The 55482-nt window shown below is 35.7% G+C and overlaps 2 protein-coding genes and 1 long non-coding RNA gene across 7 annotated transcripts; 2 read left to right on the top strand and 1 right to left on the bottom strand.

The window, feature by feature from the left end:
- Positions 1 to 24253: 24253 nt before the first annotated feature.
- On the top strand, positions 24254 to 26706 carry LOC130467009 (uncharacterized). Of its 2 annotated transcripts, XR_008927167.1 has the most exons (3): positions 24494 to 24797; positions 25089 to 25235; positions 26588 to 26706. It is a non-coding gene; the product is annotated as an uncharacterized lncRNA (long non-coding RNA). The 2 variants fall into 2 exon arrangements; XR_008927166.1 differs by lacking the exon at positions 26588 to 26706 and having other exon boundaries at positions 24254 to 24797; positions 25089 to 25390.
- Positions 26707 to 30311: 3605 nt separating this feature from the next.
- Positions 30312 to 33384, bottom strand: LOC110774972 (probable small nuclear ribonucleoprotein F). 3 transcript variants are annotated; one of them, XM_021979574.2, is made up of 6 exons: positions 33270 to 33384; positions 32482 to 32526; positions 31659 to 31746; positions 31351 to 31388; positions 31145 to 31209; positions 30312 to 30592 (listed from the first exon to the last, which is right to left on the bottom strand). In XM_021979574.2, the coding sequence occupies exons 2-6, from the start codon at positions 32485 to 32487 to the stop codon at positions 30523 to 30525; spliced, it is 267 nt and encodes an 88-aa protein (XP_021835266.1). In that variant the 5' UTR covers positions 32488 to 32526; positions 33270 to 33384; the 3' UTR covers positions 30312 to 30522. The 3 variants fall into 3 exon arrangements, with proteins under 3 accessions (XP_021835266.1, XP_056693038.1, XP_056693039.1); XM_056837060.1 differs by having other exon boundaries at positions 33302 to 33322; XM_056837061.1 differs by lacking the exon at positions 33270 to 33384 and adding an exon at positions 31837 to 31961 and having other exon boundaries at positions 32482 to 32524.
- A 6833-nt stretch (positions 33385 to 40217) lies between these two features.
- LOC110774971 (uncharacterized) lies at positions 40218 to 44580 on the top strand. 2 transcript variants are annotated; one of them, XM_021979573.2, is made up of 6 exons: positions 40218 to 40655; positions 41007 to 41174; positions 41941 to 42175; positions 42681 to 42866; positions 43087 to 43352; positions 43592 to 44580. In XM_021979573.2, the coding sequence occupies exons 1-6, from the start codon at positions 40383 to 40385 to the stop codon at positions 43769 to 43771; spliced, it is 1308 nt and encodes a 435-aa protein (XP_021835265.1). In that variant the 5' UTR covers positions 40218 to 40382; the 3' UTR covers positions 43772 to 44580. The 2 variants fall into 2 exon arrangements, with proteins under 2 accessions (XP_021835265.1, XP_021835264.1); XM_021979572.2 differs by having other exon boundaries at positions 40220 to 40655; positions 42678 to 42866.
- Positions 44581 to 55482: the final 10902 nt, after the last annotated feature.

The following is a 55482-nucleotide window of genomic DNA, read 5'->3' as shown; positions in this document are numbered from 1 at the left end:
CATTATATGAAGGGAGCAAACTATCTGTGTTGGAGATGGCATCAAGAATTGCAAGTTTGAAATGTGAATTCAACTTACAACACAGGTGTGTGGATGGGTTTGCATCTTTGTTGAATGATGCGATTCCAAATAACAACCAAATGGGCAGAACTTTCAATAGCACAAAGAAGGTTCTTAAGGGCTTGGAACTTCCTCATGAGAGGATCCACACATGCCCTAAAGGTTGTTTGCTCTTCTGGAAAGGTGATGCATAGTTAGATAAATGTAGAGTATGTGGTAGTGATCGGTATAGGAAGACTGCAAAGGGCAAGCTTGTTCCAATAAAAGTTCTAATCTATTTTCCAATCACACCGAGGTTACAAAGGTTGTATGCTACCAAGAACATTTCAGATGATATGACTTGGCACGCCAAGAATCCCCGAGTTCAAAACACCTTCGCACATTCTAGTGATAGTGAAGCATGGAAGCACTTGGATACAACCTTTCCTAATTTCGCATCAGAGCCATGAAATGTCAGGCTTGGTTTGTGCTCGGATGGATTTACCCCCCATGGTAAATTTGGATCCCAATATTCATGTTGGCCAGTTATTCTTACACCATACAACTTGCCTCCATCGATGTGTATGAAAAGACCATTCATGTTCCTTTCTTTGCTCGTTCCCGGTCCTAAAAATCCTAAAGGAAACTTGGATGTGTACATGCAACCGCTCATTGAAGAGTTGAAACAGTTATGAGAGGTTGGGGCTATGACTTATGACATCTCAAGCAAGCAGAATTTCAACCTCCGCGCGGCCCTTTTGTGGACTATTAGTGATTTTCCTGCATATGGCATGCTATCTGGATGGTCCACTGCTGGAAAGAAGGCCTGCCGTATTGTATGGATAAAAGCAAGGCATTTTGGCTTGAACATGGAGGTAAAGTTTCATGGTTTGATTGCCATCGACAATTCCTTTCACATGATCACCCTTTTCGAAAGAATAAAACAACTTTCTGCAAAAACAAGCTGAAAATGACATGGTCCGCATATAATGTGTGGAGAAGAATTGTGGTAATGTGTGAAGGACTTGCCTAAAGAAACTGATGGTCCTGAAGCTCTTAAGAAGTTGAAGAGCGCCAAAAAGGGTTGGTTCAAACAAAGTATTCTATGGGAACTCCCATATTGGAAGGATTTGCTTCTTCGTCACAACTTGGATGTCATGCACATTGAAAAGAACTTTTTTGACCAACTCATAAACACTGTGATGGATGTGAAAGGCAGCACCTCGGACAACACTAGTGCAAGGAAAGATATGGCTAAACATTGTAAACGTCGGCAATTAGAGCTTGTAAATGGAAATCAAACCATGCCCAAGGCACCTTTTGACTTGACAAGGCTCAAAAGAAGGTGTTATGTGAATGAGTTCGAGACTTGAAATTCCCGGATGCTTATGCTTCAAACTTGAGCAGGTGTGTCAATCTTCAAGCATGCAAGTTGGTTGGAATGAAGAGCCACGATTATTTTATCTCGTGTAATAATTTTGTAAACTAACATTACTTGTGCTTTTTCCTATTTCCCTATCTAAGGTTTGATCATAGTTCCATTTCCCGGGATACTACTAATGTCATCCAGAAATATTTCAAGAGTCCTTGGACGTGTTACACCCAAGTTGACAAGGATACAAAAGAGCATTGGTTCACCTTGTTCAAGGTTTATTCATTTTTATATCATTTAATGTATCACTTTTAATTTATCAACTTGTTATAATTGTAACATAACAAAAGATCCTTTCTTTTCTATGTCTTTTGTGTAGAGAACCTATAAATGGTTGCCTGAGTTTGATCACCTTGATGTGCATGATTACGATGGAAATGCCTTCAAACGAGTCAAGGACATGCATTACCAGGTCACAAAAAGAATGAGTGGAAGGAAGCCACCTTGGATGCCTGAGGAAGTGCATGCAGAAATGATGAAGTTTGTGAATGTTGATGATGAATTCAAGAAAAGATATGAGCAGGCCAAGAAAAATAGGGGAGGGGGTTCATTGACCAACAAAGTCGAACCCTCACATTTCCAAGGTTCCATTTCCACAACTAAGGCTGCAAAGAAGATGGTAACTTAATGATTTAACTTAATTTCATTTATATTGTTACTACTTTAAATACTTACACACATTACTTATATATTTAGGCAAAGGAAAATGGAGGTGTAATGCCTACAGCCAGTGAATTGTATTTGAAGACGCACACTAAGGAGGTGCCGGGTAAAGGGAAAGTCCTTTGTAGTAGAAAAGCAAAGCAAATCAAGGTAACTTACTATATTGTTATTTAGTTCTTGTAAGTAAACTATTTAAACATTTGTAGCATAAACAGATTGTAATGACACTTAGAAACCTTTAGTGCGCCATATAAAACATGTAAACGGTTTAAAATGATAAGTTAGGTTTATTTGTTCAAAGTTGGGCGAGAAATGTCATTTTAGGCAAAATATGACCTATAACGACTAACTATGCTTTAAATGTGAATAAATAGATTGGAATATGTCTTAAAAAGCTAATACTAAGTTCATAAAACATGTAATGAGTTTAAATTCTTCCCTTAGGTTCTTTAGTTCAAAAGTGGGAGCGAAAATGCCTTATTTAGCCTATATATGACCTATATCGACCAAATAAGCCTAAAATTTGCATAAATAGATTGTAATGACACTTAGAAACCTTTAGTGCGCCATATAAAACATGTAAACGGTTTAAAATGATAAGTTAGGTTTATTTGTTCAAAGTTGGGCGAGAAAATGTCATTTTAGGCAAAATATGACCACTAACGACTAACTATGCTTTAAATGTGAATAAATAGATTGGAATATGTCTTAAAAAGCTAATACTAAGTTCATAAAACATGTAATGAGTTTAAATTCTGCCCTTAGGTTCTTTAGTTCAAAAGTGGGAGCGAAAATGCCTCATTTAGCCTATATATGACCTATATCGACCAAATAAGCCTAAAATTTGCATAAATAGATTGTAATGACACTTAGAAACCTTTAGTGCGCCATATAAAACATGTAAACGGTTTAAAATGATAAGTTAGGTTTATTTGTTCAAAGTTGGGTGAGAAAATGCCATTTTAGACAAAATATGACCTCTAACGACTAACTATGCTTTAAATGTGAATAAATAGATTGGAATAAGTCTTTAAAAGCTAATACTAAGTTCATAAAAATGTAATGAGTTTAAATTCTGCCCTTAGGTTCTTTAGTACAAAAGTGGGAGCAAAAATGCCTTATTTAGCCTATATATGACCTACATCGACCAAATAAGATGTCATTTTCTCGCCCAACTTTGAGCTACTGAAAATGACCAAAACCAAATTTTTCAAGGTTCTGTTGAAAATGGATGCTACTGAAATTACAAAGTGTATTGGAAAAAATTCTTTTAGTCATTATACGCAGATCCTTGCTGGTCAATACTGAAGTTCACTGAGTTTTGGTCAATTTATTTCGGGCTGAATTTATTCATGTTTGATAACGACGTGTTAATAGATCTAGTTATGTTGATTTCTCTGTTCATCTAATTTAACTGATGTTTGTGCTACCAATTTGTTATATTTCAAATATGCTATGGCCTGTCAAGATTACATAATATCAAGTTTCCTTTCTTTTTTTCAAGTGTGGCAGTTGGTTGTCATTCATGCTGTCTAGGATAAACTATTTTCAATCGTGTGAGGACATCTTTCTACTTAGCAGCAGCCTAAAGAATCATGCTTATATGCAAACCCGATCATTAACATGTACCTACACTTGTGACTTGTGAAAGTAGCCTAGGAGTTACATTTAAAGCTGATTAGATGTTGCTGCTTTTGTTGAGGGCTTCACATGTAGTAGCTTGTGAATGATGAAGCTCTCAGTCAGCTTAATCCACCTGACTACTGGTAGTTATTTATAAATTCAAACTCAGAGTCACCAATCTCTTGATTTCTTAGCTGACATTTTCCATGTATTATCTCTTCTGTTTGCGGCTGCCTTGTTTATGTGGGAATTTGGAAGTTTGGAATTAGTTGATATAGATCATTAAAATAGGAAATGTTATTTATGTTATAACAATTTATTAGCAAGCATATACTGCAGCTATAGAGATTTGGACCTAAAGATTGCTTACCTATGTGGCTATGTTAGAGAACCTAGCTGGTTGACTTGAGGTAGGACTGATATATGAACACTTCTTGTTGAGGTTCTTGCATGCTGCTCGATTGAAAAACCGACCTTATATTTGGTCGATATAGGTCATATGGAGGCTTATAAAACATGTTCTAACTTTAAAATCAGCCCTTAGATCCTTTAGTTCAAATATGGGAGCGAAAATACCTTATTTAGCCTATATATGACCTATATCGACCAAATAAGACTTAAATGTGCTTAAATGGATTAGAATAAGTCTTAGAAACCTTGAATGTGCCACATAAAACATGTAAACCGTTTGAAATGATAAGTTTGGTTACTTAGCTCAAAGTTGGGCGAGAAAATGACATTTTAGTCAAAATATGACTTATAACGACCAAATAAGCCTTAAATATGAGTAAATACATTTGAAAGTCTCTTAGGAATTTAAAACTAAGCTTATAAAACATGTTGTAACTTTAAAATCATCCCTTAGATCCTTTAGTTCAAAAATGGGAGCGAAAATGCCTTATTTAGCCTATATATGACCTATATCGACCAAATAAGACTTAAATGTGCTTAAATTGATTAGAATCAGTCTTAGAAACCTTGAATGTGCCACATAAAACATGTAAACCGTTTGAAATGATAAGTTTGGTTCCTTAGCTCAAAGTTGGGCGAGAAAATGACATTTTAGGCAAAATATGACGTATAACGACCAAATAAGCCTTAAATATGAGTAAATACATTTGAAAGTATCTTAGGAAGTTAAAACTAAGCTTATAAAACATGTTGTAACTTTAAAATCAACCCTTAGATCCTTTAGTTCAAAAATGGGAGCGAAAATGCCTTATTTAGCCTATATATGACCTATATCGACCAAATAAGACTTAAATGTGCTTAAATTGATTAGAATCAGTCTTAGAAACCTTGAATGTGCCACATAAAACATGTAAACCGTTTGAATTGATAAGTTTGGTTCCTTAGCTCAAAGTTGGGCGAGAAAATGACATTTTAGGCAAAATATGACCTATAACGACCAAATAAACCTTAAATATGAGTAAATACATTTGAAAGTCTCTTAGAAAGTTAAAACTAAGCTTATAAAACATGTTGTAACTTTAAAATCAGCCCTTAGATCCTTTAGTTCAAAAATGGGAGCGAAAATGCCTTATTTAGCCTATATATGACCTATATCGACCAAATAAGACTTAAATGTGCTTAAATTGATTAGAATCAGTCTTAGAAACCTTGAATGTGCCACATAAAACATGTAAACCGTTTGAAATGATAAGTTTTGTTATTTAGCTCAAAGTTGGGCGAGAAAATGACATTTTAGGCAAAATATGACCTATAACGACTAACTATGCTTTAAATGTGAATAAATAGATTGGAATATGTCTTAGAAAGTTAATATTAAGCTCATAAAACATGTACTGAGTTTAAAATCAGCCCTTAGAGTTCTTTAGTTCCAAATTGGGAGCAAAAATGCCGTTTTAGACAAAATATGACCTATATTGACCAAATAAGCCTAAAATTTGCATAAACAGATTGTAATGAGGCTTAGAAACCTTTAGTGCGCCGTGTAAAACATGTAAACGGTTTAAAATGATAAGTTAGGTTTATTTGTTCAAAGTTGGGCGAGAAAATGCCATTTTGGGTAAAATATGACCTATAACGACTAACTATGTTTTAAATGTGAATACATAGCTTGGAATATGTCTTAAAAAGCTAATACTAAGCTCATAAAACATGTAAAGAGTTTAAATTCTGCCCTTAGAGTTCTTTAGTACAAAAGTGGGAGCGAAAATGCCTTATTTAGCCTATATATGACCTATTCGACCAAATAAGCCTAAAATTTGCATAAATAGATTGTAATGAGACTTAGAAACCTTTAGTGCGCCGTATAAAACATGTAAACGGTTTAAAATGATAAGTTAGGTTTATTTGTTCAAAGTTGGGCGAGAAAATGTCATTTTAGGCAAAATATGACCTATAACGACTAAATATGCTTTAAATGTGAATAAATAGATTGGAATATATCTTAGAAAGTTAATACTAAGCTCATAAAACATGTAAAAGTTTAAATTATGCCCTTAGAGTTCTTTAGTTCCAAATTGGGAGCAAAAATGTCGTTCAAAGTTGGGCTAAAAAATGATATATTTGTTCCTTGACAGAAGTTCCTTATTTGTTATGCAAGTTGGGTTAATATATTTCAATTTTTGTAGGAAGCATACGAAAAGAATGTGGCTGAATGCCGTGAAAAAGGCTTTAATAAAGATCCCAATCAAATCTACTTTGAGACAGTAGGTGGGAGAAAAAAGGGAAAAGTTCATGGTCTAGGGAGTGGAGCAGCTCTATATTATGAACCATCTTCTAGAAGGGGTGGTAGTTCTTCTAGCTCATACACTCCATCTATTTATTCTCAACTCTCAGCCCATTTGGAAGAAACTCAACAACAGTTGTCTCAAAAATCCATTGAGCTTGAAACAACAAAAGCTGAGATGATAAAAGCTATGGATGATGAGAGACTCCTGAGGCAAAGGGAGAGAGAAGAAGAGCGAAAGGAGAGAGAACAAGAGCGACTTGAGCGGCAGCGGGACGTCGCCGAGTTGAAAAGGACAATGGAGTCCTATGAGAGGATGTTCAGTCAGTGTACTGGTTTACCTTTCTCGCAGTCGCAGGACCCTCGAGATCCCAGTGGCGGCGGGAAACCTTTGTGCTAGGTAGTTAATATTTATGTATGAGTTTGAACTAATTGTGCTAGGTACTTAGTATTTATTTATGTATGAGTTTGAACTAATTGCAACATGTTTAACAGGTTTGAACATCAAGTTTATTATGAATTTTGTTGGTTGATTTTGAACAGGGTTGTCATACGATTTTACAGGTTATATATTTATTCGTATATATACGACAATAGTTCCTGCAAAATAACATTTGCATACTAATTTACCGACCACTACAGGCAGGTTAACGACCGCAAAACAAATTTCAGCAAAAATTATAAAATCCAAATTAGCGACTAAACACGTATTTTACCGACCGTTAAAACAGTCGTGAAATTAACGGTTGTTTTAACATTCGCTGATTTAACGACCGTTGTAGCAGTCGTTAAATTTGCGACTGCATAAGCGGTCGTTATCTTAACGAATGTTGAAACGGTCGTTAAATCAGCGACTGCTAAAGCAGTCATTAATATAACGACCGCTTAAACAGTCGGTAAATCATCGACTGCAAAAGCAGTTGTTAATTTAACGACTGCTTAAACGGTCGGTGATTTACGACTGCTAATGCAATCGATATTTTAACGACTACTATTGCGGTCGTTAATTTAACGACTGCTTTACAGTCGTTAAAGCAGACGCTAAAATTTTGCGACCGTTTTCCAGTCTGAGTTCTTCGAAATACCGTCCAAGTGAACGCTGACCGATCTTAGGCGACTGTTGGCGATCGCCAAAAATTTTAGCGACCGTTTTTCGTGTTTTACCGACCACTTTTGGCGGTCGAAAATTAGGTTATTTCTTGTAGTGTAACAACCAAACAAAGACGGGAATAATCGTCGCAAATGTCTTTTACGACAGGTTAACGGCGAGATTTTCTATTATTGACGACCCCCTTTTATGACGGATTCGCGACAGGAAATCCCGTCGTTAATCAACGATTATTGGCCTTTCGCGACGGGATTTCCCGTCGTTAATAGTACAATTTTTTGTAGTGGGAGGCTGTTTCTAAATCTACCCAATGGTTTGAGGAAGCAAAGAAAATTATTGTCACATCTAAGGAATGGAATGATGAAAACGAAAGAACGGTGCCCGAAGGAAATTTAGTGGTCCAATTCGATAAGAAGACCTTAGCAAAACTTAGATAACCGTGGAGATTTACTCTTATGGATAAATTTTTGGGATTAAATGTGAGATTAGCTTTTATGGATGCTAGGATAAGAGCCATGTAGAGAATTAAGGGATCCTTAGAAACAATAGATGTTGGGAAAGGAGTATACTTTCTCAGATTTTCTATGGAGCACTAGTAGAAAAATCGTCATGTGCTTCCCTTCAAGTGCGGCTCATTTTGTAAATTGGCGGCACTTGAGAGCACACAAAAAAAGAAAAAAAAAAAACTTTTTCACAAGTGCGGGCTCATTTTAGAAAATTGGCAGCACTTGACTTCAAGTGCGGGCTCATTTGTAAAATGAGCCGCACAAAATATTTCTAAAAATAATTCACAAAAAAATTTCATTTCCCGCTTTCTCCTCTCCTACCTCTTCTCTTGTTTCCCTAAAACATATTTTCATTTCCCCCTATCTGGTTTCTATGCTCTTCCCTCTCCGGTTCTCTGGGCGTGAAATCAACACTCACATAGCACACACCGCACTCCCCCAACACCGCGTCGCCGCTATTTCTCCCCCACCGCCGCGTCTCCGCTGCTTCTCCCCCACCGCCGCGTCGCCGCTGCTTCTCCCCCACCGTCGCATCGCCGCTGCTGATCCTCCACCGGTGCGTCTCCGCTGCTATTCCCCTACCGCTGCGTTGCGGCTGCTGCTTCCCCACCGGCCACCGCCACGAATTTTGGAAAGGAATTTCTATTTGCGTTTCTCTAAATCCTAGAAAATGTCGGGTGGCTTTTTTGGGTAATAAAAAATCTCTCTCCTATTCCTTGAATATGTTAGTTTATAACTGCGTAGTAATGATTATTGATGTTTTGATTATGAGTGGATCCTGTTTTAGATCGGATTTAATTGTATTATGCACTTGTGTTATAATGATGGAATTCTTTGACTTCGTAAATATTCAATTCCTTAGAGATATTAAGGTTGAACAAAGAAGCTTGGGGTCATTCTTGCTTGCTCCTGCTTCTGTTTACTGTAAATACATTTAGATTTAGATTTGGTAATGTTATTTACGTATATGACTCAGAATTTTGTCTCACTTTTTTGGCACTAACAGGGATTATTCTAAAACTTATGCTTGATCTAAGTACTTTGATGAAGCAAAACCTTGGAATGAGAGGTGTCAAGTTGCATTACCTTGTGCTACACAAAACAAAATAGATCAATCTGATGCCATTAGTTTGGTCAATTCTGGTTGTCGTCTACTAGTTGAAGGTATGTCCTATATTTGTGTCAAATCTCTAATGTAAGCTATATTAAGGTGTTGTTATTAATTTATGTGATCATACATCAGGTTCGATCATGCTTTGTACCCCTAAGTTGTTGATGTCCTAAGGAAATCTAGTGTTGTAGTTGCACCAGTCATGGCTGCTATTGCTGGGGGGTAAGATTTCTTTTATATGTTTACTTGCTTCGATGTTGGTGTGAGGGGGTCGAAAAAGCACGAGGCTAGTGCGTGACCTCGTCCCTCGTGGGTGTGACGATTCTTTTTATTCAATCAAGTGTAATTGGATTTCCTGTGAGTATACACCCAATTGACTAGTAATATAGGAGTCGTCATTCAGTTTTTAACGACAATGAGAAAAACTGACAAAACCCGGTTATCGTGACATAAAGGGAGTGAAATTATGTTTGACCACGACGGTCGTAGGTTCCCTTATGATCCCTGGTGTGGGGATCTCTCAACATACACCCGCAAGGTAGAGATTGAGGGTTCGGGGACTGTAACTACCGAGAGGAGTACTTCGCTCGTCGATAACTCCAGAGGCAGGATATCCTTACTAGCTCAGCATAAATAATTGAAGGGACATGCGTTAACTATTAAACTAATCTGAGTTGATTTTAGCAATATGCAACATATAATACTAGATCGATCACGATTATCTGATTTAAATAACATTAAGGGACCTAGCATGATAATCCAATTTCCCAAAAATATTATATTTGTTAGGCGTGATAGAACAATCAGATTTAGTTAGTTTAACAGTTCATAAAAAGGGCGAGGAAAGCAATTAAATCATCGAGAAGGGGCACATTACGACGCACCCTTGAGAGGTGCGTCACGGTTCTCAGAAAACTAACCACTTTGACTTTGCTATTTCTCCTTTTTATTTAACGAATCTCAATTATGGGACAGGATACGTTCTGTTCGATTTATGGATCGATTGCGACAGAACGCGTGAACAGTTTCGCAGCGTGAGGCTTAGGCTAAGGGTTGGAGTCAATACTCAGAATATAATTGTGTTGTGTGTCCTTTTCACGTCGAACTTAGGGGTCTATTTATAGGAAAAAGTGGCGTAAAAAGATAGTTTTTCAGGAATTTGAATACGAAACGGATTAGGAAAAGAATCCGTCCCAGGTATTTTCGGCGCCCAGCTCTGGGCGTCAAAGATTTCGGCGCCCAGGGCTGGGCGTTGAAAATAGGGTCTGGAAGAATTCTTTGTCATATTGGACTCTAGAGTACGGAGTTCATTAAGAGACTTAATCCGAGTTATTTGGTGCGTATCAATTTACGACGGAATGCGACTGGGCCCTTTACGAACTCTAGGTTCGTTATGAGTTTAATTAATACGTTAACTCTTTTATCGAACTGCGATAGGAATAGAATTCCTTTTACAATTTCTATCTCTTTTAGGATTTTATGTTGGAGTGTAACACCTAATTCTGACAGGTTTCTATCTTTTTATTCTTACTACTTTTAGCAACTACCCTTTACGGCAGTTACTATTTAGCAGGTTTCCATAAATAGAAGGTTTCGGGTGAAATGAAGAGGGGAATTGAGATTCGTTTATTTTATAGGAGATGCGTTGTCAAGTGGAGATTTATGTTTTCATCATCGAACCTTCCCTTTCGGGAATGGGGACAAATGTAGGTGTCTACAGTTAGCCCCCACTTTGACTGAGTCTTGGAGTAAGACGATGGTCAAAGTATTAGACGGAGTGCGTCATACAAGCCATGGTGACCTATTTTGGCGAGGGTCTCACGAGCCCCCGAGTGATAACATTTGACTTAAGGGTCATCACTTGAAATGTCGATATATCCCTCACGTGTCATTGGGATTTGTCAACTGATAGTATAGAAACTTCCTCACTTTGTCATTGGAAGGATCTAAAGGTGCGTAGAAACTCCCTCACTTTGTCATTGGGAGTAGCTACAGATGCTTTCGAAATCAAAGCTATAAAGTGTAATTGGGCCTGGCCAAGCCCAACCACGAGGTAAAAGTGTTTTTAAAGATTCTCATTTTCAAGGCTAGCTAAACGAGAAAACCCCCTTGTTTTTATGGGACGTAAAACGAAGGAAAATCCGGCACATCGCTCTTTTTTGGAAAAACGGAAAACCAATCCTTTTAATTTTTGGAAAAGGGAAAACCAGAAAAAGTTATCGCTGCAGCGACTAAGGACCTGCACGGTTAGTGATGCAGACCCCGCCGGCTAAAGATGGCGAGCCTGTCCGCTAAGGGTGGACACCCCGTCCGATAGAAGTGGACGAATCTGTTTTTGAAATTTGAAAATAAGGACTTACGCGGTTTGTGACGTAGACCACGCCGGCTAAAGATGGCGAACCTATCCGCTAAGGGTGGACACCCCGTCCGATAGAAGTGGACGAATCTATTTTGAAATTTGTTTGTGCTTTTTGAAAATAAGGACCTACATGGTTTGTGACGTAGACCCCGCCGGCTAAAGATGGCGAGCCTGTCCGCTAAGGGTGGACACCCCGTCCGATAGAAGTGGACGAGTCTGTTTTGAAGTTCGTTTGTTTTTTTTGAAAATAAGGACCTACGCGGTTTGTGACGTAGACCCCGCTTGCTGAAGATGGCGAGTCTGTTTCATTTTGTTTTTTGAAGATTCTATTTTTCGAAAACTGAGGACCTGCACGGCTAGTGACGCAGACCCCGCCCGCTGAAGGTGGGCGAGCCCTGTCCGCTAAGGATGGACGCCCTGCTCGCTGGAGGTGAGCGAACCTGAATTCGTCTTTTCGATGTGTGCCGCGATCTTGCCCGATTGAGGTGGGCAAGTCCCTATTTCATTTTTTTTTCTTGTGATTTCTTTTGAGAATTTCTGTTTATTCATTCTTATAGGAGCGAATTCTTCCGAGGGATGCTCGGATTTAGTTGCAACCTGAATGTGGGTTGACAATGTGCTTAGATGGACCATAGTCTCGTGGTCATCACCTTTCATGGTTTTGAGCTAGTCTTTGTGGCTCAATTTTTCCATTACCTGGGTCCTTGATTAGGGGACTATGTATAAGTATCAACGACGACCTTTGTCTTGAGGTCGTAATCCGGTTTTATTTTTTGAGGTTATTCAAACACGGGACTTCGTACAGTGTAGTCTGGGAATACCGTTTTAACTTTGCACACTTTCTTTTGAAATATATATTTTCTTTCGAGGCCCCAAGCACTCGTGCTTGACGGTCATTTTTTGTCAAAGAGGTTCCTACGCATTTTGTAATGTCTTTGATCATGTTTGGGATCGTGCTCGTAAGTGCGAGCGATCTTTGTAGTGGTGTGCTACTTTGACAAAGTCGTGAGGTGCGACTTTCGGCAAGGAAATCGGTAATTTTCGAGTCAAATGGATGCGGCATGGCCCAATAGAAATTAGGGCCTTTTTTGAGCCTGGGTTCATTTTCGGCGCCCAGGCCTGGGCGTCGAAATAATTCACGCCCAGGTGGGGCGTTGAAAGTGTTGTTTGGGCTGGTATTTTGATGACACAGTTGGCCTCTTGCTCATTCGTTTATTTCACTTGGAAGTTCTATGTATTCTCTTGTCTTTTGTTTTTTTCTTTATTTTTAGAACGTGATGATTTTCTTGAGACGCCGTAGCCGATTGGTGGACTACGGTGCTTGTCGCTTTGGGGCGATTATTTTAAGGAACTGTTGCTCTTAAGGCGTACAATTATTGCAATAGTTGGGCGAGTCTATTTGGCCCGAGGAACATACCTTGAGGCGTAAGACTTTGACCGCTCTTGTTGTTGTATATTTTTCCTTTTGAACGCGTTCGTGAATGTTCGATACTTAGAATGATGATATGTATGTGCGAACGAGCGTTCATAAAATGGCCGTTGCGTGCGGTCCGTTAATCAGTTCCCTTGAATCATTTTTTTTTGAGCAATGACTGATTTTGAATAGTTTGCTTAGAAGCTTGATAGGGGTCAGGCCCATTCATGAAGTGGGCTCAAACATGGTTCCCTTTCGATTGTTCAAACATTTGCTTCAAGATTTTTTATTTTGCTATGGTCGTTTCGTAGCTTTGGAGCCCCCAAGTATGCATGTTGGGATGCTTCCTTTTGGCGTACGATTTTTGTAGGTTCTTTCGATAAAGATGCCCTGGGGTTCCGCTCGTGTAGGTGTGAGCTATCCCTTCCATGGTAGGTAATATTTTGCTACTTTTAATCCTTAATGTAGAAGTCGTGTGGCTTGCATTTTGAATTTGGGCGATAAGTAGTTTTTTGCCTCTTTTACACGTGCTCTTGGTCGTGCCTACATTAGTGCAATATGCCTTACTCTCCTTTTTTAGACTTGTACTGTGGGATGGTTTAAATTTTATGGTGCGACGTAGGCTTGTGTGGCCTAACGGCGTGTTTTAGAACATTCCTCCAGGTGTTGGTATATCATTGTTATTTTTTTGCATTGGAGTACTTCATCATGCCTTGTTCAGGTGCTTGAATAAGTATGACACCTTCTGCGTGGTTTTGCACGGCTTATTACTTCGTTCGATGCGAGGACTCATAGGTGTTTCTTTCTTATTTTTATATCTGGGCAAAACTTGACTAGCAGAACGATTCAGCGCCCAGGCTGGGGCGTTAAAGATATCGGCGCCCAGCTCTGGGCGTTGAAAATGATTTCTGCGCAGAATTTTGACAGTTCTTTTTCTTTCCTGATTTTTTCTTTCGCTTTTGCTTTGGAACGACTTAGACTGTGTAACGGGCGCTTGTAGGGCGAGCGTTATGTGCAGTAGTTTGATCGGAGTTTTGGTGACTCGCGATTTTCAGTTACCCTTGTTAGTGGGGTGACTTTATATATTCTAAGTAGCGCTTAGAATTTGGGAGGGGTTGTAGCCATTCTAAGGTTCGTTTTTCACAATTAAAGCTTAGGATTGTGCCCCTATGACATATGTATAGTATTAGTGTCGAGAATTTGCGATGAAATCGTCATTTCGAGCATTTTTAGAGTGTTTTTCTCAAGCCCCCAATTGTAGCTACGGGATTGGCTTGGTGTTATAATGCTTTGCATACGTCTTTATGCATTCATGGTGACATGGATCATGAATAGTTTGAACCAGACTCGTTTAGTGCGAGGTACGTTCGAGTAGTGATCTGCTACTTCTTTTGTAAATTTCGTATTGTGCGACATTGCCATGGTCAAGGTAGTCACATGTTGGAGTGTGCCTTGACCAAAAGCTAGGTGCCTTTCTTTACCCATAATTATATTTAGAAATACCTTTGACTCACTTGCAAAACGCATAATTAGATTAAACCAACGACACTTTATTATGTTCGAAGAAGTCTTTAAAAATCATTTGAAAATTATTTAAAATCCGAGTCCTACTGTGTACAACCCGAGGTGTCCCAAGTAGGTTGACTTATAGAAGGGTTCGTACAGGATTACATGAGTGAATCAAAATACTGTTACGATTTTTTGGAACGTTGTCTAAGGATTTGCTGGAAGTCAGGGTGCAGGCGTCAAGATATATTTGTGCCCGTTTGGCATATGCTTTCGGGCTTTTAGGGCCATCTTTTCCAGAATTGGAATATAAACCGTTTTCAAATCGACTTAGATTTACTTGGTGTATGTCCGTACAAAAGGTCAAGGTATACCTAGTTCTGTCCCTAGCTCTTTCATTTCAATTTTTAGCCCCCAGTTGCTATCATGTCTTCCCATTAATGATGCTTTTAGATTTCGATTTTAGATGCCCGTGTCATATGTCTGAGTAGGGTGAGCCTTGGTTAAGTTCCAAGTCCTATTGACAATGTCTGTGTTTTTTTCAAAGGGGATTCGCAAGCATTTGAATTACCATGAACGGGTGCCCTGAGTTCGAAGGAACGATGGGGCAATGCCGTAGAACAATCCTCTTTATTGCAAGCTTACTTCCCTTACTACTTGTTGGCGATCATGACTGTGTCTAGTGGTGAAAGAAGGTCTTTAAGTGAGCGACTATGTCTAGTGGTGAAAGAAAGTCTTTAAGTGAGTTAGTTTGCTTTAGGGAGGGTCAAGTCGAGTACTTTAGAGGTCATGGACGCTTGCGCTAGCCCCCATTCAATTGAGGCAAAGCGATCTTTTTGAGTCTTGGCTAAGTGCCTAGGAGTGTGAGTGCTCCTTCTGGCAAGGGTACGTGCCCTTATTATTTTTCGATGTGTGCTCATTTTGGCATCTTGATGACTTGGATTCTTCTTCGTGCTTTCAATTTTTCTTTCGACTTGGATTGCAAGTAATTAAATTTCAATAAGGGACTCTATTTCTTATTCTTGTTATTCTATAGGCTTTAATATTTTTGCAAATTGGTTGGACCGAATCATGGATTGCCTACGTATCCGCCTTAAATAGATTTAATTTGGAATCAGGTATTGCGTAGTTCTTAGCTTAGAAAATGGTTTCTTAGAATGCTGATTCTAAACAAGTACGTTCTGAGGTGGAAACATATTATTTGAAACGGTAGAATAAGTGAAGTTTATTTTTATTTTAATCTGCTGCTTTGCCGTAAGCCAAAAATTTATTTTATATATTTTTTTTTGAGTACATTTTTTGGTGGTACGTATATCTGAATACGTGTTGTACCCCTCCAAGTGTTCGTTATTTTTCCGTGCATGTGCGGATAAAATGACGAGCACTTCTGGACAAAATTTGGCAAGCATAGAGAATCAGCGCCCAGGCTGGGGCGTTAAAGATTTCGGCGCCCAGCTGTGGGCGCTGAAAATGACTTCTGGGCGGATATTTTTTGGTGCGCTAAATGCTCCTTTTTCTTTTTAGACTAACTTTAGAGGCGCTTTGCAAAGTTCTTTTTTATTATTTATTACTTTTTCGTACTTTTCGTTTGTCTTCTTTTTTTTTACTCGTGACTCAAGACGGTTTGAAAGACGGGTCGAATGAGATAGGATGATTTGTATAGGTATTGATCAAGCATGAGGATCACATCTATTAGGACTCGCAATTTGCAGCCCCAAGCTAGTGTCACGAGTTTACATCAACCAAGGCCAATGAGTAGCATGGGGACGGCTCAAGGGTATATCAACAGGATGTATCCACACAAGTTATATGGTCATTATGCTAATGGTGGTGTAAGAACAGGTTTGGAAATAATGGGTATGACGCACGTGTCAATGGCCGTGCGTGGTTTGCAGTTGACAACAAGTTCAAGAACAAGAGTCGAGGTAGTGGTTTCTTGGGTTATGGCAATGAGAGCATGTATGGGTTAAATGAGCTGAACAGGGACCCCAGAGCGAAGGCGTCTAAGATCATAAGGATTGGAAAGGGTAGACATCGTAGAATTTTATGATTTGGATTGGTTGACTCAATTATTTTCCTTCGTGTACTTGGGTAAATGTTGCACTTTGGGAGGTATGGGCTAAGTATTTCATGGCTCGCTCTTTTCGCTCTCCCTTTTCTCTTTCTATTTAAGTATTTCTTTTGCTTGGGATTTCTCCCCAACATAAATCCTTAAATTTTTTTATTTGGGCTAAAAGGTAGATGGTTGTGGTCTTTGAGTCACGAGGCGAGACTGAGTGAGCCTCGTTTGGTTGGCCTATAGTGGACTTTTAACTTTAGTAGGCCTAGGATGGACCTTTAGCTTTAATAGGCCTAGGGTGGACCTTTTAATTGTCTTACTTTGCAAGCGTATTTAGTCGTTTCTTAAAATGTGCAAATAGCGTAGATTCAAAATGTTATTTTTACCTTATTGAAATTTAACGAAAGAATTACATCGAAAATAATTTTGGCTTCTTTTCAGATTCCAGTTTCTGGGATTTAATTGGAAGTTGTGATTTAGACTCAAACTTTCATTAATCTTTCTAATTATAACCCGTGTATGAATACAAGGAGGTGGCCTAGACTCAAAATAATGACGTGGCGTAAGCCTATAGTACTTGACCAAGCGACTCTCAGACTTAGGCTAATTGGACCATAACTTTCTTTGGTTGACACTTTAGATTTTAACCCTTGGGTGTTCATTTGTCATGCGCCATTTTGCTTAATGTTGGCAAGGTAGTTAATTGGGGAGATCGAATTTTTATTTTTGCAAGACTAGAATCATTAGTGCGGCTTCTCTCTTAGTGTGTATTGCTTTTACCCCAATGGTTGTCTTATGGCATGCCGATTTGGGTATTTTCATGGTTGGTCATGTTGCATTCATGGAAAATCTTTTAGTCCGTACTTAGTAGTATTTCATGGAACGAGTGACTCGAGAGGACTATGATAGTCGTGACCCAATGTGATTATAAGCCTTGGGGCCATTAATTTTTTCTTTGCCAATGGTATTAACACCTTAGGTTCACTTTGGGGGTTGTGCGACTATGGGGGAATGATTTCCAGAATGTGACTGTTTCCATTTTGCAAATACATAACATATTCTTTTTATGGGTGAGAGAGAGTATTGAGGCCGTAGACTCTTAGCAAGGGATGACAATTACATATGGGTGCTTATTGATTTAAACGTTAGGAAGGGAGACTCAATATGGTTTAATCTTTTAATTTGCAGAATGACACCAAGCATTAGGACCGATTCTATGGATAAGACAACTAAGACTTAGGATTTAGATTGTACTTTGGCATAGCCTAATCTAGACTTGGATTTTTTATTTGAACATTATTTTTACTTTGAAAACTTTATTCGAACATCATTTTTTTGAATACTTTGCCCATGTGACATTCAAGGTTATTTTAATTAGCATGCTCGGTTTTGGTGCCGAACATCTTCGTCGTAGGAGGCCTAACAACGACACAAAGAGTTATTTATTTTTTATAAGTCGTTTTTAGAATCGAGTGCTTTTTCATACGCCCTCGTAGCAATTGTTTTTACGAAAAGTTTTTTTTTGCGACGTATTTTCTTCATGCGTGGGCACCGAGGCTGCTGTGCCTGACCAAAAGGCCAGGCAGCAACTTCAGCGCCCAGCAGAGGGCGTGAGAAATATTGGCGCCCAGCCAGGGGCGCTGAAAATGCGTCCCTGACTGGTACTCGTTTTCTGTTCGCGTATATTCTTTTGTTTTGTGCGACTTAATTTTGCGTGCTTGCCTAATAACGTCCTTTACGCGTTGTGCGGCGTTGTGGGATCCGTTAAAGGCCATCCCGAGCGTCGCTTATTTTTGTGGCGATCGTTCGAGTTTGCGAAACACGTATTGTGGTATAACTCTTTGGCCAATTGGTATATGAATGTTTGGGCAACTTTTAAGGTCGTTGGTTTTCTAACATTATTTGTACGCACAATCATAACATAGTCACATAGTTCGCTACACATAACTACATTACAAACATGGATTTGAAAATTAAATATGTCACGTAGTTTATGATAGGCTTCTATGGGTAGTATTTGCGCCTGGCTTGGTACCGCTTCTATCGTAGATCCAACACATGCCCCGGTCGAGGTAGTGTCTTCAACAGACGAATTTCGCCCAAGAGGCCAACCCGCAAGTGCAAGCCAAGGGGGCATGCAGGCGAGAGGGAAAGGAGTATACTTTCTCAGATTTTCTATGGAGCACTAGTAAAAAAATCGTCATGTGCTTCCCTTCAAGTGCGGCTCATTTTGTAAATTGGCGGCACTTGAGAGCACACAAAAAAAGAAAAAAAAAACTTTTTCACAAGTGCGGGCTCATTTTAGAAAATTGGCAGCACTTGACTTCAAGTGCGGGCTCATTTGTAAAATGAGCCGCACAAAATATTTCTAAAAATAATTCACAAAAAAATTTCATTTCCCGCTTTCTCCTCTCCTACCTCTTCTCTTGTTTCCCTAAAACATATTTTCATTTCCCCCTCTCTGGTTTCTATGCTCTTCCCTCTCCGGTTCTCTGGGCGTGAAATCAACACTCACATAGCACACACCGCACTCCCCCAACACCGCGTCGCCGCTATTTCTCCCCCACCGTCGCGTCTCCGCTGCTTCTCCCCCACCGCCGCGTCGCCGCTGCTTCTCCCCCACCGTCGCATCGCCGCTGCTGATCCTCCACCGGTGCGTCGCCGCTGCTATTCCCCTACCGCTGCGTTGCGGCTGCTGCTTCCCCACCGACCACCGCCACGAATTTTGGAAAGGAATTTCAATTTGCGTTTCTCTTAACCCTAGAAAATGTCGGGTGGCTTTTTTGGGTAATAAAAAATCTCTCTCCTATTCCTTGAATATGTTAGTTTATAACTGCGTAGTAATGATTATTGATGTTTTGATTATGAGTGGATCCTGTTTTAGATCGGATTTAATTGTATTATGCACTTGTGTTATAATGATGGAATTCTTTGACTTCGTAAATATTCAATTCCTTAGAGATATTAAGGTTGAACAAAGAAGCTTGGGGTCATTCTTGCTTGCTCCTGCTTCTGTTTACTGTAAATACATTTAGATTTAGATTTGGTAATGTTATTTACGTATATGACTCAGAATTTTGTCTCACTTTTTTGGCACTAACAGGGATTATTCTAAAACTTATGCTTGATATAAGTACTTTGATGAAGCAAAACCTTGGAATGAGAGGTGTGATGTTGCATTTCCTTGTGCTACACAAAACAAAATAGATCAATCTGATGCCATTAGTTTGGTCAATTCTGGTTGTCGTCTACTAGTTGAAGGTATGTCCTATATTTGTGTCAAATCTCTAATGTAAGCTATATTAAGGTGTTGTTATTAATTTATGTGATCATACATCAGGTTCGATCATGCTTTGTACCCCTAAGTTGTTGATGTCCTAAGGAAATCTAGTGTTGTAGTTGCACCAGTCATGGCTGCTATTGCTGGGGGGTAAGATTTCTTTTATATGTTTACTTGCTTCGATGTTGGTGTGAGGGGGTCGAAAAAGCACGAGGCTAGTGCGTGACCTCGTCCCTCGTGGGTGTGACGATTCTTTTTATTCAATCAAGTGTAATTGGATTTCCTGTGAGTATACACCCAATTGACTAGTAATATAGGAGTCGTCATTCAGTTTTTAACGACAATGAGAAAAACTGACAAAACCCGGTTATCGTGACATAAAGGGACTGCAATTATGTTTGACCACGACGGCCGTAGGTTCCCTTGTGATCCCTGGTGTGGGGATCTCTCAACATACACCCGCAAGGTAGAGATTGAGGGTTCGGGGGACTGTAACTACCGAGAGGAGTACTTCGCTCGTCGATAACTCCAGAGGCAGGATATCCTTACTAGCTCAGCATAAATAATTGAAGGGACATGCGTTAACTATTAAACTAATCTGAGTTGATTTTAGCAATATGCAACATATAATACTAGATCGATCGCGATTATCTGATTTAAATAACATTAAGGGACCTAGCATGATAATCCAATTTCCCAAAAATATTATATTTGTTAGGCGTGATAGAACAATCAGATTTAGTTAGTTTAACAGTTCATAAAAAGGGCGAGGAAAGCAATTAAATCATCGAGAAGGGGCACATTACGACGCACCCTTGAGAGGTGCGTCACGGTTCTCAGAAAACTAACCACTTTGACTTTGCTATTTCTCCTTTTTATTTAACGAATCTCAATTATGGGACAGGATACGTTCTGTTCGATTTATGGATCGATTGCGACAGAACGCGTGAACAGTTTCGCAGCGTGAGGCTTAGGCTAAGGGTTGGAGTCAATACTCAGAATATAATTGTGTTGTGTGTCCTTTTCACGTCGAACTTAGGGGTCTATTTATAGGAAAAAGTGGCGTAGAAAGACATTTTTTCAGGAATTTGAATACGAAACGGATTAGGAAAAGAATCCGTCCCAGGTATTTTCGGCGCCCAGCTCTGGGCGTCAAAGATTTCGGCGCCCAGGGCTGGGCGTTGAAAATAGGGTCTGGCAGAATTCTTTGTCAGATTGGACTCTAGAGTATGGAGTTCATTAAGAGACTTAATCCGAGTTATTTGGTGCGTATCAATTTACGACGGAATGCGTCTGGGCCCTTTACGAACTCTAGGTTCGTTATGAGTTTAATTAACACGTTAACTCTTTTATCGAACTGCGATAGGAATAGAATTCCTTTTACAATTTCTATCTCTTTTAGGATTTTATGTTGGAGTGCAACACCTAATTCTGACAGGTTTCTATCTTTTTATTCTTACTACTTTTAGCAACTACCCTTTACGGCAGTTACTATTTTTAGCAGGTTTCCATAAATAGCAGGTTTCGGGTGAAATGAAGAGGGGAATTGAGATTCGTTTATTTTATAGGAGATGCGTTGTCAAGTGGAGATTTATGTTTTCATCATCGAACCTTCCCTTTCGGGAATGGGGACAAATGTAGGTGTCTACAGTTGGTCATTATAATAGCCTGAGTATTTTGTGTTGAATGGAACTCAAGATTGTAGTTTGATGCAGACATTGATTAATTTGTACTTCTTATAACTCTCATATCTCGTCCTCTCCTCTTATTAGAGATTTTACTTAAGGATGTAAATAAAGATAAAACAAGAGAATTATCATTATTTTTCAGGTGTCTCCATGATACTGGTGATTCTTGTATGCTAAACTACAATAATGTTGCATACATGTTGCTGTTGGAGAATTTGAACAAAATCATGTGCTCAATCTGATGCAATGGACCCCTTAAGACTTTGAATCTAAATTACAGGTCAGCCAATGTACATTATGCTATATACCTCTTGATAAACCTTTATAATATATGTGTAGTCCAAACAGAACTTAGTAGATGACCTCACTTGATAAAGTTTTACCAAGTTTGTTGTTCTTTAGCTGGCAAATGGTTAAAGTCTTGCTGTGAGAGACTTGTTTATATATTTTCCTTTCTTTTTTTTGTTTATTGTCTTCTATGACTGCCCGATTTCTCTCATTTGGAGTACACCAACAAAGCCTAAATTTGAGCCTACTGATTAATAAGCCATGCAAAATTTGAAACAAAAACAGGCAGGCCATTTACAAGTGCTAGAGAAGGGCATATAAAAGTCGAAAGAAAAACCTTAAGGGCTTCAAATGACTTGTGTGCTTGGTTGTTTAAGAAAAAATGTCTTAAGATTGTTGAAAGAAAATACCAATATAACTAGATTCCAAACACCACCAAGTATAAAAACTAAGCATGCGATTACTCTGAACTGAAGATGAGCTGATGATGCACCTGAGTCAATGTTAACTTGTATATTTAATTTTTTAACAACTTCAATAATATCTTTCTTTGCTACTGTTTTTCCTACAGAAAAACAAATTGCTTCAGCATTCAGAGTCAGAAACAATCGTGTAATATGCAAAAAAAACACTATCACTAGAAGAAAAAAACTCAAGTGTGGGCTCATCTTAAGGGGTTAAGTGCGGGCTTTTACATGTGCAGCACATGGCATGCCCGCACTTGATGTTTTTCAAGTGCTGCCAAAATGTTGGCAGCACTTGAGGCACTTGATGTTTCAAGTGCTGCCAATTTAGAAAATGAGCCCACACTTGACAAATTGTGTGCTGCCAATTTTGAAAATGAGCCCGCACTTGACAAATTTGGTGCTGCCAATTTTAAAAATGAGCCCGCACATGGCAAATTTGTTGCTGCCAATTTTGGAAATGTGCCCGCACTTGACATAGAAATAGCAGCACAAACATAAAAATGAGTCGCACTTAATATATAAAAATGAGCCGCACTTGATCTAGGAATTTGTATATAAATGATTTTCCTGGTACATATATTATAAAATTCAACCACGACACTAGTTAACCTTTATATATCACTAAAAAGTATCCAATTATATAGATGATTAAATTAAATAGTATATAATTGTATATCTAAAAGTCGATAATATGACAATCATTTGAAAAAATAAAAAAGTAAGACTTTGCTCCTAACAGACTAACAGATGGTACAAACCACTGATATACACCATCTAATTAATATACATACAATTTTGTCGATCAACAAGGATACATCACCCAAATTAGACTTATTTATATAACCACACTGAAAATGGAGTGAAAGTATTTGTAATGGCTGCTAAATCAGAGACATCCTTCAAACACGCCCTATCAACAATCGTTATTATCGTAGCTTTGCATCTTCTGATGATCAAATATCGGCAGATCATATAGTAAGCGAACACATGGGTTCAAAGGAATCCACATTCCTTTACAGCAAGTCGCGTTTGTACTTCATCCCAAATCATCAATAGCAGAAAAGAGTGAGGTAATGGATTACTGTCTGCAGTTTTAAACCAGTGAAAACATGAGAAATCCGGGATAAAGAAACAACATCAACACTCATATAATCTTGCATTACACAATCTAGTAAAAGAGGTCCAACAAATTTATTTCCGTCCATCCCAGGTACCATCAAACAAACAAACAAACAAAAGTAACAATTTTGTGCTAGCATGCAGATGCACATCGAAAGAGTACAGCTACAGTGTTCAAGTTTGCACATCTTACATACGCCATACATAACCCGGAGCTAGAACATATAATAATAATTAAAAAAAAAAAGGGGCTTATTTCGCTCCTAGTTGCACGCAGTAGAACATATCGGATAATGTGGATAGACTTTTGAGAAATGGGCATCTAGATTAAAGGGACTGCATTTAGTAAGAACGTCTGCAAAATGAAAGTTCATAATTATTATAGCCTAGCTACCTGGTCATGACATTAGTCCATTACATTTCTATATCTATGTACCCTGGACTCTTGGAGTCAGTTATTCCCATCATGTATTCTGCCAACACTACAGAGTTTAGATTGTTTCTTCTATGAGAAAGAGAAGTAACAGACACCAACTCTTTGTATCTTCCAAATAATGGATCATAAATTATATCACAACTTTATCGAGGTTCAACAACATTTCTGAACAAATAACCATGGTATGGAACAACTCATACACTGAGAGTACATGAAAGTATGAAACTACATTTATGTAGCGAAAGTAACCAACATGCACCTGAAACTGGATGCAGTAATGAACAAAATAAACATCTTACTATCTGCGTTACCATTGCCATCATGAGATGAACAACTCAAAAGTTATACAACAAAAGAAGTATGCGAGTAAAATGCAGCAAGAGAGCGAGAGACGAAGGCTAGCTGAATATATATATATATATATATATATATATATATATATATATATATATATCACTACAAGAATTCGCGTTTTTAACGTCTACATTTACCGACTGCTCATAAATTAGTCGGTAAAAAGAGATTTACCGACCGCAATATAGATAGTCGGGAAAAAAATATTTAGCGACCGCCCTAGCAGTCGGTAAAATATTATTTACCGACCGCAAAATAAATAGTCGGTAAAAAGTCATTTACCGACCACACTTTCAGTCGGTAGCGAAACTAATTTTCCAAAAATAAATTCCCGACTGCCTCACATACCCTCACCCACCCTAAAGCCTAAACAAAACCCTTAAGCTCATTTGAAACCCGCCTCTTTCTCTCACCTCCTCTCTTTCTCTTTATCTCTCTTTCTCTCACCGGTTGTTCGATCTCTTTCTCTGTCTCCCCCTTCACCTCCCCCTCTCCCCCACTCTTTTTCCTGTTAAAAATCAACATCAACGCAACAACATCAACAACATCAACGCATCAACACAACAACATCAACGCATCAAGCTAGGCTTCAATTTTGGATCGATTATACTGAATTTGCTCTAGTTTAGATTTCCAGATCTAGTATTATGGTATGTTTTCACTTTTCTACCCATATTCCTTCTTCTTTTCGTTTTTTATGTTCTTAATTTCATCCTCTCTTCTTCCCTTTTGTGATATATCATTTTTGTTTTTGTTTAATAATTAAAATTTTGAGCAGTTTATGGTTAATCCAGCTCTCCTTTTTACGTCTTCTCGTCTTACTCTCCTTCAATTTCACTTTCTTTAATTTCGTTATTTAGATGTAGTTTTCTTTTTATTATTGTTTTTGTTTTATATTAATATTCTTATTGATGATTCTATATCTCTATATGTGGATGTAGGTGAATAACTCAAGAGAACAAAGGAATTGAAGTAAGAAGGGAGCATAAGAAGCGTCGGAACTTACAGGATTTCGTCGTTCTGGTCCACTTTGTTTGAATTAGTTTGGTGAATTTTCAATTTTCAGATCTACTCTATTAGCATATTTGGTATGTAATTATTTGAATTTTTATTTTTATTGTTGGGTTGCATTTATTTAACCCCTTTTCCTAAATTCATTAATTTTTCTTTTTATATGTATATATTAATTCATCCCCTTTTTTTATTTTCTGGAAAATTGTTCATCTTGTGATTTTGATATGAATCCCATGAGTTCAAAATTTTGGTGCAACTAAAGGAAATCGACATTGAAGCCGGATAATTAAATTATTTTCATATTCTTTGAGGAAATCGAACTATTCACCGGGTATTCTTAGTTGATGGATTTGATTTTTTTTTTTAATTTTTTAATAAAAAACACCGATCGTTTAGGGGTCGGTAATTTACTGATTTACCGACCGCTGAGTCGGCCGGTAATTTACCGACTGTATTAGGCAGTCGGTAAATTACCGACCGACTTAATAGTCGTTAAAATACCGACTGCTAGGCTGTCGTAAATTTACCGACTGCTAGATAGTCGTTAATTTACTGACTGTTTTAAACAGTCGCTAAATAAGTTTAGCGACTGCTTTTCAGTCAATAATTACCTAAATACCGACCATAAAGACACTGTCCACCCTTATCGACTAGTAACGGTCGCTAAATTTTTTACCGACTGTTTTAAGGACTTTACCGACTGTTTTAGGCGGTTGGAAAAGATACGTTTTCTTGTAGTGTATATATATATATATATATATATATATATATATATATATATATATATATGTGTGCAGTCTCGTCAGGCAACAAAAAAAACCTTAAATGAACTGAGAAACGATGGGCAGAGATCAACACCTGAGGAGAAATGGATAACAACAAGGCATGCAGCTTGAGAAGAATAATATTTCCGAATTGGATGAACTCTCAGCTTGAGAAATTGCGTTCTGGATAGCTAAAATCTGCTACATAGCCTTCTTTGTTGGTGGAGCTATGACCTTCACCTCTACAACAGGTCGACCTTGACTGAGCCATAGTGTCAGAAACATAAACATGGCTATAAATATAGGTTGTGAAGCAAGAACATATAAAAGCCATCCCCTGCAGATGCACCCAGAAACACATATCAGATCTGAAGTCACAACTAACAGAAGAAAACGTAAAAAACGCTAAGGAAAAACTTTTCTCCAATGTACAAACTAAATGTACACAGTAAATTCTCTATTTGATTTATCATAATCTTCAACGGTGGATGTTTTAATGTGTGCCTAATTATACAATAGATTCATAGTGAGTGAATTGCTGAAAAGGTGTTACGTAGATTTTTGCTAGCTATTTTACATAGCCAGTCTTGATTAATTACCTACTCAAATTTACTCAGTTCGTTTAGTCTTTCTTCTCATAATCTGATAAAGTTCCATTCCAGTCTTGATTATGCATGCAAGAAGATCACTTGAGCAATCTCAATTCCCCAGTGGCAACTTACTTGACCAGGATCAAGTATAAATGGAAAATTAGATGCCCCATCGCCCACCCAAGTATAAGGAATCCACTTGTTGAAAGAACGAACAAGGGAGATATATGGATACTTTAGTGACTCAAACCCCATCAGAAGCTATGATTCAAATATTTCGTTGCGAGTACTGCAATTGTAGAGCGTTTAGTGTTACATGTGGATGCTTCAATATCAATGACGACACCTATATTGTAAACGTGTACTAAGAAACTTTACTTTATCTTAGAAACACGTCGCTAATGTTGCATGTATAATGCTATGATAACAATTGTGGATAATTTAATGTTTAATATTGTTTGTGGATGCTATAATAATAATGGCACTTATATTGTAAACGTACTTAAAATTCATGTTATCAATTACACGCAAATCAAACTTTTGCATTGTTTTTCTAGCATTTACCCTAGATTTGTAGAAGCCATTTTTTACGTATATTTCTACAAAATAATTTTTTTATACCTTGGGGGATCGTGCGCGCTAGCGCACGGGCCAACAACTAGTTTAATAAAACTAAACACTCCACCTACCCATATCTGTAAAAAAAAGGACCATTTGTGTTTAGAAAAGTACCATTTAATTATTTTTTTGTCCTTTTTCTTATTTTGTCTTATGTTCTGATATGTATTTCCCCATACATATCTGATATGTATTTGTACTTCCTCTCAAATAATACCCCCAAGTAAATACGGAATATATTTGTTCTTACATACTCTCTCCGTTCCATAATGTTCCTCACTTTTCTATTTTGCGCGGTCTCCAATGCACTACTTTGACCGTTAATAATTTTAATTTCGTATTAGTAAAAATTATAAAAAAAATTGATATTTAGAAAATTTATATTCAAACGAATCCAATGATATCCCACAGGTTAACAATTATACTCTTAATCATACTATTAATTACGGTCAAAATTTTTAAACTTTGACCATATAAATAGTAAACATGAGGAACATTATGGAACAGAGGGAGTAGTGTGAATAAATTAATAAACTTCTTCAAAGTCTGAATAGGTTAATTGATATTCAATAAATTGAATATATAATGAGAGAGAAATTTTGGTAAGATGATTAAATGTTCATTTATACAAGGATTGGTTCCAGCTGACAATTTAGGTGAGCTTATAAATGAGAATCCTGATCAAGGGGACCAACATTATCAACAATCCTTTTAATTGCATGGTTCATATACATGCCTACGTACTAATCCTATTAATTAATACGTAGTAAATTGATTAATTCATTCATAGGCTCACTAGCCGTTATTCCGTATATTTGAGCACGGATTTTTATTCACAAACGGTGTACAATAAATATTGCATGTTGAAGTACGTTAACTCAGAATGCTACTCTATCCGTCCCAGAATAGTTGTTACACTCTACACAGTTTAGTAGTGTGGTTATCAATTGTTATTTTATTGAAAAAGTAGATGTGATAGGAGTTTGTGGAGTATTTTTGTAATTGAATGAGAGAGGGTGTGGGGACAAAAAAAATAGTGGAAAGAGAAAGACAATACAATAATTGTGGGGTCATTCCTGATTTAGAAGTGTAACAACTAATCTGGGACGGACGAAAAAGAAAAGTGTAACAACTAATCTGGGACAGAGGGAGTATAAAGTTATCCTTATATGTGTAAAATTTATCTATTTTTAACGATTTTTTTATATATATATAAAAATTATTTCTTCAAAATCACTAATAATGTATAAAATTAATCATTTAAATCTTTAAAATGTTTATCTATCAACTTTTTTTGTAATATAAAAGTTATTAAAAACATACTAAAAGTTACAAAAAAAAAAAGTAGGTAAAAGTTACAAAGAAACTGGGTAAAGTTATCCTGGTGTAAAATAAATTTATTGTATACTTTGGAGCGTATAAGACAATTTGATATTTGAGTCCTTGTTATCTGCAGACAAGACACATACAGAGTATCATTTTAGACCTATATTTCTTATCGACTTATTTTGTTTGAACTTATATTAGAAAAAATCATACCAGAAACATACTTCGTATAAGACTAGAAAAAATCACTCTAAACCAAACCAGGCAAAAAAAAAAATCAGCCAGGTAAAGAGAACATAGTCTTATTTAATTTTAATTTATTTTATTTAGGGTGACTTATTATTTTATCTGAAAAACTTATTTTATATGAAAAACTTATTTTATCTGAAATGAAGTACGTGTAAGGAGTTGTCTTGGAAAAAATATTCTATTTTGTCTAAAACTGTAGGGAAAAAGAACTTTTTTTTTTTTCCTAATTCATATAAAATTTGTTTTTCTAAACTTATCTTATCTTATAATTATTATTATTATTTTGTGTAATATAAGTCGAACAGAAGGTTAGGGTGAGTTTATCTCCAGATTCACTTTCAATCTTCAGACTCTGCCACATCAGTTTTCCACTAACTTTTTTATTATCCAGACTCACACAAAACTCACCCTATTTTTGCACATTATCCCCAGACTCACCTCAGACTCACCTAACTCTTAAAATAATATTTTATGTATATATCTTTTTTTTAGTATATTTTCTAAATAATATTGAAACTATGCTTTCTTATGTACAAACAAAGTAAACCTGATCAACAAGCGGGCCGGGCCGGGTTCGGGTCGGGCCGAGGGCATAAAAATATGTCCATTATGTCGGTCGGGCGGGCCAGGCCAAGTTTCGGGCCAATTTTGTATGCTCAAAACCCGCTATTTTGGGCCAAAATTAGCGGCTTTTCGGACCAATTTCGGGCCATGCCAAATGTATAACTAAAATTGTTGTTTTGCGTTATTCAAAGCCCGCAATTTTTTAAAAAAATCGGGCCGGAATCTTCTGCCCTAAACCCGGTAATTTTCTGACCGGGTCGGGTCGGGCCAAGCTCATGTTGATCAGCTCTAAAACAAAGTAATTTATAATTCGATAAAAAAAAATGAAAATAATTTCGAAATTGACATATATTCCGTACAAATTAGAAACAATAATACAACATATTAAATTCAAAAGATCTAGAACATAAATTTAAAGGCAAATGAAACAAAATAATACATAAACCATCAATAATTTAATTGGGTGAAATAAGATAAATTAAGTTTGGTGATGTTGCATGATTTGATTGGAGGAAGAAAAAAGTGGAGTCTTAAGTGAGCCTTGAGTGAGTCTTGGATTTTCAAACTCACTTCAAAACTTGATGTAGTATTTTACCACTTTATCTCAAGATTTAGGCTTGAGACTCACCTCGAGACTCCCTTCAAGACTAGGGATAAACTCACCCTTACAAAACATGACTTTATTGTGAAAATATGTGAATAATATTCAGAAGCTGCATTACCCCGACTGGCCTACATGTTTGAAAAACATTAGCACCAGTACAGCTTGTTTGAAAGTATTGCACAGTACTCTGGTTCAAAGATAGGGAAAAGAATGCTAAACATAAGTTAAAGGGTTTGTTAGAAGGGGGAAGAAGGGTACTTTATCAAAAATTCCGAACGTAATTTCTAGAAAATGTGAAATCTTTTTAATGGAGTACGTATCCTATCTGAATCTCTTAAATCTAGGTGGTTTCCAAGGAGGCAAGGAGCAATATGACTGAATTCTCCCAAGTTCTGGGGATATTAAGGAGCTCTTTAAAGGTCATAAACTACAACATCCAACTAACCAGATTTCCATTTCCATAAAACTCGTACGAATATTTTGTTACGCCATATTAAGCGATTCTTTTACATAATACGCACTCTGTAAATTGTATGTCATGTATCACACCCATCTTAGCCAGTAACTTCTACGCCCTAATATATCCGTCTCCCATGAGCTGGCTGTGATAGATCTGCAACATATAACAATCCTAAAAGCTTGTATGTCAGTCTTTATCAGCATCCTCTATCTCCTCGTCCTCAGGAACACCCCGAAGATATAGGACATTGTTGCACCTATGGGAAATAATACCCCAGAAATACAAGGTGGTGTTAGATTCTGGAGCTTGGGGATGAAATAAAAAACATGTAAACTAAACAAACTCAGCAACAAGTTAACATGAAAGACTAGATCAGAAGAATTGATGTTCATCGTCTGTTATGAGCGAATGCAAATCAGACAATATTTACTCTATAAAACCATCATACCACAGCACCAATCTCATAAGCTCAATCTCACCTGATTTGTGGACGAGGCATGCAGAAAGGAGCCTCCCAATAAATAAGAAATCACTCCAACACAATGCAAAAGTCACCTCCCAACATATATAAGTATATAACCCATCCCTCAAAACTCAAAAGTATAACAAGTCACCCCAACACCAGCTGGTTATACCAATTAAAATAGATGGAACCAGTTGCAAAATGTTTGTGTATTCTAACTTCGAAGCACAATTCAGAAGTTGCAGACATTGTACTCCATATTGCTAAAAAGATCAGAGGTGCAATCCTGTACTAAGAATTTTCACTTTGCGATAACAGTAGATACTGAAAGAAAACATTGATAACCTGATGAGGATCTCTCCAAGATCTCCAGTCTTCTGGCCTTCAATATACTCTTCAGTATTTGCCAGCTGCAGGCAAGTCATCAATGTAAAAGATAAGCAACTATGATATTAAACAATACAAGTTTATACAACACAAAGAAAATCATCCACTAGTTCAGAACAAGTATCATTGAAATGCAGTCAAACAAAATGGTTTTCAGTAAGCACCTGTAGGTTCATGTAGCCATCAACAGACACAAGATAACCTGCAAAAGATCATATGAAAGCATTGTCACATATATTTCCCCGTGGCCAATTGAAATTAACCAGTTACACCTCAAATAAATGCTTCACACAAAAGAAAATGGCAATTTCACCCTTTCTTTTTCTGTAAAAACTAATTTTGAGTCGTTGGACTTGCCAGCCAAAATGAAAGCGAAAGATAGTTTAAGAGAACGTCATGAAACTGAAGAGAAATAAAAAGGAAAAAAAACTCAAAACATCAAAATTAGATTTCCTGATCACGGGAAAATTACCTTTATACTCCATTCCCCACTTCAACTTCACGATGACAGGTTTTCCAGTTAAATTGTTCAAGAAAGGTTTTGGGTTAACTGGGACGGTCTGCAAAGGAGCACAACTATTAAAGAAAAGGTTTCATCATGACAGTCAAAATATAAAACAGACAACAATCTGGTGGAAAATCTAACACACCTGAAACTGAAACTAATCACAAAATACCAACGTAACCACTCTCCTTCCTTCCCCGTATAAGTGGGCCAAACAGAAGTATGCGTTTTCAGACAATTAGGTCCATACAAGCAATGCTACACGCAAAACTGCAAGGACTTGCAACAGTTGCATTTCAGCATCCCACACATACCACTCGGCACTCGCACAGTCATAAGGGGGCAGAAGAAGAGCATAATGTATTCCGTATAAGTCAATAGATAAAGTTAAGAAGGCAAGTTGGTCAATTATTTAAGCATACCATGACATCACCTAACTCGATTTAAATTATAAGGATACTATTGCATTGAGCAGGAGAAATTCTGTAATCCAAATATGTTTGGGAAATTGGGGGTGCTAATCATAATGAATGACCAAGAAGCCAGCATAAAATGAGTAATAAGAAGGCCAAATGGAAGTGAGAAATTTCAATATTCCGTCCCCAATTCCCCACACGACCACACTATGTAGTGGATTGAGTAAAAGCATAGTGAAAATGTTTCTCCTCATGATTGCCATCAGGGACATAAAAACATTAAAATTTCATCAATCAAATTAGACCAATTAATCTACTTAATTGATTCATTAAAGCATTAGACATCACAAATGTGACAAAAAGTAAGTGCTCACCGCCATTTAGATTCACAGTCAAGAACGCCGTGTTATCCTGAATTCCTGAGGATAAATGGGCCAAATAGCAATTTCAGTTTCCAGCTTAGAGAAGTAAAGTTAATAAACGATAAAAGTAATGGGAATCACTTTGATTATTTTATCACTTAAAGATGATCCAACATAAACCATATGAGATATCCACAACAGAAGGCAGCAAACCAAATACACCGTAATTCCGTGGATTGAGTTGATAATTCTGAATAAACTGTGGGCTTATTGGTCAAAGAAATTTGGACTATCCTTACAAAGAATTTATCAGTCAATTGAGAATTCATGAACGGAAACCGCATTAATTTAATTTGCAATCTATATATCCTAGTCTCGAACTTTCAATCTACCACCAATTAGCTATGAGTAACATTAATAAGTTAGAACTAAAACACATTTAGGAAGAGAGGATCTGATTGATCTGTTAAGAAACAAGTCAAAACTTAGCCACACAAAGGCACAAAAAAACCACCCACCAGCTCGATAAAATACCCCAGAGAAATCAGCAGTGTTCTAGTGAAATCTAAAAAGTTCAGACATTACAAGGTTGAACAAAAGCAGAAAACTTCAGCAAATGTAACAATTTGACCAACAAAGTGCACAATTGGAGCACCAAAGAACAAGAAAAACCCTAGAAAATACTAATAAAACCCTAGAGAGAAAGTTAAAATAGAAGCATGAGATCCCAATATACATAAAAGATACTTTGAAATATCATAATAATCAACAAACAAACAAGCGCAAAGTTGAGGAAGTACCTGCAGAAAAGAGAGAGAGAGTGGGGAAATACCAGCGGAGGGAAATTGAAGGTCCTTTGTTTGAATTTTGGAACACCTTCTGTTTTCATTCTCGACCTTATCGCAGGTAGAGCTGTCGAAACAGGTCATCAGGTCGGGTCGGGTCTGGTTCTCGAATTATGTCGGGTCACTTGATCACTCGGTGCATATCGGGTTGGTTTTCGGTCGGGTCATGTCGGGTTTCTTTCATTTCGGGTACAATTTCGGGTTGGTTTTCGGTCTGGTTCAATTTCGGGTTTGGGTCTTATATAGTCTGGTTTGTAACAGTCAAGTTCGGATCGGATAATTTTCGGGTCGGTTAAAATGCTGGGCGAATTCACTCTCGGGCACAGGTTAAGATCGAGTCAATATCTGATTTAGTCATCTCAAAATATTCAAGCGTAAAATATTTACTCCAAAGGTCGAGTCATTTGTTATGTGGTAAAAATCGGGGTAAGGTCATTGTCGGGTCGGGTATCGGGTTCAGATCTTTGTTCAGTCGGGTCAGTTCGGTTATCGGTTATCTTTCGGTCGGGTGTCGGGTTCGGGTTCGGGTCATACAACATCGGGTTAAAATCGGTTATCGATTTTTTCGGTTTGGGTACGGTCAGGTTTCAGGTAAACTTGTTTTACCAAAATTTCGGGTCATGGTCGGTTTCGGGTTCGGTCGGTTCAGGTCGGATTTTCTGGTCGAGTCAGTTTTAGACAGCTCTAATTGTATGGTTATTGGCAATGACCTGTCAAATGGGTCGGATGGGTCGGGTTATACAAAGTTACTTTTTGGTTAATTTAGGTCGGTTATTTTCGGATTCGAGTTTGCAAATGTTTGTTCAAAATCCAGAACTTTCGGGTTCGATCCAACGGTTTGAGATTTTAAAATACGTATTATATTTTAATTAATTTTTGTAATGGATATGTAAAATATGCGCTCAAAACAAAAACTTATATACAAGTTTAAATTTTTGTCAAATTCAACCATACAATGGTGTATAATTCAAATCAAAATCATATTACACCCAATAATAGTAACAACGTCTTTATTATGCTTAAAATTGCTCATAATCTCTTTTATTAGTATAAACATAACGATTTTCAATTAGTATAAATAAAAGTGTGAGAGATTAAATGACACAATGAATTTAATTGGTTAAAATAATCATTTGACACAAATTTTGATAGAATTTTATATTTAAGCATATGTGATAATATAAAAGAAAATGTAAATAACATTTTGGAACAACCAAAAAGAAAAATGTAAAGAACAAAAAGAGACGGATGGAGTAATTTATACGAGTTTTTTTTGTTTTACAGTCATGTTAGACCGGAAAGGTTAAAACAACCGACAAGTCCATAACACACCCTCTTTATTCGAGTTATTCTCCCTTAATACATCTTTGATTACGTTTGTAAAAGGTCATGTACGCACAAGGTGTACATTAAATTTATTATACACTAAGATAACTTTACCCTGATTTTTTTTTATAAATTTTAATATGTTTTGATTAACTTTTCTATTATGAAAAAAAAAGTTGATGGATAAATATTTTAAAAGGGTAAATGATTAATATTTTACATTATTAGTGATTTTGAATGATTAATTTTTATTAAAATGAAAGTTCCAACACTAAAAGTCCACTTTTTCAAACTTATCACCTTATAATTTTAAACATTTTGAGTTAATTTTTACTCTGACGTATAATATTTATGATTTTTTCAAAATTATCACCTTATAAAGTCCACTTTTTCAAACTTATCGCCTTATAATTTTAATTAAAAATTACCACCTTATAAAATCACAAACCTTCAAAGTTACCACCTGTTATCGAATTTTATGTTTTCCTCCAAAATTTCCATTTTTGGATTTAAAACTACCACCTTATAAAATCACAAACATACAAAGTTACCACATGTTAACGAAAAAATTAACAAAATCCATTAACATGTGGTAACTTTGAAGGGTTGTGATTTTATAAAGTGGTAATTTTAAGGCAAAATTGTCAAAAACTACCTTTTTTTTGCCTCACTTTGTGAGCTAATACCTTATATTTTCAGTTTTGTCAAATAGTACCTTGAATTAAAAACTTTTTTAAAAAATGGTACCTTGTTGCAACATTCCGGTCAAAATCACAATTTTCCGGCCATTGATTCCGGTTGTTGCCACAATTTTAGAGGGAAATCATCGCGTGTTCACACACGCTCATCATCTTACCAAATTCAAAGTACTTCCAGCTGTTTTCCCTCCAAGATAAATGAGTGTAGATCTAAAATTCTTGTCTAAGTGTTGTTGTTTTGCTGTTCTTATAAGAAGTTAACATAGGCGCGTGATTTTTGGCTAGGTTTGTTACACACCCACAATTTTTTGGAGGGAAGGTTGAATCAATAGCCGGAAAATTGTGATTTTGGCCGGAATGTTGCAACAAGGACCATTTTTAAAACAAAAATTTAATTTAAGGTACTATTTCACAAAACTGAAAACATAAGGTACTAGCTCACAAAGTGACGCAAAAGAAGGTACTTTTTGACAAATTTTTCTAATTTTAAATTAAAATTTTATAAGGTGGTAAGTTTGTAAAAATGGACTAATGTGGTAATTTTGAAATTTCCTAATATTTATTGTACACCACTTTTAAATAAGAACTAGTGTGTGGCCCGGGCGTTGCCCCGGGTTTTACTTTTAGTCGGGTTTACGTTTTCTAATAATGTGCCCAATTTTAAAAGATTGTATTTTACATTTATATGTACAATATATGACAAACATTGTAGCTAGTTGAGATGGTAGGAAGTGAACTTTTAATCCATGAGGTTTGATGTTCGATCCTTGCTACATGTTTTTTTGGTTGTTATACCATGATGCTTATTAGTGGTGACATGGCGTAATACGGAGGGAGTCTACGTGACACATATACGTTTTCTCAAACGCCTTTTAATATATTAGTATAGATTTGTGTTACGTTTGAATGTTTTTTTTTTCCCGATGTACAATAAAAATTACAATCAAAGTTAAATGTTTACCCTAATCATTTGTGTTATGTTCTTACTTGGACTTATTTCTTATTTCTAACAAAATAAGTCCAAATAAGTTAATACAAGATTCTGTTCAATTTCACTTATATTATGTGAATTTATCTTATCTTATCTATACTTATTTATCTATACAGATTTATCTTTTATGAAATAAACTTATCTCTGTGAAAATGTTTGGAAATAAAATTTAAATTATCTATTTTTTCACATAAAATAAGTTTTTTTTTCCAGATAAAATAAGTTCAGATAAAACAAGATAAGTTCAAATAATATAAGTTCAGATAAAATAAGTCGAATAAAATGGAAAACCTGCAGGACCCGGTAGAATGCAAGAGGAAGTATTTTCGGATATCTGATATGTGTGGCAACACACATGGCATTTTGTAAAAAAAAGTACCATTTTTGTTTTAAAAAGTACCATTCAATTTCTTTTTTTATCTTTTTACTATTTTATCTTTTGCTATGATATGCATTTACAAGCCCATATCACATACTCCCCCCGTCCCAAAATTATAGTCTTGTTTTCTAAATCGGGCGTCCCAAAATTATAGTCATGTTTCTAATTTTGGCTATTAAGGTCCCCACATTCTCATGTACTATATTCCACTCTCTTATGTACTATATTCTCTTTTCCATTTACTTTATTCCACTTTTCCATCCAACTCAATCATCATTTGTACTTTATTCTGCTTTTTCATGTACTATATTCCATTTTTCATAAAACCCGTATTTTTTTTTTTATCAAACGAGACTATAAATATGGGACGAAAGAAGTATGAGAAGAATGAGAAGCAACCCCACAAAAATACGACGCGCCTATATTGTTTGTTCTTTCTTGTTGTACTGTTTGTTCTTTCTTGTAGGTTTTTAAATTAAACATAAAATTGTTCAAAATTGTTGTATTGTTTGTTCTTTCTTCTTGAATTTTATGTTTTTTATATATTGTTTGTTCTTTTTTGTTGAATTATTAGTTCTTTCTTGTTTATTTGTTTGTTCATAATAATCAGCTGGTTAATGTTCATAATGAAATTAAGTTTTTCATTGATCTTTTATGTTTTTACAAGCGTCTGTATTATTGGTTCTTTCTTTTTGTATTATTTGTTCTTTCTTGTTGTACTGTTTGTTCTTTCATGTTTTTTTTTTTAAAATTATTCATAAAATTGTTCATAATTGTTGTATTGTTTGTTCTTTCTTTCTGGAATTTTATGTTCATTTTTATATTGTTTGTTCTTTTTTGTTTATTTGTTTGTTCATAATAAGAATATGGTTAATTTTCATAATGAGATTGTTCATACTTTTTGTTTTATTTGTTCAACCATTTGTATTCTTTGCTCTTTCTTGTTCTATTACTGAGCATCTTTTAAATCCTTGTTCTTTCTTTTTTAACCTATTTGTTTTCTTTGCATGCTCATCATTTTCAAATCAGTAAATGTGCATTTTTAAATTACTTTTGATCATCATATCAAATTACTTACTATTTTCATTTTCAACCCATAACAATGAGGAAATTAAATTAAAACCGTAAAAGTCAAATATAATGGGTTAGTTATTATAAGGGATTACAAGGTTTTTCTGAATGGAACAGATATATTATAAACTAAATCTCTATTATATAAGTGAAGAGGGGATGAGTATTTCGGTAACATCACTTTTGGTGTCCCCCTAGGATAAGACTAAATTACCCTCTAAAATTTCACAATTAAATTCAATTAAAAAGCTAATTGTTTATTGATTTAAAAATCTGATTATTTATTGATTTTAAAAACTGAAAAGCAATAACAAATCAGGAAATTTTTTGGTGCCAGCATTATGGATTTTCTATAAATTTTTAAAATTAGGAAACTATTATGACATTTATTTTCCATGAGAATGGTAAGATATGATTATGTAGAAAAGAAGAGTATAGTTGCACGTAGTATGTACAAGATATTTGCTTACGCACATACATCAATATTAAGTAAAAAATACAATTTTAAGTTTTTAGTAATTTTGCGTGCATCGCGTGCATATAAGATATGTATATCTCTAATTTATAAGGGAATTCGTGAGGTCATTTTAGTAAATGGCATTTTGGTGTCCCCTATGGAATAGACTATAATACCCTTAATAAGTTTTAATTTAATTATAATGATTCTAAAAACTGATAATTAATGTCATATTATAAAAAATGAAATTTCAATGCACGTGAAATCAAAAGTCAACAATAATTTAATTTAATTCCTATAGCAAACATGAAAGAAATTATTAAGGCAGTTAAAAAAATTGGAATTCATCCCTTCAATCTTACATTTTATTATTACAAAATTAAACTTAGTCTTACTCTTAAATTCTTAATCATACCTTAATCTTATATGGTTATACAAGCACTTTGCGGCAAAAAACGAAAAAATAAATAATAAACAAGTAAAAAAACAATCTTTTACGTTTAGTTTAGTTAATTTGTTATTACATTAATTCCTAAGTAGATTTTATTACATATAAATATGTATATTTTTTTTCTTTAGTTTTATAAATTTTCTTACATGTTTTAGAAAATGTACATACTTTTAGGAATGTATTGTTGTATATAAGACTATGCTTTAATTAACAAATTAGAGAAAGAATTAAAGTAATTGAAGTATTATTTTAGTTCATGATCGAACTTTAGTTTAATAACTTAGCACTTAGGTGTCCACATAAGATGTCGATAATACACTTATAAAAATTGTTAAATTTTTTATAAAACGTTAGAACATACTTGCGTATATCAAATCAGATTTTAAAAAATATCTGCACGCCATAATACTAGTAATTACATAGGGCATCCCGTCAAGTCTCACGACTTAACAGTTAACACTATCATTTGTGGATAATATAAGCTATACTGCACTATTTTTTGTTGCTTGTAATAACTTTATTAATCCCCTTCTCAAATTATTATTCCGTTAAAGAAAGTGAAGGATACTTGAATAGAAGGTGCTTACATGTTCGAACCAAAATCATATATGAAGTACGGAGTAGCATTTTGGTTAGAAACCGTGAAAGTCAAATATTGTGTTCAAAACACACTTCATACACACATTCAAAAGTATAAAAACTCGAGACTACATCAAAAGCAAGATTCAAGATTGAAGATATAGAAAAATCAATGGATGATTTCTACCAACATCTTATAATTCAAGTACAATTTACATAGGCAATGCCTAAAATGTTCAATTTTTTGGTAAAATATGTTATTTGGCATGTTTTAATTGCTCAATATATGTAAATATATGTTCAAAGTAATAACATAGTAATGAAATAACTAAGTTCATATTTAAATTAGTAAATACTCATTTCACAATCAGTAGATAAATATTCATTACTAAATTGGTTGAATAAATGAGGATTGCCAAATAATTAGATAAACGTTCATATTCGAATGAGTAGATAAATGTTCATTTCCAAATAAATAAATAAATGTTCATTTCCAAAATAGTAAATGTTCATTACCGAAATACTCTCTCTGTATTTATTTAAGGGATACACTTGCCTTTTCTGGCCGTATTTATTTAAGAGATACACTTGCCATTTTTAGTAACTTATCAACCCCACCATATAATTAAATAATACATGTAATTTACCATATGACCCACCATCCTATTAAACAAATAATTTCATAAACCCACCCCACATCCCACCCACCAAAATGACATGGTCCCCACTTATTTAATTATTAAAATATTTATCCAACTCCACTTGCTTTATTATTTTATTTCATTCAACTCTTCTTCTTAATATCCATGTCCGACCAAATGTATCTCTTAAATAAATATGGAGGAAGTAGTAAAATGTTCATTTCCAAATAAATAAATATATGTTCATTTCCGAAATAATAAATGTTTATTTTGGATGGGCCACCAGGGGTGCAGCATTTGCACAAAAATACTTCCTAGAATGCAGTATGGGCTTGTGACTTGTGAGAGTCGGATTAGATTGTGAAGCGGTGAAGCCGAACATCCTACCAGAAAACGTCAGCAAACCGTCGGAAAACACCAAAATTAAATTTCCCTGGTTTTCATGTAAAAAACTCTCCATTCCAGAGAGAGATCAATGGAGTCGTCGTCCTCTTCGTCGACACCGTTAACAGAAAGGTGGTTGCAATCGTTAACTAGCAGAGGTTGGTGTTTTAACACCGTCAGCCTTGATCAAGTCCGAGCAATCATCACCATTCATTCCGCCATCAACGGCGATTCCTTCTCCGTCAATTCTTTGGAATCCGAGCTCTGTAACGTTGACTTGCGTTCAATTGGCGGGAAATCATTACCTGATCCTTCTCTCCTTCGCAAGGCGTCTCAGTTTCTTCTACCTCCCAAAGTTCTTCAGGCAATTTTTTTTCCTCTTCTGCTCCTTAATTATTTCCACCCTTCTAGGGTTTATTCTAGGATACTCTCCAAAGTTCGAAATAATTGTCAATTTATCCCCATTTTGGTAAATTTGGTGTAATCATCTTAGTTCATTTTATTTATTTCTCAAAGTTTTCTTCCCCCAAATTTGTATGTTTTTTTCTGAGTTTTTGCTATAAATTTGGAATAATCGCTTTCGTTGGTTATTGTTGGGGTTTTGGGGGGAATTGTATTAGCCTTTTCAACCTTGTAAAGTATTCTAATCAGTTTCCCCACAAATTTCGGTTTAATTTTGCTTTTATTGATTGTATTTAGGTTTTGGGTTTTGTAGATAGCTTCAGTGCAGGATGTAAGTAGGAGCAGCGAGGTGGATGGATATAAAGGTTCTAGCAATCGGAGGCTTCTGAAGTTGGTTTTGAGTGATGGGCAGTCTGAAGTTACAGCTGTGGAGTACTCTCCTATCCCGTCTTTGTCCGATAACCTAGTCCCGGGAACTAAGGTTACTCTCTCATTTGATCATTGTTGCTAATGATTCAGTTATGCACTTATGCTTTTGTCTTGTTTATGATTCAGTTGATGATTTGGAGGGATTTGTCCGATTAATGTTCGTGTTTGACCAATGCTATGTGAAAATTCTTGTTTTGGGCTTTTCTGAATGGGAATCAATTGTCTTCTCCAGTATTGATTTCATGCAGTTTTGATGTTTGATTTAGTTCATTTGTCGAGAAACTGAAAACTTGGTGACCTCTAGCTCCGATAGAAATAGACGATAACTCTAGACTTGATTATCTGCAATGCACTGCTAAGGATATGAGATCTCCCCATTTCTATGTGTTGGGATATTGGAATCTTGCTTTGTTGGAAATGCATGTTGCTAGAGAGCAATAAAGGGATAATAGAATTAGTATCAGAAATCATAGGCTAAACCTTCACAATTCACATATGCGTTCACCTTTCAAAAGATGGAGAAGAAATTTAATGAATAAAATATGTCTTGGTCTGGTTGGAACTCTTATTGTGATAGACATTGAGAAATGTTATCAATATTGACGCGTAAATAAATCATATTGTAATTCGAAAAGCTTGAACTGCTATTAAAATTGAATGTGATCAAACGTTGTCATCCATGGAATGACATTGAAAACAATGGTGTTCATTTGTGTTGCTGTTTCATTGGTTATGGGCAATAGTATGGCACATTGCTCGGTGGTTATGGGGGCCTTTTAATTTTCGCCTTAGTTATACCAGTTGTTGCTTGTTGGCAGGTACGATTGGAAAAGAAAGTGGTGGTACATTATGGTATCGTCTGCCTTATTCCAGATGTGATAACTGTGATGGGAGGAGTTGTGGAATCATTGTACGAAGAGTGGCAGATGAACCAGAAGTATGCAGGTTTCTCCCGCTCCTCCCTGAGGCTTGGTCGAGAAGGCGACGCTGGTGGTCCCCCACCTTTTGAGAAATTACAGATTGGAGGGCCTAAACATGGTTTTGCTCGTAATGGTATACTGCTTCTTATCTTGCTTTTATTTTTCATGATCACAGCTCTTAGTAGGGTGATGTTTTTATTTTTTATGATCAATTATAATTTATAAGCATCCGGCCTACATAGAAAGTCTTGATAAGTTGATATTATAGGGATGCTTGTAAGTTGCAGTTTTGCATGTCGTATGTGAGGAAGTGTTTATAACTTTATATAACATCAAACAAAGAAGGATGACTACTTAAGGCTAACATTATTCCCCATGCCACCGTCCTCAGGCCTTGGCTTCGTGTTAATGCCTAAATTCTCTATAGGCAGTGGCCCTTTACAAATCACAAAGAGAAACAGATTCTGCATTTTAAACTACTTTTGAATGTTTACATGGATCATTATTGTTGCATGGGTCATATCCAAAACATAAAAACATTACTGTCGCAAGGAACATCAGTGTGTTGCTTTTCCTGAATTTTGTGAAATTATATCCTTTTCAAGTTTTATAAATTGCATTTTACACTGGATCAGCAGCATCAGCCTCCAGGAGCAGCATACCTACTGCTGCTAAGTCCTCCAGAGATACTGATATCCGGCAGATGGATAAAAAGCAAGCCTTCAATGCTAAAGCTGATGATGCAGATGTTAATCTGAAAACCAGTTCAAGTTCCCAAAAAGCTGAAGAAAAGCCAACTAGCTCTGATACTAGGACAAAAGAAGGTCCAGCTTCTTTTACCTTACCTTATAATTAATTCATTCTGTGCATGTTCATCGAACTAAATGCAGTTCATATGTCAATTTTTTTCACTTCCATCACTTCTCTGAGAACAACTTGGTCATTATGATGATAATGAATTCTGTGATACAATAATATTCAATGACGATTCACTTGATGTATCAATAATCTGATTAAATGAGTTGGTATTTTCTTGCCTGTCAGTGGCTGAATATATCCCTATCCAGAATCAAGCAGCTGCACAGAAACTCCTGCAAAAAATGAATAATCCAAAACATAACAATGAAAGATATAGAGCTTCAAGGTACAAGGGGAAGGAATATCAAGAAGAGAAACAGGTCTTCACTCTAGAAGAGTGGGAAAGGAGAAAAGCTGAGGCAATTCCAGCAGCTAGAAACGAACCTCTTGATCTCAATCACGACGAGGCTCTCGCTCGGCAACTCCAGAACCAATTTAATTTGGAAGATCAGGTGAATGCCTCTATTAGTCTTTTCAGATGATTCAATGCTCAATTTCATAGATGGGTGATTTTAGAGATAATGGTTGACTCTGTTGTCTTTGTCTCTGATATTTGCATAATTTGATATATGATTTTGTCTTCCCATTTCTCTTCCATTTTTCCCTGTCTAGGTTTTATTTTTTCCAGAGTAGATCCTCAAAAAGTTAGTGCTTTTATATTTGATCTATATACTTCTTGTTTACTCTTCAGGAGCAGCGAGGTCCTGTTAGAGACAAGGCAGAAGATATAAGGATGAACATGTTCAGTTTTGAAAGAGATGACGGCGGAGATGAAGGAATATATGGTTCGCGAGGGAGGGGAAGAGGGCGAGGGAGAGGGGGAAGTAGGGGTAGAGGTAGGGGAAGAGGAATAGGAAGAGGGAGAGGATGATGACGCTGTGTCTCCCAACTTTATGCAAAACGGACCAATTGTCTTCCTAACTGGATCATCAAAATTTGGAACCAGCTTTGTGAAAGACAATGGTTGGACATGGAGCCATGTTGACACAGTCCTTTATTGATTACAACATACAAGGCCAATCCCACTCTTGTAACAAACTGTACAAGCATACCATAATTTGGTGTCAGTTTTGAAGTTTCTTTAATGTAGTACTAGAAGTATCAGCTATGTTTTTCCCAGAAGCAAACTCGTGGCTCTTTCCGAAGGCTCTTTATTATCTCAAAGGGTCTCAGAGTCAAGAATGAAGAGGTTGAATATAGCGTTAACCTTATTGCAGGCAAAGCAGGAATGCACTCATTTTGTCACTCTCAGAGTCCCAGGTGTGCCTACAGAAAGTCACGCGCAGTGGTTTGTTAGGGACGCGTGCATGTATGCATCACGCGTCTTCCTGGGTGTATGGTATACGGTGGATTCAAGCACTCGAGATGTTGCAAAATCAGGGCAATTTGTGCTCTCTGAAGCCGTTGAAGAATACTTTATACTTTTTTTTTTGGAAGTTAATTAATGCTGTGCTTCCTGCTGCATTTTCAATTATGAACGCAAGATGTAGGTTAGTATAATGATTTATTATAGCTGATTCCCACAATCTTACGGTAATTTCTTAGTCTTGTAGAATCTATATATTATACTAAAAGAGAGAAAATCAATGTGGTGATGACAAATGTCACTCATTGATTGGCCTCTCTTAAAATAATAATTAATATTGTTATTCAAAATTAGTTTGTCTTATTTAAGGAAAATATGCACGACAAATAATATTGATTTCAATTATAAATCTTAAAGATTCCGTGAATAATAATTATCCTAAAAATATTCATGTATTATGTACGGAGTAAACATCTAACAATATTCATGTATTATGTAAATATCTAACCATATTCATATATTTACTCATAAAATATTCATAAGAAAATATGTATAATTGAAAGACCAATGAGTTGTGTTCTATATATGATACATTCCGGACGGGTTGATCCGTGCGGGGTTTCAACCTGATAGGGTACTTCATCTTACCTTCAAAAAAAAAAAATGTACGATACATTCCAAAATCTACTTCCAACCTGTAAAGTACAAGGAGCTTCACAAATCCTAATTGCAAATCGAAGTTCAGTTATACATAAAATAATTTTCAAAAAAGATACAGATTTCTAAATCCCATAGACAGTAACTCGCATGTAAAACCACTAAATCAGAATTCATTATAAATTAGAATCAACCAATAAGATCTCGAAACCAATTTTAAAAATCAAGTCCCAAAGTTCTGATATTTCATTAATTATCACAAGCAGGACCTCAACAATTAACCACATATAATCGATGATTACTTAATTAATTACACAATTGCATCTATATTTACATCTATATATTATACTAAAAAGAGGAAATTAATGTGGAGCACACAAAATGTCACTCTCTGATTTACCTTTGTTATAGATATAAAAAAAACTATAAAAATTAAATACTATGGTGATAAGGAAGATTCTTTTTATTACCCCTATATATTGTCTCTTTTCAAACAAAATTATAGCATGTTTGGTATATTATACTAAAAGAGAGGAAATCAATGTGGTGATGACAAATGTCACTCATTGATTGGCCTCTCTTAAAATAATAATTAATATTGTTATTCAAAATTAGTTTGTCTTATTTAAGGAAAATATGCACGACAAATAATATTGATTTCAATTATAAATCTTAAAGATTCCGTGAATAATAATTATCCTAAAAATATTCATGTATTATTTACGGAGTAAACATCTAACAATATTCATGTATTATGTAAATATCTAACCATATTCATATATTTACTCATAAAATATTCATAAGAAAATATGTATAATTGAAAGACCAATGAGTTGTGTTCTATATATGATACATTCCGGACGGGTTGATCCGTGCGGGGTTTCAACCTGATAGGGTACTTCATCTTACCTTCAAAAAAAAATGTACGATACATTCCAAAATCTACTTCCAACCTGTAAAGTACAAGGAGCTTCACAAATCCTAATTGCAAATCGAAGTTCAGTTATACATAAAATAATTTTCAAAAAAGATACAGATTTCTAAATCCCATAGACAGTAACTCGCATGTAAAACCACTAAATTAGAATTCATTATAAATTAGAATCAACCAATAAGATCTCGAAACCAATTTTAAAAATCAAGTCCCAAAGTTCTGATATTTCATTAATTATCACAAGCAGGACCTCAACAATTAACCACATATAATCGATGATTACTTAATTAATTACACAATTGCATCTATATTTACATCTATATATTATACTAAAAAGAGAAAATTAATGTGGAGCACACAAAATGTCACTCTCTGATTTACCTTTGTTATAGATATAAAAAAAACTATAAAAATTAAATACTATGGTGATAAGGAAGATTCTTTTTATTACCCCTATATATTGTCTCTTTTCAAACAAAATTATAGCATGTTTGGTATATTATACTGAAAGAGAGGAAATCAATGTGGTGATGACAAATGTCACTCATTGATTGGCCTCTCTTAAAATAATAATTAATATTGTTATTCAAAATTAGTTTGTCTTATTTAAGGAAAATATGCACGACAAATAATATTGATTTCAATTATAAATCTTAATGTTGGGTGGTTTTTAAGAAAATTGGAATCTTGGGTTGTATTGGGATATGAGTAATGATTGGGTGTAAGAGATTATATGTTTAAAATAAAGTAAGGAAAGAGAAAATATTAAAGAAATAAGATAAATGGGAGAAATTTTATTCGGCAAATCAACCCAGAATTTAACCCAAATTCAACCAAAATCAAACCAAATTAAACCCAGAAATGCGAACAAGTTCAACCCAAATTAAACCCAGAAAATCGAGCAAATTTAACACAGAAAATCGAACAACAAATTCAACCCAATTCGAACAAGTTCAACCCAGAAAATCGAATAAATTCAACCAAAAATTGGGAAAAATTCAACCCAAATCCAACCCAGAAATGCGAACAATTTCAACCCAAATTCAACCCATAAATACTAAATCAACCCAAAATCAACCACCAAATTCGACCAAATTTAACCCAAAAATCGACCAAAATCAACCCAATAATTCAGCCAAAAATCGACGAAAATCAACCGAAAATTCTACAAAAACCACCTAGAAATTTCGACAAAAAATAAAAATAATAATTAATAACCACTTGATCCTCACTATCACTCACGATTTTAAGGATATAGAGGTCAAATTCGACCATGAAAACTCTAGATCTAGAGTTTTTATGGTCGAATTTCACCATCTAAAGCCATATTTCCGTGTTCTACAACTTTAACGGAGGGTGGTGGCGGCTGCGGAGGTTTAGTTGTGGTGGTGGCGGCGATCTCACTCCCAAATATGAAAGAACAGAGAGATATTTTGGAGGAGAGAGACTGAAAAATGTGAGAGGAAGTGAGAAACGGAGCAAGAAAATGAAGAGAGAGAGAGGGAGAGTAAGAAAATGGAGAGAGAGAGAGAGAGAGAGAGAGAGAGAGAGAGAGAGAGAGAGAGAGAGAGAGAGAGAGAGAGAAATCAGAGAAGTGAGAGGAGTGAAAGAGACGGGTAGTGGGGTGGGGTTATGGGGGATGGGAAAATAATTAAATAAGGGTGGTGGGGAAAAAGATGATGGAAAAAGGGTAGAATCTTAGGATTTTTTGGTAAATAATGGGGAATCTTAGGGTAATTTGGTAAAAAAACTATGGCTAAAAATAGTAAAGATTCAGTATGGGTACAACAAATAGGAATGCCAAAAAAGAAAATGGGAACAACAAAAAGGAATGGAGGGAGTAGTTCCTTAATCTAAACAATTTAAGAGATTTTTAGTTTCATTTTATATTTTTAGTTTCTTTGTCTTTGATCATTTGACGTGTAATATATTTGCCTTTATTTTACATTACAATCTAATGAAAAATCTTTGCGCACAACTTTGGATAAGGGAAATCGATGTGGAGCTATGCCGCTCTTTGATTTTCCTCTCTTATACTTGATTCGATCTATAAAAAAAAATCTCACTATCTCTTAGCATACCTATTTTTATTATTATATTAAAATATATAAGCTTACAATAACTTATCGCATAAAACTCCATGAAAAGAATATTAAAATGATTAAATTTGAACAGAGAGAGTACATATATTATAATGTTTTGTTTACTTACTCAATTATTTCTAATAAGATAATGGAATAGTAAAAGACTCTATAGTAGAATTTTAAAATTCAAAGCTCTCTTACCAAAAAAAAAAAATGTTGAGTCTAGGAGTGGATTTTAGAAGAGTGTGGATACGCGGGTGGGTGATAGATCGGGGATGTGTTTTATCTTTTACCCGATAAGATAGAGATTGTGAGGGATGAGTACCTTTTCTATCGTGGGAGACGGAGATAGGGATGTGATTTTAGACAAGTACGAGTGTGGTGACCCCGACCAACCTCAAAGTCATGACTAACTGAATAAAGTAAATAGTGGAGAAGGTGATAAGTGATCGGATAATGATGTAAATATAAAATATATGATTAAGTAGGTATGACTATCGAAGGGAATGGTGGATGAAAATAACACTATGATTGACACATGATGAATGGAGATGAAAATAATTTGTTTGTGTACTCTTATTTGTGTTTTTTTAATAAATAAGCCACAAAATGAGGAAACAAAAAATTTATCCCTCATTAATTTTAATTAGGAGAATATCTATAAGGTATATATGTCCAAAGTATAGTGTAATCAGACAACCAAATTGTGAATAGCGTTCTAAAATTCAGAACTCTTTTTACAAGAAATAATGTCGGGTCAAGCCGTCTAGGACTAGGTTTGACACATGTGATAAGTGAGAATGAAAATAATTTTGCCCAGGTACCCTTATTTGTATATTTTTTAATAAATAAGACGCCGTAATGGGGCAATAACAAATTTATCCATCATTAGGTTTAATTAGGAGAATATCTATAAGCTATATGTGTCCAAAGTACAATGTAATTAGACAACCAAATTGTCAAATACTCTTAGAGTTTTAAAATTCAAGACCCTCTTATCAAAAATTAATGTCGGGTCCAGCCGTCTAGAACTTGGTTTAAGGCGGGTGTGGATACACGGACGGGTTATGAACCGGAGTTAATTTTATTTTCCGCCCTCGAAACGGGGAATATGATGAGGATGAGTACCGTACCTATCGTGGTGGCGGCCATGTGGACGAGAATTTTAGGCAGGTATAGGTGTTCAGGGACCAACCCCACCCCGCTTCGAAGTTATCTCTTGCTAAATAAAGTATATAGTGGGGTAGGTGTTGAATGATCGGGTAATGATGTAAATGATAGGGGAGTATTATGTAGGTATGATGGGAAGTGATAAATCCAAGGAAAATTTTACTTCTTCCAAGAAAATCCACATTTTTTAAAATTTTTTTTCCTTGGAAGAAGTGAAATTCTTCCTTGGATTTATCATTTCCCATGTATGATTATCGAAGTGAAAAGCTGATGATAATAAATTCATGTTCGACATGGGTTATGAAAAGAAAGAACGTAAACTTATTTATGTTTATTTTTATTTATTGAATTTGTTAAATGAATGAGACACGGAATGAGGCAGTAACAAATTTATTAATCATTAGTCTTAATAAGAAGATTATTTATAAACTCTATTTTGATGATAATTGTCTATAGCTATAGTTTATATATGCAAATTTAATATTCATATCATAAATCGTGCATCGCACGGGTACTATACTAGTTTGATTTCATAAATGAATCCAAGTGTTTTGATTTTTTGAATATCAGTAGAAGTTTACATAAAGTTAGTTATGACATATAGTACTCTATATACATTAGAGACATTACGGCTCCGTTTGGTAGGGCGTAAAACGTTTTCATGGAAAACGATTTTCCCCTTTTCAATCATTTTACGTTGTTTGGTTGGATAAGGGATGTAAAACAATTTTCCATGACTCAGTCAAAGGTGGAAAATCTTTTTCCATTTGAAAGGGAGGGAAACCACTTTTCATTTTTGCCTCCTTACCTCCCTCTCCTTTCTTCCCCTCAATCTTCACCACTTTCTCTCATTTTCCTTTAAGTTACCAAACAAAGGAAAACTAGTTTTGAATTGGAGAAACTTTTGTGTGAGACCGCCTCACAGGAAAGACCGCCTTGTTGGCAGTCTTGCTGGCAGGCATGTAAATTTTTTTTTGAAAATTTTTTTTTCGAATTTTTTTTTTTCGAATTTTTTTTTCGGGCTTAACTAATTGGACTTTAGGCTTAACTAATTGGACTTCAAGCTTAACTAATTGAATTTCAGGTTTAACTAATTGAATTTCAGGCTTAAATTTTATTTTTTCGATTCGAATTTTTTTCGAAATTAAAATTTTCAATTTTTTTTTGGTACTAACTATACTAGTGTAAAACATAACTAAAAGTAATAAAAATCATAACTAGTTGAATAACAAAATAGTTAAGGTATAAAGACAAATAGTTAAACTTATGAGTCAAATAGTTATTAATTTTAAACAAACTTATTATTAACTAAAACTCATAAAATCTTAACTAATTAGTTGCAATGCTTAACTAATTGATTTCATTGCTTAACTAATTGGTTTCAGTGCTTTACGAACAGTACTTAACTAATTGGTTTCGTTGCATAACTAATTAGTTTCGTTGCTTAACTACTTGAATTTTAAACTTAACTAATTAGTTCCAGTGATAACTTAATTAAATCCAGTGCATAACTAATTGATTCTAGTGCTTCACTAATTGGTTTCAGTGCTTCACTAATTGGTTGCATGCTTTAACTAATATGTTACATTACTTAACTAATTGCTTAACTAATTGGTTCTGAAGCTTAACTTATTAGTTTCATTTTTAACTAATTGATTCAATTGCTTAACTAATTATTTTCAATGCTTAAAATTTTGTATCTTAACTAAAAATCTGAAATTCGTTATCTCATGAAACTCAAAAATACATAACTAAAACTCAAACAATGTTAACTAAAACCAAGAAAATCGTAACTTAAACCGATAAAATCATAACTAAAACTCGAAAAATTATAACTAAAGCCTTGAATGAAAACTCAAAAATACATAACTAAAACTCAAAAAACCTTAATTAAAACCAAAAAAATCGTGACTAAAACTTAAAAATTAATAACTAAAACATAGAAAATAAGTCCAACAACAATTATTTCAGAATTATAACTAAAACTAAAACATAATTATTCTTAACTAAATATAAAAAAAGTGTAACTAAAACATTACAATTCTTAACTAAAACTAAAACACCAGTGCTTCCAGCTAAGAATCCCCAGTCTGCAGCGATTCTATCACAATAATCGACATCACACCGCAGCACCAACACTGCACAACCATCAGCCGGACCGCCACCACTGCAAAGCCTCCTCTTCCTGCCGGAAACAAGAACAAATCAATTACATCCACATAAACTGAAAAAGCTGAAAAAAGTAAACCTAATCAATCCAATCTAATCGACACCAAAAACCTAAAGGATTGAACAAAAACCTAATCAATTTAATCGAAACGAAACAAAAACGTAATCGAATCAAAAACAAAATCGCAAGAGTTGACCTAATTACATCAAAAATCAAAATCCAAAAACTTCAGCATAAACATAGCTTGAACCATCAAAATCGACAACAATAAAAAAACGAATTACATACCTTGAAGATTTAGTTCGAGCGAGAGAGAAGCCGAAAATTTATAGGTTGCGCGAAGGAGATTAGATTTCCGACAACCTTCGATGGCGACGATGGCAAGGCGGCGACGCCGGATTCTCATTCCTCTCTTTCCTTCGCCGCTCTGGTTTTCGCTTCCCCATCTCGCCGGCCACCAGGATCCCGCTGCTAAACACCACAATCGACTTCGCTGTTCTCCTCCTCCACCACCACCACCACTGCCGCCGCTTCTTCTATACAAATCATCAACAATTAGGGTTTCAAAAATCAAAATCGAAAAAATTGAAGAATTTCAGAGGATATAGAAAAGAGAAATTCAGATGAAGGAGAGAGATGAGGAATTACCTCAACAAGCCACCTCCGTTGCTCCTCCGTGGCGTCGAAAAGAAGAGAATCACCGTTGCTCCTCCTTTATCTCGTGCTACTCGGTGGAACGGGAAGGAGCTCCGCCACCGCCTTCGCCACCTCCGTCGTCAATTTTGATGAGAAGTTGGCGGCATTGAAGGAGAGAGAGACAGAGAGCTTTGGAGGAGAGAGAAAGGAATTAGGGTTTTCAAATGAAAAGGGGAAGAAAATGTGTTTTATATTTTGATTAAAATAAAAGGTTGATGAGTCATGCCACATCAGATGTAACGTGGCATATTGGCTGCCATCAAGGCAGTCTTTTTTCGTAAGACCGCCTTATACAAAAGTTTGTATTTGAATTGTGTTTTCCCTTGAAAAATATTTTCCATGAAAAATCATTTTACAATGAAAACGTTTTACGCCCTGCCAAACGGAGCCTACGTATGCCCGCATGCATTTACAATTTTACATTAGCGATAATCAAGCGGCTATAATTTGCCTAGCTACGTTGAGAAGCTTAGGCCCTGTTTGGTTTTGACTAGCTGTTAATTGGTCTGACTAGCTATTAGCTGTTTATATTAGCCGGTTTACTAGTTGGTTGAATTAGCCGTTTGTGTAAAAGTGTTTGGTAAAATAACGGTTATTTGTTTAATATGTAAAATGATCATTAAGGACATTGACATAGTTTGTTGTTGGATGCTTTGTTTCTTATTAATACTAGACAAATGGTTTATTGTGTTGATTATTTTCTTTTTACTTCTTGAATAAGCATTGAATAAATAAAACAAGTTTATTTAAAATAAATTATTCTTAATTTAAAATTTTTAATATATAAATTCTTGATTGGTAGATAGAGATATATTACTAATAACATTACAAGCATGATTGCAATAATAGTTTTTAAGTGTTTTAAAGTTATAATATAAAATTTAATACAATACACGAGTTTAGTATAACGAATACATTGAACATTCAAACATCAAGTAAGACGAAAATGGAGGTCGGATGAAGGAGGCTAATGTAAAACAAATATTCTGAATTTAAATTGTAAAACATTAAAATTCTATACTCAATTAGAATTAGAAGGTAAAAAAAAGGTTTACCTGGATATAAAGCTGCAGATATGGAGGGAAAAATGGAGGTCAGATGAAGGAGACTAATGTGTGAATAATGTTTTTTGAGGAAAATGTTAGGGGTTGGTAAGAGTTGTAATTTTAGGCAATAAGGACAAGGTAGTAATGTGACATTCACCATATGAAACCTCTAATTGCATAAAGCTCTTATAATGAACTTTTTTAGATTTGGCTTTTTACCCCAAAACTCTCTTCCAATTCTCTCCTAACCAAACACTCCCAATTAGCTTTTTCTAAAGGTCAAACCTATTGTTAACTTCAAAAAGCTCCTTTTCCCTCAAACCTCTTCTAACCAAATACCCCCTTAGTCTTTCTATACGGTGGTTGGTGGTAGCTTGTGTGCTCGGTTTGACATTTTAGGCAGAATTGACAGCTTGTGTGCTAGGTCTATGTATGACAGTCAGATGAGGATTTCCAAAATTATGGTTATATCACATGTCTTTTCCTGTGACTGTTTAATGGTGCCCGTTTTAGGGTTTCTCATGCCCCGTGACTTGGCAGTTTGAGCTCATCGTTGGGAGCTTTTCTCCTACTAGTTTTATGTTCGTTTAGTTTTCTTTTATCCTAGGTTGGTTTGTTTGTCCTTCTTGTAAAAACAAAAAAAAAAAAAAATACCAAAAATACTTATATTTTCTTATCTTGCACGCATACGTGACAGAGTGTTGTATTCCATTTGCGTTAGAATCTATATAAACGGTGATGATTTTTTTTATAAACAAATGAGAACATAATATTATCGTTAGCGCACGTAGAAACATAAGATATACTCTGTATAAAATTATCGTTCGGGCAGAGCATATTATATGCACCCGGATGCACTGTGCATTCTCTCACATTTTCTCATGTGAGAAAAAATACGGTAAGTACCACCAATAAACAAAATACTGTTAGGTATATGGTGCACCTAATAATTAAGGGGTTTTTATTCAACACCATAATCTGTTAAAAACACCCACAATTATTGCGTGAAAATACGAATTTGCCCTTTAAAAAAATATTCACCCCCTCCCTCTTCACCCTTCCTCTAGGGATGGAAATATCCAGTGGATGATCCATTAACCCGGTCATCCGCTATAATTAAACGGATGAATATCCGAATTAAATGGATGAAAAGCGGGTGATGGGTGAAGCGGGTGATGGATGCGGGGCGGATGCGGGTGATGTTTTTTTTATCCATCACCCGTTTACCACCCGATCCGTAACCCGTTTATTTTAAATATATTATTTATATTTATATTTAAACATAAAATGTGTTGATAAATCCATTACTTATTAAAGTTAGCGCTTGTTTTATTTTTTAAAGTTATAATTTATGAGTAATAAGAAATAATTATATGTTTCGGAGATGAATGTAGGTATATAATTTTTTTTCTTTTGGTTAATTATTATACATATTATTAGGTGGTGATTTTTTAATGGTTTACCATTTTCACCCGAATATCACCCGATCCACCCGGTTCACCCGCAGGTGACGGATGGACCTGGTGGAGCGGATGGATGCGGGTGATGCTCCACCCGATCCAAATCCCACCTATTTCCATCCCTACCTTCCTCAGCTTCACCTCTACTCTTTCCCTCCCTCCATCCTTCACGCCGGCCACCTATTCCGGCCAACCAGTCAACCACCTCCATTTGCGGAGGTCTATTGTTTTTCCTCCGGTAGAGTTTGTTCTCACCTTTGAACCTCTCTCATTCCGCTGCCCTCAATTCCGTTCACAGTTGGTGGGCCACCGCTCTCATTTTCGTTCAAAGTTGCTCGGCCGTAGCCCTCATATTCGCTGTAAACAATTGGTCATTTCTCCCCCGCGCCGCCCTCTTTTATGGCCTACTTTCTGTCCACAATTCCTTGGCCCAAGATCCGGCCGGAGAAGGGCTCCCATCTCGACGCTCCATTCTATGTTTCTCAAATGGAGTAGTTGTTTTGCTCGTCGCTCCCCTCTATGTTTGTCGCAGAAGGATAATGACTCCAACGAAGAGGCCTACATCGACGTCGATGCCTCCTCCTTCATTACGTCGCTGCGGAAGGTAATGCCATTATTTTTGATTTTTTAAATTTTGTCTTGGCCGTGCAAGGGTTTTGCGTGGCTTCCTTGACCGCCGCGCACAACCAGTGCGCCGAAGACACGAGGGCCATGCAGACCTGGTGCACGACTCCCATGTCACTAGCGCACAAGCTGTGCGCGGCGGCTAAGGAAGCCACGCAAAACCCGTGGATAAGTGGGAAATCAGATTTTGAATTTTTTTTAAAGTTATTGTTGATTTCATGTGTTTAGTAATTTAATTATGCTTTATAATTTACTTCTGTTTTTATTATTATGGTTTAATCTATGTTTAATTTTCTGTTTTTATTACGATTGTTCAATTTAACTATTTTAGTTGATTATAATTTATTATATTAACGAAAATTGAATATAATCCGCATTATTATTTTTATTGTAATTTATTTTTATAAAATGTTAGGTATTATATAAAATTATTAG

This window comes from Spinacia oleracea, chromosome 2 (assembly GCF_020520425.1).
Source record: "Spinacia oleracea cultivar Varoflay chromosome 2, BTI_SOV_V1, whole genome shotgun sequence".
NCBI lineage: Eukaryota > Viridiplantae > Streptophyta > Magnoliopsida > Caryophyllales > Amaranthaceae > Spinacia > Spinacia oleracea.
This window is presented reverse-complemented; position numbering and strand designations above follow the sequence as displayed.

Bases quoted from the DNA above. Each gene is read 5' to 3' on its own strand.
- LOC110774972 (XM_021979574.2), bottom strand. The intron at 31,389-31,658 runs GTAATTTTCCCG...GATCTTTTGCAG, and splicing joins GTGGGGAATGGAGTATAAAG to GTTATCTTGTGTCTGTTGAT. The intron at 30,593-31,144 runs GTTATCAATGTT...TATTTCCCATAG, and splicing joins CTTGGAGAGATCCTCATCAG to GTGCAACAATGTCCTATATC.
- LOC110774971 (XM_021979572.2), top strand. From the start codon at position 40,383: ATGGAGTCGTCGTCCTCTTCGTCGACACCGTTAACAGAAAGGTGGTTG. The intron at 40,656-41,006 runs GCAATTTTTTTT...TGGGTTTTGTAG, and splicing joins TACCTCCCAAAGTTCTTCAG to ATAGCTTCAGTGCAGGATGT. The intron at 41,175-41,940 runs GTTACTCTCTCA...GCTTGTTGGCAG, and splicing joins ACCTAGTCCCGGGAACTAAG to GTACGATTGGAAAAGAAAGT.